The sequence below is a fragment of the Ostrinia furnacalis genome, unplaced genomic scaffold (genome assembly GCF_004193835.3).
Source record: "Ostrinia furnacalis isolate ACB-3 unplaced genomic scaffold, ASM419383v2 OfSCF0794, whole genome shotgun sequence".
NCBI classification, from domain to species: Eukaryota; Metazoa; Arthropoda; class Insecta; order Lepidoptera; family Crambidae; genus Ostrinia; species Ostrinia furnacalis.
Genome location: NW_021131033.1, coordinates 22,261 through 93,021, shown reverse-complemented (window position 1 = coordinate 93,021; position 70,761 = coordinate 22,261). Strand labels below are relative to the sequence as shown.

The 70,761-nt window shown below is 36.0% G+C and overlaps 3 protein-coding genes, 1 long non-coding RNA gene, 1 other non-coding gene and 1 pseudogene across 11 annotated transcripts; 3 read left to right on the top strand and 3 right to left on the bottom strand.

The window, feature by feature from the left end:
• The first annotated feature begins 2,728 nt into the window (after window positions 1-2,728).
• LOC114350160 (uncharacterized) lies at window positions 2,729-7,216 on the top strand. 2 transcript variants are annotated; one of them, XM_028300833.1, is made up of 2 exons: window positions 2,729-3,387; window positions 6,950-7,216. In XM_028300833.1, exon 1 carries the CDS (start codon window positions 2,937-2,939, stop codon window positions 3,246-3,248), a length of 312 nt encoding a protein of 103 aa, XP_028156634.1. In that variant the 5' UTR covers window positions 2,729-2,936; the 3' UTR covers window positions 3,249-3,387; window positions 6,950-7,216. The 2 variants fall into 2 exon arrangements, with proteins under 2 accessions (XP_028156634.1, XP_028156633.1); XM_028300832.1 differs by lacking the exon at window positions 2,729-3,387 and adding an exon at window positions 6,194-6,673.
• Window positions 7,217-19,433: 12,217 nt separating this feature from the next.
• On the top strand, window positions 19,434-22,065 carry LOC114350157 (uncharacterized; annotated as a pseudogene).
• A 4,793-nt stretch (window positions 22,066-26,858) lies between these two features.
• Window positions 26,859-45,109, top strand: LOC114350154 (uncharacterized). Of its 6 annotated transcripts, XM_028300824.1 has the most exons (9): window positions 26,859-26,949; window positions 27,386-27,476; window positions 28,209-28,415; window positions 32,192-32,395; window positions 40,062-40,274; window positions 40,514-40,675; window positions 40,922-41,140; window positions 43,345-44,155; window positions 44,816-45,109. In XM_028300824.1, exons 2-8 carry the CDS (start codon window positions 27,425-27,427, stop codon window positions 44,118-44,120), a joined length of 1,833 nt encoding a protein of 610 aa, XP_028156625.1. In that variant the 5' UTR covers window positions 26,859-26,949; window positions 27,386-27,424; the 3' UTR covers window positions 44,121-44,155; window positions 44,816-45,109. The 6 variants fall into 6 exon arrangements, with proteins under 6 accessions (XP_028156625.1, XP_028156626.1, XP_028156629.1 ...); XM_028300825.1 differs by lacking the exon at window positions 26,859-26,949 and having other exon boundaries at window positions 27,064-27,476; window positions 40,550-40,675; XM_028300828.1 differs by lacking the exons at window positions 26,859-26,949; window positions 40,062-40,274 and having other exon boundaries at window positions 27,069-27,476; window positions 40,550-40,675; window positions 44,816-45,108.
• Window positions 45,110-45,204: 95 nt separating this feature from the next.
• Window positions 45,205-45,277, bottom strand: TRNAA-GGC (transfer RNA alanine (anticodon GGC)). Its single transcript has one exon. It is a non-coding gene; the product is annotated as a tRNA-Ala (tRNA).
• An 8,825-nt stretch (window positions 45,278-54,102) lies between these two features.
• On the bottom strand, window positions 54,103-61,419 carry LOC114350156 (arf-GAP with SH3 domain, ANK repeat and PH domain-containing protein 2-like). The gene is made up of 3 exons (XM_028300830.1): window positions 61,320-61,419; window positions 60,339-60,872; window positions 54,103-54,296 (listed from the first exon to the last, which is right to left on the bottom strand). The coding sequence occupies exons 1-3, from the start codon at window positions 61,417-61,419 to the stop codon at window positions 54,103-54,105; spliced, it is 828 nt and encodes a 275-aa protein (XP_028156631.1).
• A 439-nt stretch (window positions 61,420-61,858) lies between these two features.
• On the bottom strand, window positions 61,859-63,702 carry LOC114350158 (uncharacterized). The gene is made up of 2 exons (XR_003655681.1): window positions 63,226-63,702; window positions 61,859-62,249 (listed from the first exon to the last, which is right to left on the bottom strand). It is a non-coding gene; the product is annotated as an uncharacterized LOC114350158 (long non-coding RNA).
• Window positions 63,703-70,761: the final 7,059 nt, after the last annotated feature.

Below are 70,761 nucleotides of genomic sequence, written 5' to 3'. Positions count from 1 at the left end.
ATCCAAAGAATGATACAGGGCGACATTTCTCAAATTCTCATTTTACCAAAAAACTTGCAAACAATGAAATAATTCAGCGTCGTTGGTTAATATACTCAGTTTCTAAAAATCGAGTTTACTGTTTTTGTTGCCGGCTATTTGATAGCAGCTCAACGTCGAATTTAGTATCTGAAGGATATAACGACTGGAAACACTTATCAGAAATGTTAAAAGTTCATGAAAGTAGCACTTTTCATAAGAAGTNAATTTTTTGTAGTATTTTTTGGCATCTTCAACAAAAATTGTGCGCCATGTCCATTCAGGAATCAAATGGATACTTGGAATGTAATGGCCAAGAAGAAAATATTTCAACTAAAATTAAAAATCATATATTAGCGAAGTATCCATTTGATTTCCTGAAATCAGGCTAGACAAAAGAACTCTGCCACTAATGCAGAAAAAAGTGTTAAATAAATATAAAAAGAAATTAAAAAATAAATTTGCTATGAATTAAAAAAAAAGTAAGTTCATCTTGATTTCGATTAAAAAAAACTGTCATATTCTATTTTGCTCATAGGACAAACCGAATGTACCATAGTACCATAGATGTCCATCTGAGTATCTCTACTTAATCTGTGACGTAGCAGAATCGGAAACCTCTTGAGGTAGGAATAATGAAAGATATTTTATTAAATTACGCTCTAAATAATCTACGCTCGGATGTCTACGAATGTATTTCTTAAGACATTGATGATATCAACAATATTTCTTTTTAATTGTTCTTTATGAAGCATTATGTATTTACATTTAAATTATAATATTTTGCAAATAACTGCTGTCGTCATGTCCTACTTGACCCATATAAAAGACACTTTTATATTCTAAATTATTGCTTTTCTTGAACCATATCTTCTCGATCCTACTGGAGATCTATGTATCAAAAGATTCCTTAGACCTTAGTCCTTCTAGTAACTAGCCTATTATAAATTAGCTGCTAATATCTGCTACCCTTGACGTACAATTCATTTAACTGTAGCTGGATGTGAATTGAAGTTATTGAAAAATGACATAGATGAGGGTATTTTGATAAAAACCTATTTCGTTGTTCATTCGAAAATGCTCACTTATCGTATTGAAGTCATCAGTTGTCACTTTTTTTCATTTCTAGCCACTGATTTTAAACATGCCTGTTTTTAAAATAACAAATAATGATCTTGTCGATATTGTGTTATTAAGTGACCGTGATGTACCCAAATGTATTGAAAATATTAAATCAAGGTATCCAGACCTCGACGAAAACATGTTCGAGAGTATTTCCACATATTTAAGTAAATATTTTTTACCTGCATTTTCAAAAAAATGGTCTGCCCGTCTTGATATTTCTTTCTATAATTTAGATCTTCCGCGCCTTTACTATAAAGAGACGAAATGCGTAGTCACATTGAACTTTGATTTTGAATTTCAATTACCAAGAAGATTCGATGATTGCGAAATTGTCCTTGATGATGGACAAATTATAAATGCTGAGATTCCATATTATTGGTCCACTAATCATGATCTCGAGGTCTCTACGGAATTAAAAAGATGTTACCTAGAAGAAGGCCCTATGTGAGCGAGTGAGCTTGAAAATTTAAATATGATACAAGATCCGGACAACGAAATTGGACTAGTGGCCAAACTTTTTAATGTTGTCGATTGAAAAAACCGACAACGTCAAAATTAAACTGAAAAACGAAGAGTGGCAAAAAATTGCCACAGATTTTAATGCTATTTCTAGCATCCACCCCAGGGAATGTGGTGTTTTAAAAATTCTGTGGGTAAACCTAAAAAAGAGGGCAAAGCAAAGCCAAACTTTGCGCAACCAGCATGTTTTTGGAACAGGTAACTACTGCACATACTCGTAATTAATATAAATTTTTCTTGTAAATTATGAACAAAAAAAATGTAGTTAATTCATAGTTAATAATTAAATTTTATGTTTAAGGAGGAGGGCCGTCCACCAAAAAAAATTGATGAAGATCCCGTAAGCCCGTAACCGATAGAATGCTGGAACTCATCCAAACTCGTGTGACGGGATTTGTGAATAATTTTGATTCTGATGGCACTCTTGTATTAATATATTAATATTGTTTAATTTCATTCAAATAGGTGCCCTTACTTGTAAACTTTCTACATTAAAACCTTTTTTATTTTTAGCCTCAGGTCAGTACCTACACAAGACGGAGAGGACACAAGCGCCAGTATTTTAATTTTACCAGCTCCTGAAAATTTCGTTGACGAAGATTGCTCAAATGGTATGGTATTTAAATACTTAAACATAATTTGAATTTTGGTTCATATTATGAGAATCAATGTTGAACTTATAGTTTTATTTCTAGATGTTAATACTCAGGTCAATGAAGTTACAGAGGAAATTATCAAGATGGTGAGCATTAACATAATTGTCAGTTTATTCATTTCTAATGCTTATAAAGTTTTAATTTATCTTATTATTTATCATGTGTAGGATTGGTCTCGGTATACTCCCAGTATGCTGAGAGTAGTCAAAAATGCTGTATTGGCCAGACCACGAAGCCCATTGCCTGATGAGCAGCTGTCGTCTAACACCGAGCAAGAAATAGCCCCACCGCTACCAATCGCTGATTATCTAATCCTCAGCTGCCGAAAGGAAGGGGAAGGCTCCCGGAAAGACTGTGGTTGAGCCTGAACCGGAACGAGTACAAGAAAAGGATAGGGACGGGAAAGTAGATGAAGATAGGATAGTGGAGGAAATAAGGGAGAATAGGAGACTTTTGCTGGAAAACAGTAGGAAATTGGACGACATAAAGGAGCAGGTAGTCAAGCAGCGGGACACAGCCGACGTGACGACCTACGCCAGCGTGGCGGCGGCCCGGACTGTCCAGCAGCCGACCAGGTCGACCCTGCACTCCATTGTCGTCTCGTCTAAGGAGAACGCAATGGAGACAGGAGAGGAAGTGCTGCGGAGAGTCAGGGACGCCGTCAACGCCAAGGAGGGCTGGGTCAAAGTAGACAAAATAAGAAAAGCTAAGAACCAGAAAGTAATTATGGGCTGTGCCACCGAGGATGAACGCAGAAAAGTTAAAGACAGGATCGACGGTGCGGGAGGCCTCCTCATCGCGGAGGACATGAAAAATAAGGAGCCGCTCCTCGTGATGAAGGACGTCCTTTTGCTTAACAGCGATGAGGACGTCCTGAAGGCACTGAGGAAGCAGAACGGGGACATTTTACAATACATAGCAAACAATTGAAAACCAAATATTGCAAAAGGCTCTGGTGACCATGCTAGAGGTAAATAGAAAAAAAAAATCCTCAGCTGCCAATAGCTGAAGCACAGCCAACAACAAATAGAGCACAAGAGAACCATCAAGCTCTAAATACTTCACAGAGGTAGGCATGAATCTACTGAATTTATTATGCTATCTTATCTTCCATTAGTCTGTTACGTATGGTATGACCATTTTTTAAAACCTGTGGAATACATAGAAGTTTTTAAAAAATATGGGACTGTTGTGCCATTGAACAATATTGCTCAGGTCGGGACATGGGCTGACTTTGACGCAAGGCTCAGACATACTTCTGCCCCCAAAGAAATTGCCATTCGTCATCTACCAGGAGATCGTGAAGGTCAGCCAGACAAACCAAACGACCGAGTGCTTTATAGCCGAAAAGAGAACCCTGATCGCACAGCTGCCTGAAAACCACATATTGGTCGAAGACCAGCTCATCGACCTGGTGTATNCCTTCGCCTTTTTTCGTATGGATTTGAATTGCAGTTAGGGGGCGCCGTAGAAATCTCGCCCAGGGCGCTGGTAGTACTAAAACCGGCACTGTGTACAAATGAGGATAACGATGTACATAGATGGATTCAAAGTATAAAAAAAATAAAGCTGATCTATCCATCGGAATATGCCGTGAGGCACTTTGGTTATGTAATTCAGGAATCAAATGGATACTTGGAATGTAATGGCCAAGAAGAAAATATTTCAACTAAAATTAAAAATCATATATTAGCGAAGTATCCATTTGATTTCCTGAAATGTAACGATTACAAAGCTCTTGTACTAGAATATTTTATTCAATTGTCTATTAAATTAAGTATTTACAACTGGTGCAACGTCATTCAATAGGATTTTGAAAGGCACTGACATAATCAGGCTAGACAAAAGAACTCTGCCACCAATGCAGAAAAAGTGTTAAATAAATATATATTTAATTTAAAAAATAAATTTGCTATGAATTAAAAAAAAAGTAAGTTCATCTTGATTTCGATTAAAAAAAATTTTCATATTCTATTTTGCTCATAGGACAAACCGAATGTACCATACTACCATAGATGTACATCTGAGTATCTCTACTTAATCTGTGACGTAGCAGAATCGGAAACCTCTCAGGTAGGAATAATGAAAGATATTTTATTAAATTACACAATTATTTATTACTTCAATATCGACAATTATTTCGTTTATAAATTCAAGCAATCATTTTGCCATGGCACTGAACCTACAGTGTTGAAATACTCGCAGAAATCATCTCTCAATCTCAAGGCGCGGCGACGGCGCGGCGGCGCACAGTAGTCGGCAAGCGGAAAAAAGTCCAAAATTGGAAGATTCTAATTCATTTAAATTAGCATAGTAGCCTTATTGTAGAATAGTTATGGGATCATAATCACAAAAAAAAATCAATTAAACGTTATTTTAAAGGAAAATTATGTGTCATAAGTTGATCATACACGAAATATTTATATGTATGTAATGTATGCTCGGATGTCTACGAATGTATTTCTTAAGACATTGATGATATCAACAATATTTCTTTTTAATTGTCCTTTATGAAGCATTATTATTTACATTTAAACTATAATATTTTGCAAATAACTGCTGTCGTCATGTCCTACTTGACCTATATAAAAGACACTTTTATATTCGAAATTATTGCTTTTCTTGAACCATAACTTTTTTGCCTTCTCGATCCTACTGGAGATCTATGTATCAAAAGATTCCTTAGGCCTTAGTCCTTCTAGTAACTAGCCTATTATAAATTAGCTGCTAATATCTGCTACCCTTGACGTACAATTCATTTAACTGTGGCTGGATGTGAATTGAAGTTATTGAAAAATGACATAGATGAGGGTATTTTGAAAAAACCTATTTCGTTGTTCATTCGAAAATGCTCACTTATCGTATTGAAGTCATCAGTTGTCACTTTTTTTCATTTCTAGCCACTGATTTTAAACATGCCTGTTTTTAAAATAACAAATAATGATCTTGTCGATATTGTGTTATTAAGTGACCGTGATGTACCCAAATGTATTGAAAATATTAAATCAAGGTATCCAGACCTCGACGAAAACATGTTCGAGAGTATTTCCACATATTTAAGTAAATATTTTTTACATGCATTTTCAAAAAAATGGTCTGCCCGTCTTGATATTTCTTTCTATAATTTAGATCTTCCGCGCCTTTATTATAAAGAGACGAAATGCGTAGTCACATTGAACTTTGATTTTGAATTTCAATTACCAAGAAGATTCGATGATTGCGAAATTGATGATGATGGACAAATTATAAATGCTGAGATTCCATATTATTGGTCCACTAATCATGATCTCGAGGTCTCTACGGAATTAAAAAGATGTTACCTAGAAGAAGGCCCTATGTGAGCGAGTGAGCTTGAAAATTTAAATATGATACAAGATCCGGACAACGAAATTGGACTAGTGGCCAAACTTTTTAATGTTGTCGATTGAAAAAACCGACAACGTCAAAATTAAAATGAAAAACGAAGAGTGGCAAAAAATTGCCACAGAATTTAATGCTATTTCTAGCATCCACCCCAGGGAATGTGGTTTTTTAAAAATTCTGTGGGTAAACCTAAAAAAGAGGGCAAAGCAAAGCCAAACTTTGCGCAACCAGCATGTTTTTGGAACAGGTAACTACTGCACATACTCGTAATTAATATAAATTTTTGTTGTAAATTATGAACAAAAAAAATTTAGTTAATAAAATTCAATTTAATAATTAAATGTTTAAGGAGGAGGTCCACCAAAAATTGATGAAGATCCCGTAAGCCCGTTACCGATAGAGTGCTGGAACTCATCCAAACTCGTGTGACGGGATTTGTGAATAATTTTGATTCTGATGGCACTCTTGTATTAATATATTAATATTGTTTTATTTTACCAGCTCCTGAAAATTTTATTGACGAAGATTGCTCAAATGGTATGGTATTTAAATACGTTAACATAATTTGAATTTTGGTTAATATTATGAGAATCAATGTTGAACTTATAAATTGTTTTATTTCTAGATGTTAATACTCAGGTCAATGAAGTTACAGAGGAAATTATCAAGAAGGTGAGCATTAACATAATTGTCAGTTTATTCATTTCTAATGCTTATAAAGTTTTAATTTATCTTATTATGTATCATGTGTAGGATTGGTCTCGGTATACTCACAGTATGCTGAGAGTAGTCAAAAATGCTGTATTGGCCAGACCACGAAGCCCATTTCCTGATGAGCAGCTGGCGTCTAACATCGAGCAAGAAATAGCCCCACCGCTACCAATCGCTGATTCACAGCTGCCATTATCTAATCCTCAGCTGCCAATGGCTGAAGCACAGCCAACAACAAGTAGAGCACAACAGAACCATCAAGCTCTAAATACTCCACAGAGGTATGCATGAATCTACTGAATTTATTATGCTATCTTATCTTCCATTAGTCTGTTACGTATGGTATGACTGCATCAAAACATTTGATGTTATTTTAATATAACAAACAAAATACATTCTTATTTCAATTTATTGTTTCGTATTAGTAGTTCGAAACGCACTTCTATGCTGTGAGGTCGCACACTCACACTCACTAAAAACTCTTTGGTCGACTTGTGCCCAAAGGTTATAAATCTTCTTCAGAGACGACTGTTGGTCTTCATACTTTTATATTACAGGGCCATGACAACACGCGTGACTCCAGCAGCCATGAGTGCTGCTTCGACTAGTCGCCAGCGGCCAGTCTCAAGGCGCGAAAGAGAGGCTCATAATTTAACCACGAAGATAATAAACACACTCCTCAAATGTAATACACATGCTGAGGAGGAGCAAGCTATTCAAATGCGAATATTAAAACTACAGGAGGAAAGAGAAAAACTACGCCTCCAGGAGCAATAAAAAATTTTAGAACAAGAAAAATTAAAAATACACACACAAGAGAAAGTTAAACTAGAAATTTTATTGAAAAAATTAAATGAATAAATCTGTTTTACAATTGTTTTATTATTATTCCATAAATATAATATCCACATAAAAATTGCATCTGTAATGAATGATGGACCATGGGGCGTTTGTTATTGTCAGTCAATAATTAAAACAGTCGAGCTAGTTTTCCCCATTCCCGGTCACTCATTTATTCCACCAGATCGGGTTTTCAGTCTTGTTGAGAAAGAAATAAAGCGTATGGAGACCATTTTAAAACCTGTGGAATGTGGAATACATAGGCAGATACGGTTCGACATTCGGGAGAAGATTGTCCGAGAGCATGTCCACACGTTCGATGAACTGCTGGAGAAAGCCAGAGAAGTGGAGAGACATGTCAATGAAAAGACGAAGCTTTCCGAACGACCAAACTGTACGCCAGGCAAGCCACAGAAATTTAGTTTTTGCCGTTTGGCCAGACACACTATCGAGACCTGCAGGAAAAAGGCAAAGGCGGATCAAGCAGAGGCTGGAACTAGCCCACCCATGTAGAAAAGAGGAAGTTCTCATGCTATGGCTGTGGAGAACTTGGCGTTTTTCGTAGCCGGTGCCCAAAATGTTCGACGAGGAGGCCAGCCACCACTACAGACCACGCTAGTTTCTGCAGCATCAAGATAGGGGAAATGAACCTGAGACCTGTGATCAGAATCCAAATTGGTTATATTAAGGGAACCGCCCAAATTGACACGGGAGCCAGATCAAATGTTGCCTCCTATTCCTTGTACCGTCAACTGGGTACTTCTTCAAAGAACAGGAGATGCGCATCACAAAAAATTGAAAAGACAGTAAAACCATGAACACCCAAGGCAAAAATATGCACCCTATCTTTGACGAGATGTCAATAACACCTAACATTTCATATGATGCGGCAAAACACGTATTGCGAATCACGTCTTGGTGTTCATGGTGAAAAGCATTGTAGCCAATTTTAAACAACCGGTGTCTTATTATTTTACCAATAAGTTTAAAGAAAGACGCACAAGAAAACAGACCTTTTCCTGATTTCATGGATTTTTCCATGAAAATTTAAGGCTAAAAGTTTATTGTTAAACAGCTCTCATTTCAGAATCATTGAGTTATCGAGGTTCCTGGGACGATAATAACATCAAACAAAAAGAAATGGATCAACTGGTGGCTGAAATGCTGGCACTACAAAATTTGCCATTTAATTTTGTAGAGGGCCTGAGACTTCAAAGGTTGATACAGGCAGTCGTACCTCGTCGGTCTGCAGTATTTTATTCTAAGAGGTCGGCAGTATTTTACTGACTTGCTGTGCAGGGAGATCTCTACAACAACATCAAGATGAGATAAAATCAGAGATTTTCGCTTTCGTTACTAACGAACAATTCCATTTTCATTTCCATTGACAATTATATTCAAACATATTTACAAGAACAAGAAGACCAAGAAAATATTATATGCCCTTTTGGCCTGAGCAATATTGAATTTCATGTAGAGGATCCTCTAGGATTTGACAAACACAGTTGGGTAATAGTCATATTCGCTTCAAAAAAAAGTGTTAAGCACTTTATCGGAAAGGTTTTATTTATTAATAATAAAATTCCTACTGTAAAATTTGCGAGAAAAGTTAAAAATTCGAAGTGTAATAAGGGAACAGTGCAGTCTTCACTTACCCTAACATTGATGATGTATGTGCTGTACAAGATTTAAATGACATTATTACAGTATTACCTGACCCCTAAATCACCCGACGAGGACAATTCATATTTAATTTAAGTCTCGAAAAATATAAGATACAGTGATATTAATTATTATAATATACTAGCTGACCCGGCGAACTTCGTACCGCCTTAGCGTAGAGATTTTCTTAATATTTTTTTCCGTAAGAACCATCCTTGGACTTCCACAAACATTTAAAAAAAAGAATTATCGAAATCGGTTCAGCCGTTCACACGTGATGCCGTGACAACGCGAAACGGGTTTCATTTTTATATATATAGATTTACGAGTCTGTAATACCAGTAGATACTTGTATGTAGGATTGTATTCTGTTAACTACTCAGTATTAGCATAGTGTTCGTTTTTATAACACCTGCAATTAAGTTCCTATTGATATTAGTTTAAAGTTGGTATTATAGAATTTTTTAATAAGTATTANTTGGCAACGTTGTCAATCGAAAATGAAATTGCTGAAAACATCGACTTTGATAACTTAATAAAAGAGTTCGCCGATAGAAAGGCTAGAAAAGTAAACAATTTTATTAGTTTTTTTAATAAATGTTTATTTCTTTTCATAAATGGTTATTTCATTATTATCCTTCGCCTTTTTTCGTATGGGTTTGAATTGCAGTTAGGGGGCGCCGTAGAAATCTCGCCCAGGGCGCTGGTAGTACTAAAACCGGCACTGATTCAATGATCAAAATCTCTATTCTCTTTTATGTTTTTGAAGATGGATTATCTGTGATCATTCTGACTGAGTTTCTTCCGCTACTTTTTCTCAGCAACAGCCCATGTTGTCCCGAAATGGTGGTAGGGCAAGCTATATTTGGGACGTATAAACGCCCTGAAAAGGGCCTTATTATATATATAAAAGAAAGTCGTGTTAGTTACTTCGCTTATAACTCAAGAACGGCTGAACCGATTTAGCTGAAAATTGTCAGGGAGGTAGTTTAGAGCCAGGAGAAGGACATAGGATACTTTTTATCCCGTTCGAAATTAAAAAAAAAAGTCTGCTTATTTATTGCCATTAAGGCGGAACAAAGTTCGCCGGGTGAGCTAGTTACTGAATAAAATCTTTGCATCTTTGACTCATACATACCTAATGCCGTATTTGCAAAAACATCCCAAAAGTAAAGCACCCTTTCCAAAATAAAACGAAGTGTTACATTAATTGAACGCATTACTATGCAATGAAAGATTGGCAACGAAGTAAACGGTGGTGCCTTGGGCGGGCGCCAGCGCGCGTTGCCAGCGCCTACCCGCTGTTGTTTACTAATACTAATTACCGTAATTACACGTCTCTTCTGCAAAGACCTAATTGTCGTGTTTGGTCATTTGTGAATGACAGTAACGGGTTAAAAAGTAAGTAGATTGCAATAAACCCATTTATTAACTTATCTACTTTACTTCGTATTTAGTAGTATCAACTATCAAGCTAGTGATAGGTGGCTACATCGGTCGCAGAACTGACGAAAAGTGAAGTAAAACGGTCTTAAAAAGATACTTAGTTGCAGCATGATTACAGTGATTAGCTGAAAAAGCGGGAGACCGTGCTTTGTGGCGGCTCTCGGTTGAGATGAGGATGTCCTATCTATAATAGCAATACTTCTCCTGTCCTGCTTCGATATATTTACGTTTAATTATAATCAAATCAGGATTGTGTTTCTTATCTCTCACTTTAATTTTGCACTATATTAGAGATATTTCTTTTAGTTTATTTGATATTAATTAAGAAATTAATTAAGTAAATGTATTTCTTTCGGTCCAGGACGTACTCGGTGTCACACCCAAACTAGTAACTCGTTGGGAAAAATATTCCCATCCAGTCACACTTGTACTGATCACAAATATAATTATAAATACCTTTGACTATAATGCAGTTGGGTTTTATCGGTGATCTAAATGTAGATTCCGTCTGTATAGGCGTGTTGTATTATCGGACTGGAATAGGATAACCAAATATTCGATCATTCAGGACAAAAAAATCAAAGATGTTATTTATTCAAATAATTTATTTAAAACTAAACAAATAAATACGAACTCGCTTATTTTACAATAAATAGTAATTTTCCTAAACCGTATCCGTAACTGGAATATTAAATATTTATTAGCTAACTACAATAAATACCAAGCCATTAAAATTGATATGTAAAAGACGTTACGCAAGTACATATTATATCTCTGTAAGTTTAATATTGCTTTTGCTTCACAAATCTTTTTACTAAAAACTACAATATAATAATCTTCATTCTGAACAGATCAATATGGAATAAGTTTATCATTGAGGCACATACAAATATCTGAAACCGAGTTGGCAGACTTGTACAAAAAATACAATTCGTGTATTCCATACTTTTATAGTTGCTTAAGTTCTAACACCACAGTATTTGTTGCGATTTAGAAATTGTATTAAGATCTTCTATAATACCGAAAGACGCCTCATTTCAACTACATAGAAATATGAGACATCTGAAAAAACTAGAAAATCGTTTTAAAATAATAATACGTTATACAGATACCCATACTGGAAAACACAATACGAACTAAATACTGGCAATTTTAAGTAGTTGTATTAAGAATTATTTTGCAACAAACTAACTGTTTATGTTAGAACTAAAGCAACTATTTATGTCAACTATACGAACAATTTACAATTAGAAATAGCTTATTTTTGGCCCTATCACTATGCGAAACCTGAAAATCCACTTTAAAATACACCAAAAATTTAATTATACTACTAATATTAATTTAATACTGAGTACCAACAATATAGAAAACCATTGCTCAAATATTTCTTGAAATACGTAACGTGTTGCTATTCTATACTAGTTCGTTGATTAGATATTTCATAAAGCTGTATAATAATCACTATTTGTTTATGTAGAAAATGTAGATATATGGAAAATTCTAATAAATGCTATTGTATAATTAGCTACAGTATGTAATGCGTATAAATATAAATCTTTACTGAATTTTAATGACAATTTATTATATTATTCGTATATTATTTTACATTAAGCTTTAATCTAAAGGCACAACAGACAAGAACAAACATCGGTACGTTATTTGAACTAGTTTTACGAGACTATAGACCGTTTTATCCACGAAGACGCGCCCCACCACTTTTTGGTCGAGGAAAGGGCGGGGTGCGGGGAGTTTGATCTAAGCAATCAGAGCGTCATTATTGTAGTGTGCGTGTGCACTCTTGGATGCGTCATTATTGTTATACACGCACACTACAACAATGACGCTATGATTGGTCGGACCAAACTCCTTGCACACCGCGCTTCTCTCGACCAAAAAGTAGTGGGGCGCGTCTTCGTGGATGAAACCATCTATATTTTGCGAAATAATATCAAAATAAAAATATACTAATCTTTATCAGATTAATAATTTGACAAACAAAATCGTAATAATAATATCTTCACTGTGTGTTGGTATTGTAGAAATAAAACATACAACCGAATTTATAAACTTGTAAAATTGATCAATGGCAAAAATAATTTCATCCGTTTTCAAAGAGATCGTACCTAAAAGCAATAATATACATATTATTTTAATAAATAATGTAAATAGTGTTTATTTACTGTTACCCAAATTAAGTATGTATAGCTAAATTCTAGCTATGTTGCCCTGATTGTAAAGCATCAGGTAGTTAAATTTAACTTGCATTAAAATTATCTTGTAAAAAATTTATAATTTTCTATTTAATACATATAAACAGTAAAATTTGCTAGTGAAATCATACCTAATCATTTAGGTACTGTTTTTATCACGATTTTGGCCAATCAAGTTGGAATGTTATCAAAATTTAGACTCATTGGCACAAAACTTATACTACAATCACAGTTTAACAATTCATACAGTGGTTTACAATTTTTTCTAAGACTGTACCCTAGGGAAAAAATTGGCAAGCTAATAAGAACCGTGTATCATTGTCATACGGTGTAAGTTTATGGTGCGTCGTTGAACAGGCTTGGTACATTCATTTCTGTGCACATAATCGACACGACTTTAATAATTGTAAGGGACTACTAATGTAACCCACATTAGCCTCTCCGGTATTCCTAAGTCAGTATGCCGTAGCATTCTAAAATCATTGACATTGCAATTTCAACCGTAGCGTTAAAACTATAATGTACATTATTATTCATCGCCCAAAAATCCCTTGCCGTGCGTCCCGGTAAGGTGCGCAGTTCCTAAGAGCTGTAGTTCTTATGTCCATGCAATGAGGGCTATCGTTTTTATACTTAACAGTTGGCACCCCTGGCGATTGACAGGACCTTCCTCTACAGTGGCGCCATCTTGATGAGTGCAAATACGATAGTCCTCCTACCACTTTAGCGCTCACAAGTTGGCGCCACTGTCTTCGCTACTAGCAAGTGACAGGACCTTACTCTACAGTGGCGCTAACTGGTGAGCGCTAAAACGATAGCCCTCATTGGGACCTTATTTGCTTGACTTTTTACTTGATTCGACAACCAATGACCAAATGGTCACCCACAAAAAATTGTCAAACCACTGTATGAATATTATAACTGCTACAACCGTAACAATATTGATACTAGCTTCTGCAATATAACCCAAGTTAACCCAAGTTAACCCAATATATTATTTGTTAATATTGCTTTATTTTAATATAGCTCTGCATTAACATTAGCATTACAAAATATGTTAGAACAACATTAAGGGACGTATCTTATACAATATTTTAGTAGTAACCTATCTACTTGTATGCTGCAATAAGTTTTATGGTGGAATTAGTATCACTATGTGAAAGGCAACGGAATTGGTGTATTATTACCAGAGTAGGTAGAGCTATTTTGGCTAGTTCGCAAACATATCAAGGACTTTCTTATCCCGCAATAGGTATATTGACAGATCCTGGTATTGTGAGAATTAGTAAATATACTATGAACAGCCCAACCAATTTATATCAATTTGCCTCAGGAACCATTTTGAAAACACATTATTCAATATAGCTGCTTTTTTTTACAAGTAGGCATGTCCATATTATTACAATGTATCACAACGTCTCTCGCATGACTAACTATCCTATCTNAAGTATTGCTAAAAAATAGGATTCCAAAGATGTGTTCCTATACTAATTTGAAGTGCCTACACACGGCTTTAAGACAGAAGATTATTTTTATTTTATATACCTACCTACCTAACAAATAACAATTATTTATAAGAGGTACTGTTTGTTTTTTTATTCTCAATGTTTTCAGCCATGACGAGGTCGTTTTTTGAAGCGACCCATGGGAAAGAGGCCCCGCTGATGGTGTTGGTGGCTATTTAAAACGAACATGGTCGCTACTGGACTGGATATTGGGTGTGCAGGACCATTCTCCCGGCAAACCAATTTGTCTCCCTTGTAAAGCCTGGTCCGTGAGCACGTAGAATTTTGTCCAATGACCTCAAGCTACCCATCCTTATCGCTCGCGCGTAATTATATTGCTGTCGCGACTGTGCGACGGGCGCCCGCAGCGAGTGTGCGAGCGCGACAGCAACATGGGTAGCTTGAGGTCATTGGACAAAATTCTACGTGCTCACGGACCAGGCTTTACATGCTGATTATCGTATGTTATTTATTAAAAAGAAATAGAAGACTTTTGGGAGCACGTAGTTACAAAAAATACTCTGAAGAGATGCTATTAATGGCTGTTGATTTAGGTAAAAACAAAAATATAACTTCTTACGACGCTGAGAAGAATTAGGCATACCTCGACGGACCATAGAAAAGAGTGAAAAACCTGCATACTGATAAACCTGGCCCGCGATTTCGTCTATGTAAAGAAGGTCACGAAAAAATAATATTAAAGAGCGCAAATATGGCACCATATCAAATTACACGCAGGAGATGTTGGAAGAAACCATTAATAAAATAAGATCAAGTGCATTAAGTTAATGAAAAGCTTGCAAAATGTAGGATAATATACCTAAAATGTGCAAATTCTAAACGAAGCGAAGCATGAACTTTAATTATCTAAACTAATTCCACCCAACCAACACCTCACCATTTTACAATCAATCAACTTCTCTCGTGCCGTCGTCATCTTAAACCATCACCATTGCTATCATGGGAAACTGGGGAACCAGAGACTGGAAGGAAGAAATCGTGGTATCCCTAAACGCTGGAGGCTCCGGAGGATCATACGTCAGCGCCTCAATGACCAAAATCACAATGGGCGTCGTACTGCTGCTGGTGTCGTAGTGTCCCGATCCTGAATAGTGTCTTGATCGTGCCATTCCCAAAGCGAACGGGCAGGGCACGCATAATTCTTGACGAAAGAAGGGAATTTCGGGAGAACACCGAAATCCCGCTGTTTGGAGATTTTTGTGGACTCACTGCCACGTGCTGGAGTTATACTATTGAAGATTGAGTGTGGTTGGGCAGTGCTCGGTGGCGAGCCTCTGCGCTGTTTCGTGTTGCTGTCTGTGTGTTGCTGGATGATGCCTCCATAGCAGGAGGTGTATGGCACTAGCAGCTAAAAGGTGATCGGCACCGGCTGTTTTGTTTGGCACCGGCTGATCTGCTGTGCCGGACGCTTGCTGCACCCAACGGGTGTGAAGGGGGTTGAGCCGAGTGGTGAAGTAGCGCGTTAAATTTAATTTAATTTAAGTACTTAATCGGTACCAGCCAAACGACCCAACGACCCATCCCTTTTAAAATCACTTCTTTTTTTTTCTTGTGTTAATAAACAATAAATTGTTATTGTTTAAAAAATATTTTTATTTTGCCCCGGCAATTTTCCAATTTACGTGGCGCCCGAACAGGGACGTTGTTGGGTTCGTGGAGATTCTCCCCGGCACTGGTCTATTGCTCAGTGACGAATTGGCTGGTCACCTTAAAGTTTTTTTTACTGTTATAATATTATAATAAGTACAATTATACTGTAGTGTGTAACTAATATCACAATAAGCCGAATATTCTATTTACTTTGCGCTTTTGTTTAAAAATATTATTTTGTAAAGTCAACATGAAGGAGGAACGCCCTATCCGATTTAACATTTTGAACAAAGATGAATTTTTTTACTGTTATAATATTATAATAAGTACAATTATACTGTAGTGTGTAACTAATATCACAATAAGCCGAATATTGTATTTACTTTACTCTTTTGTTTAAAAATATTATTTTGTAAAGTCAACATAAAGGAGGAACGCCCTATCCGATTTAACATTTTGAACAAAGATGAATTGATTTACGAGGTTGCCATTCGAGATGCTGTGCCTGAAAAAACTGTAGAGTTGTTGCGTGCTCAAATTAGACGTTTGGCTCAGGATATACCTAGCGATGAGGTGAGTGTGTTTGAGGGAGATGCACTGGCTGAGCTTAGGACTATTTCTTCTAAAATAGACGAGCTTAAGCTCTGTAATAGGAAACCCCTGTTACTCAAAAAACTTAATCGCGTGCAGACCATAGGCAACCATATTTTCCATCGGTTGAGCCGTGTTAAGGCTACTGATGAAGATGATAGGTCTTTAAAGGGACAGTTGGATGAGCGTCTCATCCCACTTTTAAAAAGGATTGACTGAATGACTCACACGACCGTTAGCAGTTACGATTTTCAACCTGCAGAGGAGGATATGTCTAAGGCTGCTTTAAAAATTGCAAGAAGAAGTTCTACAAGAAAGTCATCGGCAAGATTGACAACAAGATCGATGACAAGTTTGAACAACACACAAATAACGCCGCTGACCAACCACCAACATTACCCGCAAGATGTTGCGGTCAACCTAATAAGCACGATTAATGATTAACTTAAAAATAAACACAACAAACCTGTGGGTCGTCCTAAGTGCTTAACCATGGATGAAGAGATAATTTTCAGAGACCACTTGCTTGCGCTAAGTGTTATGGGTATTCCAATTGGCTTACAAGATTTCAGACATGTAGTTAAAAGATACTTGGATAACATTGGCAAAACAGTTCCCGTGTTCAAAGACAACAGTCCTGGGTACAAGTGGGCAAAACTTTACATGGAACGCCATCAAGAAAAGAAAAAGTTGCTCACAAGATCTGTATAAGCCGATCCTAACTTTGCTGTGATATTTTATTGTATAGACTATTACCTCAGTAACTTGCGAGGTTGTCTGCTTTAATATTGTAATTAGTCATAGGTTAATTGATAATAAACGCGAGATAAATCCCTATAAAATTGGTCTTGCTCATTTCTCTCCTTAACTTATGTTCCCATCAAAATTGAAGTATTTGACGCTTGTAAAAATATGGCATTCAATACGATAAAAAAGAGTCAAGTTTTAACATAATTTATTTGCGCAAATAGTGAAGGAAAATAACGCTGGTGAAACTTTAAAGTTACCATGTGATACTCGACGGTTATCACACGTTTTAGAAGTATAGAAAACACATAAGTTGCCTTGCAGACCTTAGTTGTACATGAAAGAACTAATACTTCTACCCTGGGAAGAAACACTATTCGATGAAAACTTGTAGAAAATTATTCATCAATACAAACTGATTTTAGAACATCCGAAAGGTAACATATCCGTTAGAGATTTAGTAATTATTAAAGAGGATAACTTGCCCTCATTAAAATGGAACTTAGGTTAGGACGTGTGACGTAAGATTTTTCCTGGACCGGACTCAGTGGTGCGTGTGGTAGTGAGAACAAACACAGGACTTTATAATGGGTCTACTGCCAAGAGACAGAGGGAACCAGGAGCGTGTCCGGAACCGCACTCCAGAGCGCACGTGAGAGTGAACGCAAACGACTGCAGCGATCACTAGAATGAGGCAGCGTTGGAGCATCAACAAGAACTAGTCTGGGTGGAGCGTGACCTTCGGAAGAGACGGGACCAGGAAGATTGGCGAAAACGCAGCCAGCTACGTGCCTCTAAACAGCCTGCAACGGGAGCATGTACCCCTTTTCTTCAAAAGATTCAATTCAGATTCAATCTATAAAGAGTGGCCTAGCCGCTAGGCCACTCTTTATAGATTGAATCTGAAACGCTAGGCCCTAGCGTCTCATCCGTCTAATCAGTGCGCACGTATTAGTAAGTCTCGATTTTAAATAACATCCTACCTGAATTAAATCCGGCTGCTAAACCCAACGCATGGACGTTTGAATTAATAAAGTAAATTGATGTGCATAAACGGATGGGATGAAAAGACAACTATTCAGTGAGCCTTCGGGACATATGGCTCCATGTTAACAAGTTGGGGTTTAAATACTTAAACTTAAGACAGCTCAATTAAGATGCCCTTGAAAATTTATTTGGCATAATTCGCCAACACAGCCCTACAAACAGGAATCCTACTTGTTCACACTTCATGGGGGCACTTAAAACTACAGTGGTCACAAATTTACTGCGCCACATAGACGAGGATAGAACTGCGAAAAAGACGCACAAAATTTTCTCACTGATTTCAATAAAATTATCTTTAACCAAGATTATGAAACCGCAAGTGAAACTCAAGGTACTGATAAAATTTATTAACAAGTGGGTGGAGATGACATTCCTGTCATTATTATTGTAGAAGATTCGCTGGAAGAAAATAATTTAGCTGACCTAACAAACCAGCCAATAGTTTACTTAAGCGGCTACTTGGCTTGTCAGTTATTGAAAACTTCTGACTGTGAACTGTGTAAAAAAATAGTTGACAGCAGAAAACACACATGAAGAAATGTTTACTTACATAAGACTTAGGGAATGGTAGCCCCATAAAACGTCCCTAACTTATCCCTCAGAGGAGTTATGCAAAATCATTCAGACAGCTGTTACTGTCGCTGAAGCAGAAGTGTGCCCAAGGTTGCATGAAAAAAATATTTTACAATTAGCCGTGACATTATATGAGATAAAAAGTGAAATAAATTGGTATAGATGCTTGCAGCACAAAAATAATTTTTCAAAAGCTTCTTTGCGCGTCTCGCACTCTTACTCATTAGAGAACAATGTCAAAGAGTGAACCAAGCCCTTACCCTGAAAGAAGAAGGTGTGGCAGATGCACAGAAAAAAGCACAGCAGCAAGGTAGATCTAAATAAATTAAAATAATATTTGCCACAAAATTGTTACAGCAGTTCGTTAATTAATTAGGATAAATAGGTATGTAGGTCGATAGGTAGGGCGATAAATAATTAAATTAAATAGGTGTTGCTCTCCCCTTTCTCTATTTTCTTTCTAGTTTAACTGTGCTAACGCAGTTCAAGAATAATTTTCTCGCTCAGGTGTTACAATGTGCCTTAGCCCTTACAAAACACTTGATTTTTGTATTGTATCCATTCTCGCCGCAGCTGCGCAGTAACTGGATTACTTGTATTTGCACCCAACCGGTAAAAATGTCACTTCTACTAATACAACTACGCTAATGTTGTATATTGTAAATGTTTAAGAAAGCAATTTATTATCGTTTTCTCTGTAAGTGATTTAATGTGAATCTTTTTGGAGAAAAATCCTAATTATTTAGCAATTTTCAACCGACTTCAAAAAAGGAGGAGGTTCTCAATTCGACCCGTATGGTTTTTTTTTTCAATGTTAAATTTACTTATTCTTAAGATTTAGTACCTTTCGACATTTGGAAAGCTATTAACTGAGTTGAGCAATAACATTGGCTTTAAAGGCTTCAGCAGACCAAGCGCGGGTCAGTTGCAGCGCGGCAGTAGGCACACTGAAGGCAGCGGCAGTTTCAAAGCAGTTGCAACGCGGGCCCGTTTAAACCGCGTTCAGTATGACGTACTTACGTTGCAAGATGTCGAATGACACGGACTCGGATGAAGAAGAATTCCTACTGCTTTTGGCTCTAAGGCGAAACAAAAGAATTTGGTTTCATGTTATCAATACAAGAAGAGAATATGGGGAATATCATCGATTATACAGGAGCTGAAAATTTTCGAATGTCGAGAAGTTCATTTGAGATCTGCATCAATTATTGCGGCTTGACATTTTTACCAGTGATTTCACTGGTGCATGCTGGATAATTGTTCATACAGGAGGTGAAATGGGTTTTATACAAAACGCGCAATTAATATTTAAATCTCAGACAAAATCAGGAGATTATCATGACGACATGAACAGGACCAATTTTAGGAAATGGCTATGTGAGAAATTGATACCTAATTTACCGCCTAGGTAACAGTTTAATCGTCATGGATGGACGCTTTATCACACTGTCACCATAAATAAGGCACCAACATCAGGTTCTTCTTAAACTGATATTAAAGGGATTGTAATATCTGCCCAATATGATGAAAGGTAAACTTTATGAAATTATAAAGGAGCATAAAGAAGCTCCAATATAGGTACCTACGAGGCTAACCAATTACAAATAGACAAAGTGACAGATTAGTACCTTATCACTGTTAGCTAAACGCCATCGAATTTATGTGGAGTCTTTTAAAAAAGCGAGTAGCCACTAATAATGTATAGGACAGGAAGCAGGAAATATTGTAAAATTGACTGAAGATGCATTTAAATCAATTACTTCAGCACATGGCAAAAGCAGTGTGAATGTGATCGTTTGGAAGATAAGTAAGTATTATGAAACAGGACCATCTGTGGACTCTGAAATTGATAAATTTAAAGTTGACGAGTCTGATACGGAATCAGACAGCATAAGTGATGATTCAGATTCATCGGATAGTGATTTTTCTCCATTATCTAGCGTCTGTCTTCTTGATCACAGTTATTCTAAATACAATTTCAAAACCTAAAATAATTATTTTTTATTTCACCAACATCACGCACGAGTCTCACTAGCTATCAGTTTATTGTTCAGTTGACCTTTTTATATTTCTTCAAAAATTTTTCACTATTAAAAATTACATTGTTTTTTATTCTTTTTGAGATTTTTCTGAAGACTGTTACCATCTATGCGTATGTTATTACCCATTTGCGGCTTGACATTGATTTCTAGGACATCCTGTAAAATCAATATTTTTCTGAAAATTTGAAAGTAAACAAAAATGCCACAAAGTTAGTTCATTGACTTGCCAATGCAGGAAGATCTCTCACCCTACACATCTTTAATAGATGCACCACTACATATCAAAAGACTGCAAAAGGATGTGTTCCAGAATGTCCCACAATTTAAGAGAGATCCTGCGTTCTAGCTATTTGATGAAATGTCCATTCCAAAAAATATGATCAGATTGAAGGCTTCCAAGATTTTGGCAGAGCAACCAGGGTGAAAAATAAATGAAATAACAATTTTGATAATGTTTTTTACCTGAAAAGGTATTTTGTTTGTCTGTCTCTATTCCTAACATCGAAGGATGCTGTGATAAAAGAAATATCCTCCCTAACAATCGCAGTGGATTGAATCACCTTAATTTTGGGGATGGATGAGCCAAAGCGAATAGGGACAAACTGTTGTAATCGGCATGAAATTGAAAAGAGCAGAAGATAGCGAACCACAAAAACAACTATGTCTGACCACACAACTATGAGCTTCAATCACAGATTTTAAAGTATCTACCCATTCACTTCAATTTCTGAACACAAGCACATGGATAGGTACATAAAAACACGAAAAATTAAAGCATTTTATTCCTTTTGGCAATAACTGAGAGAAAGAAAGGAGAAGTCAGCCAACCATAGAAATAAATTATACACTGTGACTGACTACTATTATCTGCAGTAACAACAAAGTACTTATTTATAGAATGAAAAGTAGGTATTACGAAGATACCGAGTATTCTTGTGTTGTAAATAAATAAATTAAAACACTAGCGATCACGACCATGATGGTTTTGTAATTTGTAGTTAATCACAACACCCAGCGCAGATCCCAAACTAAATTCCCAGCCCTGGTAAATTAATTACCTATTTATCAAACAGAACAGAATCCAGATAAAAGGTCTATTTCGTGCTCTGTGGAATAGGTAGGTTCTCCACTCCATGAAGCGACTTTTTAAACAGAATACCTAAAGAAGGCAAGAAGGTCAGACCAGACTAACCTGTGAGACTAACACAATGAGAAATGGACTGGCAAACGACAATCACGGAACATTATTTAATATCAAAAATGTGGTGAAATGTTCTAAACACTTTCAGCACTTAAAATAAACAGCTTTTAATGGTTAGGCACGCACCGACTGGAAATTTTGGAAAATGGAAATTAAGACTAAAGAGTGTGGTTTAGAAAAAGTAATAGAGTTTGACAGCTGGTTAGTGAACTCTCTAATCTGTGGTTAGTGAGATACACAGATTAGAGAGTTTTTTTTTTGGGAGTAGTGCCTGCGCTGCCGGCGCCGGTTCCCAAATATATCGCGATTGGCAACCGGCGGTGATACGCTGCCGGCCGGCGCAGTCAAAACGGCTGCCGGCGCTGGCACTCAGAAGGCAACCGACCGGCAACAGAGGGTTGTCAAGTGCAAGCTAGTTTCCGAAGCCGTACTTTTTTATTACTTAAAAGTTTGTTAGTATTGTTTTTCGATAGCTGCGAGTTCGTGTGTTTCTACATGTTTTTGATATAAAAATGAAAGTCGGTGATGAATATTCGTCTTATTCTCTAGAAAATGCACTACTCTGAAACAAGATTGTGAAGCGACTAGCTATAATATTTCTCGGCCGAAGTGCCAATCAGAAGATTCTTAAAGTTAAAAGTAGAAATGAATGAAAAACACAATCATCAATCATCTAAGTCCTATTTTAATTCTCTTTCTGAGCAAATATTAAAATTGCCAAAAACAGGCACTGTTAGTTTAAAAGCAGACGCTAATAAAAAATGCATGGGTAGTATTTACTTAACTGCAAGTCAAAAAATCATCCTTTGGCATACTAAAAAAATCCGAATTCTAAGCAAAAATACTGATTGCACAGCAAAATAATTACCTCAAAATATTAAAATCTTAGCAGCAATTTAAGTTCGTGACGCATTTATTTAAAAAGTGAAGCTGTTTTATGAATGCATAGCTAATAATAACTTGCGCACAGTAAATGTATTACATCATTTATTTAAAAAAATACTCTCAATTTTTCTATCGTGCACTGCAGTTTATCTAAATGAAATATCATTTTATTTGCTATAATAATCGAACGTCCATGCTTGCGTTTTTATCCAATAGGTATATTTTTGGCCTCTGCAGGCGATGTGACATACTTGAGTCGAATTGCAAGCCCTACAAATACTTGCATAATGTACTTTATTAAAAAAAAGGGGACAGTTAGGTACATTTAACATTCATCCTGCATTTTTAAATCCATCTCACTTGTACACAATACAACAAGTCCGGCGACTTGGTGTCGGCTGCCTTATTTCAAANTTAGGTACATTTAACATTCATCCTGCATTTTTTAAATCCATCTCACTTGTACACAATACAACAAGTCCGGCGACTTGGTGCGGCTGCCTTATTTCAAACAAATCATGTCACCGTTTTTGTTTGTCGGCGAAAAGTCGCCGACTCATGTCTGTGGGTCGTCAGGACTGCATTATTGAACGGCATAAAGTGTTAGAAAAGACGCAAAATAGATTTTCAGTTCAACTTTAAGAAATAATACTATACAAAGAACATTATTTTGATTTGGGTAATTATTATTAAATTTGCCGAACAAGTTCTCTGAAATTTTGAGACATTATTGTTGAGCAACTTTTAAAATGCATATTATTATATTGAGATGAGTATGAGTATTACTGATGTACGATCTGGTAAATTTGCTGTGCAATTAGTATATTTGATGAGACAATAATATTTTTGCACATCAAACAATTTTTTTGTTGCGCGTTTGAGAAAAAAATGTAGTACCCACACTTTTGATGTGTCTTTTCGTATTATTTGTAGTACTAGTTTTGTTAAACATTTTTTTAATTTGCAATGAAATAATTTATTTGATGTAAAAATTATTTAAATTGATGAAAATAAATTGATGTACGATAAGTTATTTGATGTGCGATTAATAATATCCCAAAATGTATTAGATCAAAATAATTCAAAAACAAACTTGATGCAAAATAACTCTAAAAGACTTATATAACCAACTTATCAAGGAGGACTTAAATTATTATACTTTTACCTAATGTAGTATTGACTTATCGAAAAATACCTACTTAGAAATGTAACAGTCAGTGTGCAACCAGCGTCCGGCGCCGGTTACCAAATGAGCGACCGGCGCCGGCTGCCGAATCAGCCGCCGGCGCCGGCAGCGGAGGCACACCCAGAGAAAAAACACACCTTTCCATGCCGTATGGATATTTATCCAAAGTCGTAAAATTTCTATGAAAAAGAAAACACCTTTCCATAGATACGTCAAAAATTGTTTTGACATTTTAAATTTAAAAAAAAATCATCATCCCAGTGTTGCCAGAAGGTTACTTTTGTAACCTTTTAGGTTACTTTTGAACTGCAATGGTTACTTTTAGGTTACNAGACAGACAGACAGACAGAGTTACTTTCGCATTTATAATATTAGTTGGGATATCAGGATCATAATAGCCAAATGTAATGTATAAAAAAATTCCTCGATTTTACCAAAAAATAATAACGGAGAAAGTAAAGTCTTAAATTGTATTCGATGATCAAAAATATTTTATTCAATGTTGACCGATATTTTGAATAAATACGTGCACAGACAGACATCTAGACATTTACATTTAGGTAGGTAATCGTACACACACTTAAAAACTGTTTTGAAGCTCACTTAGACACACGAATATCGTCAGCCTAACTTTCAAACTGCTTAGGTAGGTATGTCCCTTTTTCCAAACTTTACAGGGGGAAATAACTGTTTATTTTTCATAGTTATGGTATTAATTGAAGTATAATGATGTTTAATTAATAATAATAATAATAATAATAATAATAAATAACTTTATTAACACACATTACAAAAAACAATACAACAGATTTTAAAAAGAAAGAGACGAATGCATGTTAATAGGGCGCCCGCTCAGTTTTAGTTGGGACACCTTATAGAATGTCCCGACACTGATTTTCAGCGGGAAGCCCTATTAGCTACTGCGCATCCCTACCGGCGAGCCTGGTGTAAATTTTATTTTATTTATTTTATTTATTTGGTTCACCAACAGTTAATTACACCAATACAATTGTATAAATCTTAAGAAGAATAGGTACATGTTCAATGTATTAACTTATTACAGGCAAACACAGCATGCATTTAACGTGAAGACTAATATTATACATTATATTATAATGATAGGTGTAGTGTATAGACATTTGTCTCGAGCGCATACGTCACAGCCTAGTCGGCGGTGGGGGCATTCGGCGCAGTGTTGCCAGAAGGTTACTTTTGTAACCTTTTAGGTTACTTTTGAACTGCAATGGTTACTTTTAGGTTACACTAATGAAAAGGTTACTTTTAGGTGATTTTTCAGAAATTGTAGAATTAACTTTTACAGGTTATTCAGTAAAAAATATTAATAGTGACAATTTAAAAATTATGTCATAAACTGCATTTAAACATGAATTTGATTTGTTATTTGTTAAAAAAAAGTTTTAGCGAATGTTTTGTTTTTCGATAGTGAAACGGAAATCCATGAAACGTTTTTATACGACCGGTCACTTTTCGGTCTTCATGGAATGGTCAAAATTCGAATTTAGGTAAACGATTGATGATCAATTGTTCATTTTCCATCCATGAACAACCTTACACACGCTCCGCATGAAGGTTACTTTTTTTTCAAAAAGGTTACATTTTTTTATATTTCTGGTAATTTCTGACAAGACCCGACTGGCAACACTGATTCGGCGTCCGACCGTGGTGCGGGCAGGTCGTGCTGTGTGCGTAGGCGAGCCAAATAATAATCTAATGGCGGAGATAAAGGTGTACAATACAATGGCGACGAGGATTAAAAAGGAGTGCATTAAAAAAAAAAAAAAGAAGTGAGTAGATACATGTATAAGTCAAAGTTATAAATTAACTCACGGAACATTATTAATTTCAAACAAAGTATCTATTTAGATTGTGCTTAAATATGAAGTGTTTACTTTATATTTTCTCAGCCACCAAAGTGTAAATGTGTGAAGAGTGATATTCCCGTTGTAATAATAAAGATAAGTGATGGTGTTTTTAAAATTATTTTATCGATCAGAAATAACGAAAATACTTTTTGTTGTGGGTGTGTTTTGCAGTAAAACGATTCTTAATATTTTACGTTAGTAACANACTAAGGGTTCGGACAATATTTTCATTGAATAATGTTTCCGACAAAGGTTGTCAAATTGACTGACATGTTTATCGTATAGTACAGTCCACTATGAAAATTAGCTGTGGTTAGTTTCAAATACATATTTTAAAGTTTTTTTTCACTTTCTAAGTGTTGAATTTTATGGAATTGGGAAAGAAGTACCGAGTTTGAAGCGTTTATGAGCAGACAAAGCAGTTGAATATTCAAGTTCTGAATTTAATTATTGATGAATAATAAAATAAATCATACTAGCTCGATTGATGGTTTCATTTAATTTATTTAAACCAGGTTACCTATATAATCTTTATTCGTTAATTTATGAAAATATCAATTAATTAGGACGTAATCCTGAATGCTGATACATAAAGTTAGCCTATTAATTTAACACAGGTACGACTGTACTCAGTGTTGCACTATCAAATGCAATTGACGCGCCTCTATGCCAGGGTTTTTATGTTCCTGGTCAGGCTATAACCAACTTATCAAAGAGGACTTAAATTATTATACTTTTACCTAATGTAGTATTGACTTATCGAAAAATACCTACCTAGAAATGTAACAGTCAGTGTCAGCGTCCGGCGCCGGTTACCAAATGAGCGACCGGCGCCGGCTGCCGAATCAGCCGCCGGCGCCGGCAGCGGAGGCACACCCATAGAAAAAACACACCTTTCCATGCCGTATGGATATTTATATCCAGTCGTAAAATTTTTATGGAAAAAAAACACCTTTCCATAGATACGTCAAAAGTTGTTTTGACATTTTAAATTTTTAAAAAAATCATCATCCAAATATTTTTGTATTATAATTTGTTTTAAATGTTAGATTTCATATTAATTGCTTTTTCATAAGAAAAATGTTGGTTCATGGGCTTGTGAAATAATGTGTATGATATTATGAAAACGTAAGTGATTATAGTGTAATTGTGTGCACTTGAAGTGTTTGTTTACATGTACCTACCTATGGAAATTTCTAAAGAATCAGACTTTATTTAATTCTTTAGTTTTCATAAATTTATTAATAAAATTTATTTAAGTATAGGTAATTTTTGAAGTCGGTGTGTCATTGTCTGTTAAATTGACTACTCTTCATACTCTCTCATCTGGAACTACTCTTGCGCACTCACTTTGTGATTTTGTTCGATTTCTTAAATTTGGTTGTTTCGTACTTTTCTATTTACGTTAAATTGAACTTACTGTTGCTCCTTGTTGCTTTGCAAACGCTACAATCTTTATGTCGAGTTGAGTATCCTTCTCGGCATCTAGGAATCGAAGACCTTGTGAAACTGTGCTGTGAATTTCTAACTTTTATTTATTTTATTATTAATTAATTATTTAAAGTGATCAGTTTTGTGAATGTGAATTCAATAAACTGGAATCATGCCCCAGAAGACATGCTGTGTACCTGGCTGTTCAGTAATGACTTATGATGGTATGTTTTTAATAATTATTATTTTAAAAGATTTAAAGATCATTTATTAATTTGTTATTTATTCACTTGCAATAAGCCGCAATGTAGTCCTGGCAAATAAATGACAATAAATAAATAACAACGTAACAAGAGTCCTAAAAGAAGTCTGTTGTCGGACTGCCTACCAAGGAGACATTAACAGGACGTCTTGGGTAAAGGTATCAAGTTCAAATCGCTAAAACTTTACTTATCAAATCTTATAATTCTAGGTTGACAGTATGTAGTACTTGTTGTTGTGCAAAGGAAGGCTAAAGTATACATTTTTGTTAGAATTATAATTTTTAACTATGTTAAGTTTTATTAATCTAAGGTTTTAAATTATTTTTTATCAAAGTGTTTAGACGACATAATGACATATCCGCCAGATGGCAATACGTAGACGGGAGGTCCAAATGCTGCATGACTGGTTATTTTTGACATGACATTGACAGATATGTCAAAATCCACCAATCATGCAGCATTTGGACCTCCCGTCTACGTATTGCCATCTGGCGGATTTTTCAATCGCGAAAACCCTCATTTCACAGTCACCCATGTAAATTAGTCAAATAACCTTTACACAGCTTTAAATGTTATAAAGCTTTTTGTACAATACAGTTTATAAAATAAAATAAAAATTAAAATTCATAAAATTTGTTATTAGATTAATACCTTGATGGTTATTTGATTTTTATCCATATTTTCACTTTCCAGGTGTTACACTGCATAACTTTCCTGACCCGGAAAAAAATTCAAAAAAGTTTAACGTCTGGGTTGCAAATATTTATGGCGATTTAGCTACATTGGATGCAACAACAAATTTTATTAAGAGACGAGTATGTCATAATCATTTCGAGGATGTTCATAAATATCCTAAGAACCGACTCAGTCAATTGGCAATGCCAGTACTACATTTACCAGGTAATTAAACAACGAAAAGTATCTACCTAGTTCTATTAATATTTGATTCACCCTGATAATAATATGAGATATGTTTGAAAGTTTGCAAATTAAGTTTCCAAAAATTACTACTAATTTATAATGCACTGCTTTACGAAGCAGTAAAAATAAAAGTAAACAAAATTAAAATAGTTTTCTTTCTTTCTACAGTGTGAGTCACGATAAAGTGCACGTGCACATATGAAAATACATAGGTGAAACTAGACCTCTTAGTTAAAAAGTTATTTATTACGTTTTCTTTACAATAAGAATTAAGAGATAAAAAATTCTATAAAAAATAAAAAAATGAAAATCTTTTTTATTATTTTACCTTTTTTTCGTCACTAAAAATAGTTTTAGTGACGAAAAAAAGGTAAAATAATAAAAAAGATTTTCATTTTTTTATTTTTTATAGAATTTTTTATCTCTTAATTCTTATTGTAAAGAAAACGTAATAAATAACTTTTTAACTAAGAGGTTTATCCTGATAAAATAAAAACAGTAATAAAGCTAAATAACAGGCGATACTAAAAAAATAATTATATTCGCGACTAACGAGAGATTTTGTCGCTGTCGCCTCACTAGTGCACGCACAGTTTAAAAAAAATGCGATATTGTCATTGACCACAGCAGTGGTGTCAGTGTTGGCAATATAGTCAGGCCTCCGTCACTCGCCTATGCCGGCCGAGATAATTACCTACAGCGCGCGACAACTTCAAGTTGCTAATCAGTCATGGCCGCCCCGCGCCTGTGTACACACGCGTACCTATACACGCTCGGTCGATCATCATCACAATCAAGGTTTATTGTTCCAACAGCACTGTTATCCTTCTTTAATAGAAAATCGTAATATATAGGAATAATAATTAACTGTAGTAATTTAAATAAATTAATAAAAACTACACTTTTTAAATAATTTTGAATACTTGTGACAAAAAACTGTAGCAAAAAAACATTTTAGCTAATATAAACATTAGCTTTACTTCACCGTGNTAGAATTAACTTTTACAGGTTATTCAGTAAAAAATATGAATAGTGACAATTTAAAAATTATGTCATAAACTGCATTTAAACATGAATTTGATTTGTTATTTGTTTGAAAAAGAAAGAGTTTTAGCGAATGTTTTGTTTTTCGATAATGAAACGCAAATCCCCCCCCCCCCGTATGAAGGTTACTTTTTATTCAAAAAGGTTACATTTTTTTATATTTCTGGTAATTTCTGACAAGACCCGACTGGCAACACTGTACACAAATGTCATTACCTCGTCCCCCTCAGGAAATGGCGAAATTTTTTTGTATGGAAATAAACGCGCGCTGCTACTCCTGTTATTTCTGCTCTCTGGTGAAACTAGACCTATTTTTATTGACGAAAAAAAAGTAAAAAAATAAATAAGATTTTCATTTTTTTATTTTTTATAGAATTTTTTATCTCTTAATTCTTATTGTAAAGAAAACGTAATAAATAACTTTTTAACTAAGAGGTATATCCTGATAAAATAAAAACAGTAATAAAGCTAAATAACAGGAGATACTAAAAAAATAATTATATTCGCGATTAACGAGAGGTTTTGTCGCTGTCGCCTCACTAGTGCACGCACAGTTTAAAAAAAATGCGATATTGTCAGTGACCAACTGACCACAGCAGTGTCAGTTGGCAATTAATTATTTACGTTTCTGCTGAAGTCTAACTAAAGAATTCGACTTTTAGTACTTTTCTTCTAGAAATTAATCTGCTTATTCGCGTTGAGTTGAGTCCTCTCCTCCGTTAAGTGTGTGTGTACAATTTCCGAAGATATTGTGTGATTCAGTGCAATTGTTTTTGTGCGACCCGGAGACTTCGTTTGTGCTGTTTCTTTGTGATATAGACGCTTGTAGTTTCTCAACAAATAGCATCATGCCCAAAAAATGTTTTTTTGGATGTCCAGTCGGTAAGTATCATCAACAGCATCATAATCAATCCCAATCCGTCCCCTACCTAACCTAAAAGGGATACTTTTGCAGGGTTCTATATTGGCTTTTGGCTTACATAAAATTCTAAATCCTATTCTTTGTCTTACTACCGATTTGTGTTCATAATAATCTCTCTTCATAATTTTATTTTTCATACTTTTTTTATTCATACATTTTTATTACTAACAACGGAGCTCATAACAGTTAGTAATCATATTTTTTTTATCAATACTGTTACTGCTAAGAACCATTTAAAATACATAATTTTTATTTTCAGATCTTTTTTCTTCATAACATTCATTAATCATATTATTGTTTTAATTAATAATATTGTTACTAAGAACATACTTCAACTCATAATGTTGTTGTTTAGAATAATTTACTTTATAACAGACATACTCGTATCTTTAAAAAAATCATATTTTATATAATTTAATAAAGTAGATAAGCATGCAGAGCATGCAGCATGAAAGCAAGCATGCAGCATGCATTGGTATCTCCTCGTCTCTGGCGCTGCGGGATGTGCAGCCCTTCCGCCCTTGCGTAACGAGGCTCAGGCACCCACGCTTGCTTCCGCAGCTTCGGCTTTTTGGATCGCCATCGGCGCCTCAGCGACCAGCCTCAGGCGCTCCAGCTCACCCAGGTGCCTGAGCCTCGTTACAGCGGGCGAGGGCTGCCCTCCCTCCGCGCCTCCGGCTTTTAAATTACACTCTAGGGGTAGGGCAGACAAGACTACGTGGAGTCGGTTTTGCAGCGATTCGTTTCTGTCATGTTAGTTTTGTGGCACAAAATATTCCCTGTTTTGGACCATTTCAAATTAATTTAATGTTAAAATACGATTTAATACGAATAAAAACATCATGATTTTCCATAATATGGATAAATACACTTATGATATGAGTAATAAATTTATGAAAACAAATATTAGGATACATCACATTTATGAATATTATAGTGTTATTTATTCGAATGATTATGAGTTTCGATCATTAGTATAGAAAAATATATGAAAACAAATATTAGTAAAAACTAAGTGTATGATTAGTGATATTATGAATATCAATGATTATGTTTTTAAATATGTAGGTTTTAAATTTTTTATGAAGAATGATCATTATGCTATCAAATTGTATGAGAAATATTTTCGGACCTCCAATGATAGGAATTGAAAAGTTATGTAAGAAAATGCGCTACCCTTTTGCAGATATTATTGTCATAAATCACCTTAGGTGTGAAGACTAAAATCGCTCTATTACACGGCAATTTACGGTTTTCGGAGCTTTTACGTCATTATTAAACTAGCCTTAATATTATTTGTGCATAAAATGCCTAAGCCACTTTAGAATGACTGATTATAAATACTGTTATGTACTTATAATGTTAAAGTAAACAGCTATAACATAATCAGCTTCATGTGGATTCACTTAAAATGAAAGATTGACATGTAAATGATGCCTATCACGTCAATCTTTTATAGATCTAATTACAGAAATAAATATCATTTAATACTAGCTTTCCGCCCGCATGGAATTTTGTCTGTCACAGAAAAACAATATCGCGCGCGTATTTGCTCACCGTTTAGACCTACCCTGGACTACGACAAACATTTTATAACCAAAATCAGCTCAATCGGCCCAGCCGTTCTCGAGTTTGAATCAGACTAACGAACTTCAATTCATTTTTATTTATATAGATTAATTGCATTATTTTTAGTATCCTACATTTATATCAAGAATAATATTAGTGAAAACTCAAAACTGGGATATAAAGACTATTAATCCTAATTAAAATATTACTTTCTTTCCAGCAAAGATCAAACACAATTTCCCAAATCCGGAAAGGGATGCTGACCGTTTCAAGGCTTGGGTTCGTGTTGCTGGTGGGAAGTTGGATAGTGAAGAGGATTATAAACTGTACAGGAAGAAAATTGTCTGTGATATTCATTTCACTGACAAGGATAGGACCCGTAGTCACCGGTTGAATTGTCTAGCAGTACCATCACTTCATCTTGGTAAGATTTACCTGATAAAATTCCATAACACAGATGGCTGTTGTTTAAGTGTTACAAAATATTAACAAAATCTATCATCATCATCATAATCATTTATTGCTTCATAAGTGTACATAGGTGGTGATCTTAAATTTAAAGTCAACTTATGACCCTATTTATTAATATAGGTATAATACACAGTACCTATTCCCCCTTACTAATAAAAAGTTACATGCTTGTAGTTGTTGCATACTAAGACTAGGCACAGACCACCGATTTTTAGTTAGCCGATAATTGTGCCCGATTTTAAATTGTATTAAGAATCGGCCAAATCAAATCGGTGTAGTGCGCACTTCCATACATGCACATACTGATCAACTGCCGGACTAAACTATCGGCCGACGAAAAATCGATGGTATGCGCCTAGGCTAACTCAACTTATGTACTTTAAGACTTGCCCATGGTAGAAGAATCGATCTACTATTTCTATGTATACCAATTTTTCCATTTTTTTACTAATGTCCTAATTACAAGTTTAACTGTCTCGTTGGAGCATGGTTCTGGGTTCGATTCCCGGGTTGGCCAGTATTGTTGGTTTTCAACCGACTTCAAAAAAAGGAGGTGGTTCTCAATTCGACCCATATGTTTTTTTTTTTTTCTATGTTTGTTACGCGATAACTCCGCCAATTATGAACCGATTTGAACAAATCTTTTTTCGGCGTATAGGTAATACCTCAAGGGTGGTCCCATTTAAATTTAATAATAAAAAAACAACCCCCAAGGGTGGAAAATTGGGGATGAACTTTTTTATACGTAATATCTCCGCCGATTATAAACCAATTTGAACGATTATTTTTTTTGTTGAATAGGTATTATCAAATGGTGGTTTCATGCGAATTTGAAGAAAATATTTCACCTCCAAGGGTGGAAAATTGTGGATGAATTTTTTTATACGCAATATCTCCGCCGATTATGAACCAATTTGAACGATTATTTTTTTGTTGAATAGGTATTATCAAAAGGGTGGTTTCATGCGAATTTGAAGAAAAACTGGTCATGGTAGGTACAACTCCTTAATGCTTAGGAGTTGTAGGATAATTCTTTAAATAATATAAGTACAAATAGACCAACAGTTGTATTCTTTCATGTTTTTAAGGTGGGCTGACGGTTTAAGGTCTTTTTAGGTTTCCTATATGGTAACCTGTATTTTGTAGGGAATATTTTACACTAGACATGAAGAATATGGTCTCAATGTACTGCCTACCTTCAGTGTTCCTCGCTCTCTGTGGGCAGACTCTCTTTCTAAATAAACAAAAAATACAAAATTGCTCAAATTCAATAAAACTCAATGTAAAATCTTTATTTCTTGACATAGGTATAATTTAAAATGATAAGTGTAAATACTGGTAAACGTTTTAGGAAGAAATTACTGTAAAAAATGTGAAAAATGTTTACAATGATCCAATGTCGGAAATCACGAAATAAACACTTACGCGTGGAACCTTATGTCACTTCCAGGACACCACGTACTACCGCAACCACGCACTACAAAATTTTGCACCATTTCTTGTGATAAAACAATGATTATTTCCTGTAAACAATCTCAAACGAAATTAACTGCTTAATAAACAAAATAGTAAACAACCGCCATGATGGGCCGGATTGGGCCGATGTTGCCACATGGTACCGATTCCCCAGGAATTGGGATTGTAATTCCCTGATTCGCCAACACATTAAGCCTAAATGGCCGACAATTTTGTGATTTTTTATTTAACTAGGTAATCTTAGTTTCAAATATTAATTATTTATTCCATCATCAGACCAGCTTAATGGTACCATAACATTGCATTTTCATCGTACTTACATAAGTGTACCAAAATTCAGCTCTATCGGTTGAGAACTGGTCTTAAAATCAGTTGCAAGATTTGTCCCACACATACTAACAAACCCAAACTAAACTGTTGGCTTTAAAAATCTAGTAAAATTTGTAAAGATACTGCTTTTCATGAACTTTCAAGGAAAACTGTAGCGGTTAAGATACATCAGTTAGATTAAGAGTAATAGTCATTTAACTCATGTATTATAAAATTCCTTAACTAGTGAAAATTCCTTAGAAGAAAATATTAAAACTGACAATTACTTTAGATGAAGTAATTGCTTGCTTCTGAAATATATTGTGTTAATGACGGACAACTACGGAACCCTACACTGCGCGTGGCACGACACGCACTTGGCTAATTTTTATTCTAGTGTTTTTTAGCGTGCCTGCTGTATCTTTTTGGTAAATAGTAAGTACTGGATTAACGATTAACGGACTTAGGATAATTTAACGGAAGTTAACGAGTCCGTTAACATTTTTTATAGTTAACTTAAAAGTTAATCCGTTAATAGAAATGTTAACTTCGTTAATTAACGATTAACGGATTAACGAGTTAATGCCCAGCTATGGTTTTATTGAATTTTCTACAACAGTACTGATCCTCATTCACTAACCAAATCAGAAGTTAAACAAATAAATAATTAATATTTGAAACTAAGATTACCTAGTTAAATAAAAAATCACAAAATTGTCGGCCATTTAGGCTTAATGTGTTGGCGAATCAGGGAATTACAATCCCAATTCCTGGGGAATCGGTACCATGTGGCAACATCGGCCCAATCCGGCCCATCATGGCGGTTGTTTACTATTTTGTTTATTAAGCAGTTAATTTCGTTTGAGATTGTTTACAGGAAATAATCATTGTTTTATCACAAGAAATGGTGCAAAATTTTGTAGTGCGTGGTTGCGGTAGTACGTGGTGTCCTGGAAGTGACATAAGGTTCCACGCGTAAGTGTTTATTTCGTGATTTCCGACATTGGATCATTGTAAACATTTTTCACATTTTTTACAGTAATTATCCTGCTTTCGCCTCCGAGATTTATTTTACCATGTAGTACCCCTGTACGACAACCCAATCCGCACACAATATTCAGCGTAGTAGTAGTAAAAAACAAAAGAGCGGGCAACCCCACCCCTACCACGCTGTGGGCTCGGTGTCCGAGCGGTCTCATTCCTTTGTGCGCACGCGCAACGACCGCACGCAGTATAAGAAAAATGCTTAAGTGACGTCACCAGGACGTTTTTACCGACAAAAAACGTAATTATTTTAAGTTGTGCAGTGTAGTGACGAGAATTAGACCCAACACAAGGTTGGTTTTAACAACTATTTTGTGCAAGTGCTCGTACATTTTTATTATAATAATTAATGATTAAACGAACTTAAAAAGTGAAGTTCTATCATAATTATGCGAGGGCTTTGTCCGAAGAGATTAGAAACCCTCCCACCCGTCTTTAACAATCATATACTCATATGTAGGTATATTATTAAAAACACAAACCCCCATATTAGTGAAATGATAAAAAATACAAATTACTACTCCAAACTAACTGACGACGGATACCAATGTCAAATGGGATGTAAACTGAGATACCCACAAAAAAAAAAAAAAAAAATATCCTCAACTAACAGTGCGTAAACTGGCATCACCGTACGTGATACTACATAGTTCTTATTTCTAATCTCTTCGGACAAAGCCCTCGCATAATTATGATAGAACTTCACTTTTTAAGTTCGTTTAATCATTAATTATACTTTAAGTTATTTATTTATTTAAACTTTAATGCCAAAATAAATTTGTACATAAGGCGAACTTAATGCACTAAAGCATTCTTTAAAGTTACTGGCTTTTGCACAGGATTTCGTCCACAAAGGTTTCGATAAAAGGTAGGCCTTTCTGATATAGACAGTGACCTAGCTAGTGTAATTCATCCAGATTCGTATGAAAACTTCGATATATTTTTTTTAAATTAGGTATTTACTTTGCCGTTTTCTTGATACCTCATATCCCTTAGCACAGGTTTCTTTTTTGAAACCTCTTTTGTGGCACCAGTCCCCACACTATGGGTGGCAAATTCTTGGCCTAGTCTAGTTTATTTTTAAGGATCTATATTGTGAAGGGCTTAGTAAAAAAAAACTTATATTTTGTTTATTTTTTAGATGTCACAAATTCATTCATTGGCTGTACGAAGTACGCCGGGACATCTAGTCTACCAATAACCCAAAAAATTTCTTCCACAGCAGTTTCTTTTTATCATCCCCAGCTACCTCCATTTCCTCCTTTTCACACAATACCCCCATACCCCCACGTAAACCAGGTACGCTCATTACCCGCGGACACGAAGAAACTGTAATGTTTGGCGCCCGCGCCGGAACGCGCCGAAACTCGTCCAATTAGGGGCGGAATGCCGGCGAGAGACCGGCGTCGGTTCAGAAGGTTGACCAAAACTTAGGAAAATGGTTTTTCCACAGGACAAGATTTGAGAGTCTTAAAGGCTGCAATCGATACCACTATCTTACCTAATACGAGGTGCAAGTGACCGCCTGAAATATTCTACAGGAGGATTTTAGTTGTGATATTTTTCAAGTTACCTATTTACTTTTCAAGATTGTATTTAGAAATATTATTATTTATGATTGTATCGACTATGAGATATTAATGTGCATCTTTTGGCCCATAACATGTTCTCTGTCTGAGAAAAAAAGGAAAACCCTTTCACATTCCTCAGAATTCCTCCTACATGGTCGCCCTACTTTAGTGTCGTAACAATGTGCCCTGCAATGAATCGGTATTTTGAAAACTATTCATGACCGAACTGGTTCGTCCGGACAATCCTCGGCGATCGGGACTCAGCAAATGAAATAAATCCCAATTATGCCTTTGGAAACAAAAAGTTTCGAGAGACGATTGAAATCTATCGATGGAAAGTTTTCAGAAACATTTACCTACAGCTGATTTATCATTCGTCGGACAGTTCCAATATGAGAAATATGTCAAGATGACTAAATTTATTCTTCGGTTAAAAGTTATCTGACGATTACAAAATCAGCCCTAAATTCCACAATAACTCCATGCACTAGAGTGAATATGTATGAAAACGTCGCGCTATGTTCATGTTCATAAAGAAAATTAGTAGCCTTATTTGTTAACACAGTTTTCTCCGCTATTTAGACCTGAAAATCATCAAATATCGTAACACAAAAAAATCTAATAATTTACAAAATTTCTCTAAACAGTGACAGAGTATTTATAATCTTCTAATGGTTTTAGGGATTAACAATGTCGATGAGCGTAATAATTGAAGATTTTAGAAACATCATCCTCCAACTGGAAATAAATTACTAAATTATTTACTGGGTTGCACCATCTTACTTACTTTAACTATAACAAACGTCAAAAATATGTCAAATTCCTTGCAAAAAGCACCACAGCACAATCGTTATAGTTACGGTCAAAGTTAGGTGGTGCAATTCAGCCTAAGCATTTTACTACGGAGGCTGCTCAGTTGTACTAAGCCTAAAGTTTAATAAACTTAAGTCTGACACAGTGACGCCAGCCCACGGCGCGACTTTATTAAACCGGGCCAAAATGCAAGGGCACGTTTTACCCCTTCCTTCTTTGACAAAAGTTCCCCGAACTGGAAGCCATGAAACGAACGATTTTTAGGGTTTGACAGTTGGACATTCGACACAGAGCTTCTGGATTCTGGAAATTATTAATATTAATTAATNTCCCAGCCGTTCCTTAACTGCGGTTGCTGCACCTCTTCCTGGCACTCTCCTGAACGACTCTGTGTTACCTAATGTGGCTGCCCCTCTTCCTTGTACCCTCCTGTACGATTTCATTGCTTAGCCATATGCCTGGTCCAAGGTTCGACGCCACAAAATCAACTTCGTACGAGTGAAAATAGTTTAAATACTATTTCCCGTGATTGCAACATTTTTCTTTACTGCTTCGCCTCTATTAGTCGTAGAGTGATTGTATATATCCTATAGCCTTCCTCAATGTATGAGCTATTCAACACAAAAATAATGATTTCAATCAAACTAGTAATTCTTAAGATTAGCGCGTTCAAACAAACAAACAAAAAACTCTTCAGCGTTTTAATATGAACTTGTTGTTGTTGATTTTTGGCGTCGAACCTTAGACCAGGCATACGGCTAGGCAACGTAGTCATGCAGGAGGATACAAGGAAGAGGGGCAGCCACAGTAGGTAACACAGAGTCGTTCAGGTGAGTGCCAGGAAGAGGTGCAGCAACCGCAGTTAAGGAACGGCTGGGACGAACAAGGATAGGCGCATCAAGCTCGTAAGCCTTGATAGGGTTACACTGGTTGAGGTGGCCCTTTTCAAGACTTGGAAGCCTGTGGGTAACAAACCATTGGACATGGAGAGGGTCATTAATTATACGTATATTTTCTACTTTGCCGAACTTTAGCGCGAGAACGGTTTGTCCAAAACATATGAATTTGGTCTTATTCAATGCAGGATTAAGTATCCTTCAACCGTCATGAAGACCACTTTTTGATAGGGTAAGTCCTTTACGCGGTATAACCGGAAAACCGAAAAAATGCCCGTTTCGGGGCCTCCCCCCCACTTAAGCACAACTCCGTCGAAGTCGAAAACTTAGGAGAGTCTTAATGGGCAACCAATGAAGCCATTGAAACAATAAAATCTTTTGTAGGAATTATTTCCGATTTAAAAGCTAATTCTACTGGACTATTATACCTATGTCAAGAAATAAAGATTTTATAATACATTGAGTTTTATTGAATTTGAGCAATTTTGTATTTTTTGTTTATTTAGAAAGAGAGAGTCTGCCCACAGAGAGCGAGATAGTGATACATAATTTGTGCTTCAAGTAGGTATTCGGAGTGTGGCCTCCATTTTTATCTGTAGCTTCATGGTGTTGACCTGCTAGTACAATATGGCGGACTTTGTGGCCAAACCTAGGCGAATTTTTTTATTGTTGTTCTAGTTTAATATTTTTATGAAGTTTGCTGTGCACTGATACATGTGAAGCACTCCTCCATATTCGTAGTGTAACTGTGAATTTGCTAGTTTGATACTTTTTCTGTGAGGTACACCAGATTACTGAGTTATATCTCGAAGCTGTTATTTGGCCTATTGGGCTGCCACAGTGGTAAGAAAGATTTTCAGTAAGTTATTTGTGCTGCCTGAATAACTGTAACAACTTTTGAAACAAACTTCCTATAAGGTCTATAGATTATGCCTCATAGCTGTATTTTGGGCTGCCCAAGTGGTAAGAAACATTTTCAGATATTTCTTTCTGCTGCCTTATGTTATTTGTAATAATTGTGAATTTAACCGGCCGATGTTTGAACCGGTCGGTTTTAGGGTTTTTTTTTTTACAAAAGAAAGTTTATTTTTCTTGATTTTATCATGGAAATGGTGCTTCTCTGAACCTATTCTATGAAAATTTTGTAATTATTACTGAACATTTCAGGTTCTTTGCATGAGTAGGCTGTTTATTTGTATTAGCTCTACCTATACTAGTATGATTAAAATCGTTTCTACTAATTGAATGATTATTATTTCATTTGTCATTGCCATTCACTTTCCTTCGGTTCATCAATTTTAAAATGTTAAATACTTACCTTAGATACTCAAATGTAAAGCTATAAACAGACTCAGTTACTTTTGTATACAATGCTAAGAACAAACCCTTGTTCTGGTGCACTCTGGTAAAAAGTAAGACCAAAAATTTTATAATAAAAATTGAAAAATAATAATTCCACTGACTGAAGTACATAAAAACATGTTGATTTTAGAATGAATTAAATTTTCAGATTTGGGGAAGCACTTACATATGTTTCCTAATCCCAAGAGATTTCACGATCAATTTAAGGCATGGGTTAAAGTTGTCGAAGGAAAACTAAACTCAACTGACGACTACTCATACTTTCGTACCAAACGTATCTGTGATAGACATTTCACAGAAAATGACCGAAACAGGAATAACAGAATCAATGCTATTGCTATACCTTCTTTATTTATAAATGGTAGTAACTGCTTACCATACTTACTTATTATTAATATTATAAATGCAAAAGTAAATATCTGACTGTAACCTTTTCATGCTTATAACTGAACCAATTTTGATGGGTGCATTATTTTAAATTACGAGCCTACTCATAATTTTTACAATATTTTCCTTAAACTTTTTTAGGAAAATATTGTATCATTGAAAAATCTTCTGATTTTGTGCCCATTATAAAATCTTTGTTATTTTTCGTTTCAGAACGTGCCAGAACTGAAACAGATTCAGAGTTTTCTGAACGTGCCAGAACTGAAACCGATTCAGAGTTTTCTGAACGTGCCAGAACTGAAACCGATTCAGAGTCTTCTGAAGACGAAAATTTGATAATGAAGTGTTGTGTTCCTGGCTGTAAGGATCTAACAGGTGAATAATGTTATTAATTTTAATCTGACTTTATACAAAACAATATGTCTAGTAAGGTAAATTGACTAAAATGTATATGTATAACCAAAACACACTTGAAATGTTTTAGCAATCTGCAATAAATATAAATAAGTCTAATACAATAACCTATGGGAAAAAATTATGCCAAGTTGCATTTTTCATACAAATTTAAATAAAGCAAGATAAGGATTAATGGTTTCTTGTCAATTTATAATGTTCTTTTAGATTCATCATCCGCAAGACACTTACATAGTTTCCCAAACCCTATAACGGACCGAGAGCGCTACAGAAAATGGATGTTGGCAATATATGGTGAAAATGCTGATGATACTGACGAACACAAAGTGCGAAGAATTTGTACATCCCATTTCGAAGCTAAATACCATTGTCGCTTTGGAAGATTAAGCAATAACGCTATACCAACTCTAAACCTATCAGAATCAGGTATGACTCTTCTGAAGTTTTTTTAGAATAGTTTATCTTTTTCTTTGATCAAGCCTAGACTGTAAACTATTTGTATACCTATTATTGAAAAATAAGTCAATAAACGGTTGGTAGGGCAAAAAAAGAATGAGACATGTATAGGCTCTTTAAGAGCATTTTGACGATTTGTAAGTACATATTAAATTAGTCTATATGAATAAAGACAATTTTGATTTTTTAATACATGTCTAAATATCCAAGGTCAGATATCCAGTGGCGGTAAATTTTTTACAGAATCAATCCAATACAATAGACAAGCATAATATAAACAAAATAGCAACAGACATAAATTAAAAATATTATGCGTAACAATAACATAAATGAAAAAGCGTCATCTTTGGCAATGAGGGCTATCGTTTTTATACTTAACAGTTGGCACCCCTGGCGATTGACAGGACCTTACTCTACAGTGGCGCCATCTTGATGAGTGCAAATACGATAGTCCTCCTACCACTTTAGCGCTCACAAGTTGGCGCCACTGTCTTCACTACTGGCAAGTGACAGGACCTTACTCTACAGTGGCGCTAACTGGTGAGCGCTAAAACGATAGCCCTCATTCGGCCTTTGCTGCTTGTCAGTGGGTTGTGCGCCGATATCCATAGTACTGTTTTGTTAATAATAGATAATAAAAATACCTGCTATTAATTAGAACACAAAACACTGCATTCCGTGACCTAAGAACTTACAATTAGCCTATTACGTAAGTTTGTTATGTTATGAATAGATAAATAAGTATAAATAAAAATAAAGTAAGCAATTAATATACTTTTTATGGGTGCTAGCTTAACGACTAAACACCCAGACTGATAGACAGCAGTGGTAGAGTTAATATTGGGATGTGTACAAGTGCTTTTTAAAAGCCTATTTGCAAAAATAAGAGTTTTGTGAGTTTTTTTTAGTTTACTCACACCAATTATCACAGAAATTAAAATTCATCATTTCAATTTCTGCCTGGCCAGGAATCTAACCCAAGTCCTCTTGGCATAGTAGTTTGTTCTGATTTCTGAACCACTACATCAAATGGCCGCCGAATGAATGAAGATTGTTTATGAAATAAATCTTTAATTGGTTGTCTGGTTCACTTGACTAGGGCTAGACTAGATAGTGTTTTTCAACCTGTGGATTGCGACCCCCTGGGAGGTCGCGAGAGGTTGAAAAACTATATCAGTAAAAAAACAGTAAAGTTTTAAGATAAATTTATCCGAAATCTAATTAATTATGCTAATGCGTAAATGTTGTATGGATTGAAGTATTCGGTCCCTACAGCATCTTTGTAACATTATTATGTATGTGTTACAGGAAATGTATGAAATCCGTCATTGTATACAATTCCTAGGATTTGTGTATAAGTCCTAAAATCACCCGGAAATGTGTGATGTAAATTATATTAGACACATTTCCTAGGAAATTTACACATTTCCTAAACAGCAATCGGAAATGTAATTAAGATTTCTTTTTTTTCCGAAACTTAAATGGCGCTCCCGCGCCGCGGCCGTTGTGTATGTGACAAGGTCGCAAGTCTAACCTAACCTAACCGAGACTTTGTTATCCAGCTACTACTGAGCTACAGGAGTACTAAAACCTTCATGTCAATAATAGTTTAATAAAAGATATGTTAAAATTAGGGTTTTCCAATACTTCAGCGTAATATGCGTGATGCCGAAAGAAAGGTATGCCAATAGGCAAATATTTTTTTCAGTCAAAATATAATAGTGCGAAAACAACTTTCAGGCTAAACAATAATAGTTGTGAGTTAAAAGTACCTATCGGTCAATGTGGTTTGTCTAAATAAAATTTTAGGCGTACTGAGGGGCACTAAATCACATGACCGCGCTTGTGCCGCTTAGTTTTATACATTTCCTAATACAATATTGGAATTCTATAAAATTCCTAGGAAAAGTATACATGTCCTAGGATATGTGCGTATTAAAAAATCTCTGAAGCAATATTTTATACATTTCCTAAATAGCTTCGGAATTGTATACATTTCCTAGGAATAGTATACAATTCCTAGAATTCATACATTTCCTGTAACATATGCATTATTTGCATGAAAGGTCGAGCGAAAAGTAGGGGTTGTGGTCGGGGGGTCGCCAAATATTTTTTCATACTAGGGTTCTGTGTTATATTTCTTTCTTTCTCATCTATTTCTTATTGTTTTGCAGATAATGAATTAAAATGCTCGGATGTTGAGTATCTTGATGAAGATTTAGAAGACGATTTTGATCTAGCAGACCCATTAAAAGAAAGTCTTGATAAAGAACAACCAACAATCGCTGCTAAACTAGAACAGGATTTCAAGACGGCTCTAGACGAAATTGACTTATTATTTTTGAGCTATGCCAAAACATTTCGGACGCTTAGCAAGCAATTCCAAACGATGTTGAAACTCGACATGGCGAAACTGTTTACCCGTTACGAAATAAAGAATGATATGCTGAGTAAATCTAAGGAAGAAAACCAAGATACCGTTCCAGTGGAACTTACGCTTCCTGTTGAGGAAACATCCAAACCCTCAACGCTGCTGCCTAAAGACCCGAAAAAAGTATTTTTACGACAGGTTCCTTTGAAAACCGTCATGTCTAGCTTGACGAATATTAGGACCTACAGTAAATCTAACCCTAAAATTAGAATTTTGAACGAAACGAAATTGCAGTCAAAAGATATTACAGAAAAATCAAGTGTTGTTGAAGTTGTACCGACAAAACTTAAACCAATTTATAAGAAACCAAAGCTTAAACCCACGTCACCCGATCCAATATCAACACATGAATCGATTATCACTATTGATGTAAATAATGAGGATGAAACAACAATTAATGAAATGCACACTCAAAATGAAGATGATCCTGAACTGATGATGGAAGTTACAGATCCAATTAAAACTGAGACAGTTTTTGTATTCTCGGATGATATGGTTAAAATTGTAGATAAAACGTGACGTAGTAGCTAACTGTAAATGGCTTGTAGCATTTGGTAAGTTGTTTTTTTATTTTTTTCTATAAATTATGTCTATTTTATTTATTAACACGTTTCCCATATTCAATCATTGTACAAATCTAGATTTCAACGGTCATATTTAAATCAATTTTCGATCAAATATCCACAATTTTTGATACGTTTACACTGTAATATTGTATAAATAGTCTTACGAACAATGTAAAAATGTTAAAACATCGAAAACCATAGATATTTTCACTTCAATCAAAGTGAAATTTGTCAGTTGATGGACAGATTTGGATTAGGATTGAATATAGAAAAACCAGCATTAGACGAATTGAGTTCTATGTAGGACTATCAATCTGCCACGGTCGGCTCTCTAGTCGATACTGCCGTCATCAACCAGGGCGTGTGAAAGCTCATTTGACGCCGGGTACCCGGTGGTGAAGTGTATGGGCATGGTACGTAGCTTTCACATGTTCCGGCGTAATTAATCCGGCATACCCATACATTCACGACCGGGTACCCGGCGCCGGATAGCCGGCAACCGGAATGTGTGAAAAGGCACTAACAGTCTCAATGATTTACTATTTGTCCATTTAAAGCAATTCAACAATTCACAAATTAAAATCTATGCTTGAGTTCGATCTCAATTTAGAGGTGTACTTTTCTCCTGATTTATTGTTTTTTTTGCAGGACTATGCTGAATACAACATGCGTCCATGTATAATGCTCTGGCGCAGTAAATTACATATTAGTAATAATTATAAATTTCACATTTTTGTTGCTACGGTGAAAATGGATTATAATATTATATTGCGTCGTGACTCATATATGACAAGCATAAATTGGTATACATTAAGGCTGAGTTGCACTACTTTTTAAAGGTAACTGTTACGATAACCTGTGTTTTTTTTGTATGGAGTTTGACAGGCTTTTGATGTCTGTTATAGTTAAAGTATAGTAAGATGTTGCAACCCAGCCTAAGAATGGAAAAGTCTACCTAAATAGTAATTTAATTTTTAGCGTTAAGAGTTGCATCTCAAACTAATTGGAAAATTATAAATAACTTGAAAAAATCGAACTGCCTAAGGCGGGAATTGAACCCACGACCTTTCGCTTGCCGGGCGACTGCTCTTCCAACTGAGCTACTTAGACACTGGATGAATCCGTCGAAATTTTTTAGTGTAATACTAATGTAATAATAATATAATAATTTTAGTTATTTATAATTTTCAAATGTGTACCTAAATATTTATCAGCAATTTTATGTATCAGTCTTAGAATCAAAATGTGTCCTGACACCCGTATTCACAAACGATGCTTGCTTAAGTGAAGCAGCAACGCTATGCGAAGTCGAACGCACAGCGTTGAATAGAGCTCTGTGATTGGTTTGTGTGTGTCACTCCGCCACTAAACTAGTATTGTCCATGAATAAGGTTTTTGGGACCCTGTGCGTCCACGCGCACTGTGACACCTCATCGTAATGTTTGTGAATACGGGTGTAAGTCGAAAAAAAGTGAGAATTCGTCACTAGTATTAATTTGTAACAAATCTACAATAATCGTTATAATAACCCCAGCTGCGTTTGTGAGTTCGAGTCTTACTGGGGCTAAATTATATTAATGTGAAGTGCAACAAGCATTTATTTGTAAATTGTGTATGCTTTTTCGTTATTTACTTGACGCAGTACAGTCAGCGTCAAATAAATTCGTGACGCTCCAAAGTGGCCAAACAGTAACAAACTTATTTCAATGTAACAAAGAGGTGCGAACTTTATAGAAAGAAAGAAACATTAATTACGATGAACATCACTTAGTTAAGGACAGAGAACGTATACGGAAAAAAAGACAAATAGCACATAAATATTACAAGGAAATAAAAAGTGAACTGAAGAACTGAGCAGTGCTATCCCGTCGCAACAGCGATGCCCATTGCAATGGGACTCCACTCAGCATAATAATATGCTGTGACCCACAGTGGGAAAGGCCACGACGCTGGTTTTCAGTGTGTTTATGGTTTTTTGGGTGTCTCGAACTATTTGAAGCTGACTTTACAAGTTCTGTTCTGTTTTGTTTTAATACAAATTAAAAAATAATTATTAAGCTAAAGTTCCGTTTAACCACTCGTGGTAAGCGAATGGTGGTGATTGGTGTGAAAGTTGGTATAGTCTGGTCTGTAAGCACGTAGAATTGTCGCGCTCGCACACTCGCTGCGGGCGCCCGTTGCACAGTCGCGACAGCAATATAATTACGCGAGAGCGATAAGGGTGGGTAGCTTGGGGTCATTGGACAAAATTCTACGTGCTCACAGACCGGGCTTTAGAATATTAAATACACTCGACGTCAAATAAATCGCACCTCCCGCGACAAGCATTTTCAAACGTATGCATCCCCACTTCCCACCAATATTGGTACCATTTAAAAGCCTAGTTCTAACCTTCATTTCATTAAAGGAAAGGTTTTTACCCCAAAAATGTATCTTTAGAAGGATCCAGAGTCACTTCTTCAAAAAATGGGTAGTTACGCTAGAGCCAACTTTTATGGCTATAAAACTGTTAAGTTGGGTTTAATTGCTATCCATCTGTTAAAGAGGATACGTGAAATCATTATTTGGTTTTATAACCATAAAAATTGGTCTAATTGATCCCATAGGTGGGCCCAAAGTGAGGTATTTTTTCAAGTCACATTTATGGTATATGTTAATCATTTATTAAGAAATTAAATGTGTTTTTCTTTAAGGATATTTATTGGGCTTTCAAATAACACCAATTTTGTTGGGGTACCATGATTGTGTCAGAAGAAAATCGTTAAAGTTCGCGGAAGGTGCGTTTTATTTGATGTTGAGTATATTACTAAAGCTTCGGCCAAACCAACACGTGCAGCCTGCGTGCGCGATAGCGAGTAGCGATCACTGCGCATGCAAAAGTTGTTCGCACGCAGTCTTTACGCATTGTTTTGGCCGAACCTTAAGGATTTATTTCCTCTTAGACTGACGTCGTCGACCGACGCTGGCGGCGCACTATGATCGAAAATGAGATTTATAAATATTGTTTTCCAGCCAAACTATTAACTTTTCGAGGAAAAGGTTTAACAACATATATTCATCAGAATAACGTACTTACTTTTTTTCATTTTTGAAACCTCAACTTCTGAACGGGCAACTTTAGACGCTGATCAAGTAAGATTATAGTCAACAAACCATAGAACAAGGCTCAAGTAGTTTTAAAGCAAGATCTGTCAAGACTTGGTCAAAATCGACCACTTTATGTTACATTCCATACAACGAAAATGGAAAATATTTTTTCCAGCCAAACTATCACTTTAAGAGAAAAACTTTTGATGACATTTATTCATCAGAATGACGTAACCTATCGATTGGTAATTTTTGATAATAGAAATTATGAAAAACATCGCTATGTCCAAAAATATAATGTTCGATCCATAGTGCGGCGCGCGCACACTAGTTCTATAAAGCACCGCACTGCAACGCTGTCGACAGCTGCAATAGACCTAGGCTGAGGCACCACCTTACTTTAACCGTGACTATAACGATAACTGATGTATTTTGTATGGAGTTTGACAGGTTTTTGAGGTTTGTTAAAATCAAAGTAAGTTGGTGCAACCCAGCCCTAGTGTATATTCGTACGCACTACCAACATCGGTCACAGACTTCAGCCTGAGGAAATTGAGAGAGGAAATTATAAATATGTTTATTTTCATATGAATAGATGTAAGAATTTATGTTCATAAACCTTTTTAAGAATGAAAGTCTGTTGTAATGTATATAGTTAAAAATATTGTTACTATTGTTAGTAATAATAGGATGTGACACAACTATTAAACTGAGATACTTTTTATTTAACAATGTTTTTTTTGTAAAGTGTGTATGTAAATCTTAAAATTTGAACTACGAATCGAAAACGCGTAAATATTTCGACCAAAAACATATTGAAATTTGACAGTGACTGACGGACAGATTTTAGTCGTAGGGATGGGTTGATTCCTCTTCCATTTGTCTCTGTCTTGCAGGGTTGACTGTAGACAGGCGTCTATTTTAATAGCATTTCTATCCTGTCCGCTGGTGAGAGAAGAGTTGTGTCGTTTATTGAGCTGTGCCCGCGACTTCGTACGGGTGAAAATAATTTGAATAATATTTCCCGTTTTTGCAACATTTTTCTTTACTGCTCCGCTCCTATTTGCTGTAGGGTGATGTTATACAGGGTGACCAGGGAGTTGACGTTTAAAGCTAAAATTTAGATTCCTCACATCAAGGTGTACCTAAATCACCCCCATGTATGTTCTACGATTTTGCTTAGTTTAGGAGATAGAGTTAATTTTGTGATTTATCCTGTGGTTGATTTTAATTTTTTTTGTCTCTCTGGTAGCTTCTCTAGCGTGAGTAAGTAAAAACAAACTACAAGTGCTCGCCAACAAAGATGATTTTTTCAAATCAAACCAGTACCTCTAATTCAAATTCAAACAATATTAGTTGTCGTTTCAGCCAAATGACGTCCACTTGCTGATAAATATTATAATAGATTTATTTTTCCAATCAATGGCAACATTCCTCGAACACTATCGTTTTATTGTATGACAACATCGATTTGTTGGTTGTGAAGCTAAGGACCGTTTGTGTAGTATCGAATGTCATATGCATCGAGCCCTGTTATGGCATCAGTTTTCACCGGATCTTCGAAGAACCTCCTCGCTGTGTTACCATCGTTGGTGGTAGCATGGCCTTGTTTTACCACATCAATAAGCAGGCCGAGCTCTGATTTAAAGCGATTGTATATTTTTTTTCTGGCATCTTTCAACTCTTGCTCAGCTTTGCCTCTCACAGACCATTTCTTCGTATCAAGTCTGTATGAAATGTGTAAAAGGCATTCCATTAAATTTATACGCGCATGAAGTGAAGAAAGTCCAAAATCTAACATATCAGTAGAAGTTTCTTTTGTTTCTACATTTTTTAAATCGTTAATTTCACGTGACGATTCAGATCCGGAAAAAAATGTTAATCGGTCTAAGGAAGACGGATAATAATATGATCTTGGCTCCGAGCTACAATAAGTAATATCAGAGTCCTCTTCGTCTGGTTTCCCAACAAAAATGTCATCTTCTGAAGATGTTATATTATTTTCGTGGCTTTAAGGATACGTGGTTTGATTAAATCCTCCCCGATGGTGTGAGTTTTTTTTTGTTTTGCTTCAATGAATGAATTTAAAATGAAGCTTTGAGATGTTTTGATACACCTGCATGATAACTTCCTGACTTATCCAATCTCATGCGCTTGAGTGATTCTGCCTTGGATGAAACTTAGCTCTTAAGTTTAGAGCTAAGTTTCGCGCGGCGGCTCCCGCCGCACATTAAAAAAGGGGTATATTTTTCGTAGAGATAAATAAAACCTGCATTAAAAAAACATGTTTTACAAAGAATTTGAAACCATCTGGCAGACAGGACATGGTAGTTATAAAAACAATTCCGTTTCTCAATCTTACACAACCTAAGGTTGCATTTGACACAACAAACACTTGTGTAACCCTTTTTACAATTTTTGCACCTGTGGTAAGGCGACGGGTTATGTGGGACTCTCCCCTCCTGAAGGGAGGGGCCTACCCACTAAAAATCCACCAATCTCCGTCTGATTGAGCAGAGGTAGGAGCCGGTGTAGCTGGGCCTTATCCCGACCTATCCAACCAATGCTCAAGTAGTCCGCATAAATGTGCAGACTCCGTCTCTACCACATNTTTTTGCACCTGCCTTGAGTCGTTAATATTGGTAAATGACCCACATTGTCGTAGCGGATTGAATCCAGAGGTCTTGGTGCAACAGGGTATCTCGGCTCTCGCTTCCCAACGCTTTTTGCACAGCCAGATTGAGTGTGTGGGAATAGCAGCCGAAATGTTTCAATTTCAGTATGTTTATAGCGTTTCTTTATATTGGCGCCATTATCTGATACCAGTAGCAGTATTCGGTCATTTATTCCCCAATCTTGAACAATTTTTTCCAAGGCTTCCGCTAAGTTTGCCCCCGTGTGGATTTTCTCAAGAACATTGCATTCTAGCAATACACTTTGCAACTTATACTCACTATCTATGTAATGACCCGTGACGGCCAGATAGGAATCTTTACTTTTTGAAGACCACATATCTGTTGTCAGACATATGGTCTTGGCGTGTTCTAGTCGTCACGCGCGGCGGGACGTGTATTTCCTTTTCCGTGTGCAAAGGAGGCAGTACTGCCTCGAAACACGCACAGGTTTGTCGCGCGAATTTCCTTTCCAAACTCGTGTTTAATTCCAGGCACGAGTCCTTCAACGGCGCACGGGTTTGTCATTAGCATACGACAATTGAACGCCACAAATCCGTGTTTATTTTGGGGCATTAGATGTGAAAGATGAGCAAGATAATTCGGGTTTTTAAATTATTTTTTATTACAGCAAAATTGTGTCACGCACGCATGCACCGTGATCAACATACTTACACAAGAAAAAAATACAATCAATTTATTTTTGTAAAATCAGTGTCTTTTAGCAGGAGGCTCATTATCATTAATATTTGATGCAATATCATGAACACGCTTTCTTTTCTTTGTTGTTTCTGACTTGGCTGGACGTCCTGATTGAATTCTTCCACTGCATGGTAGACCTCTTTCTTTGCGGCGAGCGATCGATGTTGGTTGTAAGTATAAGAATTTTTTGAGATCTTCTTCGGACAGTTTTTTCAGAAATAAATGATAATATAATACTTGACGGAGTTTGCAGCTTCGATAAATTAGATCCAAACTTAGTAAGAATGTTTGTATATGCAGCATTTGAATCCTTTTCTAAGATATCAGTAATTCTTTGCTACTGAGCTTTAATATTCTGAACAGCATCATCAAAGCAACTATTATCGATGGTTACACGGTTCTCATACTCGGTTGGGCGGAGTGCTGCTATTTCTTCATTTATCCTTGAAACTTCTTCCTTTACAATTGCTTCGCTTACTTTTATGAATTTGAAAATTTGGGTTTTCCCAAACTGTGACCCCTTCACAAGTTATTTTTAAAGGCACTAATGACGTCATCATGAAGATGCTGGAGTCACTTTGTGGTGAATCTAGTTTCTGCTTGTACCTGCTCTGGCTAGATGCACCATCAAAGCCCCATTTAGGAATTAGAATCATTTTATTCCCTTCTAAATCCTCGGGCAAAGATTTAAATATTCTCTTTATTGTTATGTCGAGTAAAACTTGCAAGGAAATTCTCTGGCCGACAAGTCTGTTACTGCGATAGAATTTGAGGAGGATAACATTCTTTCTCCTCTTTTTGCACTTGAAGTCGCTAACACCTTCCCGAATAGCTGTCTCCCTCAATGTAATATATTGCCACTTTGAAAGCTTGAGTGATATCAATAAGCCAAGAGCTTTTAGGGGCGTAAACTTTTTTTATTGCTCAATGACTTTTTCATTATTTCTAAAAAATGATCTACTGTTTCTGGCTTATTCAACATATTATATTCAATAACTGAAGCTATATTGTCCTTTCTATCTTCCTTAAATTTCGATACTGCTGCAAACACTATTTCACTGCATTCAGCATCCAAATCACCACTTCTTTTCTTTTGGTTAGTCCCTAAGTCCCTAAAAGGTTTGCGAGGTAATTTTCTTTTGGTCATAGTACCAACAGATGATGATGATGGCAATTCTTCGTCATGAACACAAGATGTCGATGCTCCGTAGCTCTGGATACAGCTTGGCCAATTTATAGTTGTCTCAAGTCAATCTTCGTAGGTCTTTCGGAACATGTCAGCATTCCGGCCGGATAAAGTTTTTAAAATCACAAACAAATCTAAGTTAGTACAGATATTTTCCGTAAGTAGTTACTGTTTTCACTCGTAAGATCAAAAGCACAATGAATTGCAAGAAAGTTTATTAGGAAATATATATGCACGTTAATTACCTTACTACCCTCATTAAATCATAATTTATTAACTACCCTCATTATTGTCAGTAATAAAGTAATGATGTGGTAATCTGCAAATAGATTAATCCGTCCGTGAGATTATTCCGTCATCACCTGGTGCCTTGTTGTTCTTAAGCTGTTTGAGAGCCTTCGTAATCTTGTATAGGCTGATATACAGGATGTCCTTAGTATAGTGTGGCGTTAACCTAGCTCTTGCGTCTATTACTGAGCTATTAACAGGTTTGGAGGTATACATATAGCTGTCCATAAATATTTTCGATCTCACCCAGAACCTCGGCTTTTGTTGACGTTACCGTCCGCCGTCTTCAGCATCGTCAGCTGACTTTGCTCAATAGAGTTGTCTCTTTCAAATTATTGGAACCTTGGTTTTCGCTCTATCGCCTCTTTTATACTATTTGTATCAAAGTTGCGAATAATTATGAGATTAAACTAGCCTACCTGTAAGCGACGGTTAAGGCCTGCCAGGGCAAAGTATCTTCTGGACATTGAGTCTTGATGGAATAAATCAGCTCCGATCTTAGCCGCATTGTTGAGCTGTTCAACAATATCCCTCGTGTTGATGTTGCCTTTCATTATATTAGTTAGGGTCTTTCCCATAGCCATAAGAATTTTCCCTGTAAGATTCTGTCGCCAAGCTAATCTATTATGTCTCTTTGTGGCCACCTCTGACATTACTGTCTTAATTTCAGGATTCAAGACAGGAGCTGCCGCAGTGAAATTTTCATGAACTGGGTATTTCTTGAGGATTTTTTAATCTCTCTCTTATGACATTATTCCATCTAGTAGCCAAATGTTGATGGATTGGTTCTCCCGGTTCCACTGCATCTGTGCCTTCTGGACCGAGAGCTTCCAATAGCTCTGCCTCGATTTCTTCCTTGTCTGGAATTTTAATTTTTATTATAAGATTGACGCAGTACCCACATGATTTAGTCTATCCTCAAAGTGATAGCTCTAAGGTAAATATAAGAAACATGTCTATCCTCAGCGTGAAAGCTCTAATCTATATATATAAAAGAAAGTCGTGTTAGTTACTTCGCTTATAACTCAAGAACGGCTGAACCGATTTAGCTGAAAATTGTCAGGGAGGTAGTTTAGAGCCAGGAGAAGGACATAGGATACTTTTTATCCCGTTTGAAATAAAAAAAGTCTGCTTATTTATTGACATTAAGGCGGAACAAAGTTCGCCGGGTCAGCTAGTCTATATATATAAAAGAAAGTCGTGTTAGTTACTTCGCTTATAACTCAAGAAGGGCTGAACCGATTTAGCTGAAAATTGTCAGGGAGGTAGTTTAGAGCCAGGAGAAGGACATAGGATACTTTTTATCCCGTTCGAAATTAAAAAAAAAGTCTGCTTATTTATTGCCATTAAGGCGGAACAAAGTTCGCCGGGTCAGCTAGTAGGTAATAATTAGTGTTCGCCTGTCTATCCCCTAAGTGATAGCTCTGATAATACTCATCAAAATTAAGTCAATGGTAATAAATAATAAGTACAAATTATCAGTAACGTTTCTTGTGTACCTGAACTAATTGAGATGGTGTCATCTTTGGATGCCTCGAGTGTGGACGGTGGTGGTGTACTACAGTTGGTCCTCCTCTCGTCCATGTCTTCTTCAGCCTTCTTCAGTCGCCTCTTCCACTTTTCTAACTTTCTTTTGATCCTCTTCTCTTCTCTTTTGACTTCCTCACCTCCTCACTAAGTTGCACTATGCTTTCTTTTTCCCATGACGAATTTCGATGGTATTCACTCCCGGATTGTATCAAATGAGTGATGCAAGGTTGCAAGTGTAGCAAACGTACGTTAGTAACGGCCGAGAAAGAGGCTTCGGCCTACAAACCGGATGTAAACAGAAGTATGTTCACTACCGGAAACCAACATCCACGTCTAGAATATTCTTTTTTTTTTTTGACGTATTTGTGGGGCAAAAATATTGTTTTGGGAAACCTAACCTCAAATGAACCAAATAAAAGTACGTATGGAAAATTTTCGGTTTCGGCTGAATATCCATATTCGGTCGACCACTAAAGCATCCTCAACTGGGCTAAAGGGATATTATCAGAACTATCATCTTCTGAACTAGGACTATCAAAATGATATTGACTAAAGTGAACTATAGGTTCGTAATCCGGGTCATCCACTGAATCGTCACTTGAAAAGTCCATGATTGCGTAGCATTTCCCGTCTTTGTCTTCATGAGTTCTTCTTTGTCGATAATCTGAAATAAAGGAGATAAAAATACATGTTAAATCAAGGGGTGGGGTAACTCATAGTTGCAGGAAAGTAGTGTGTATCATATGATATCTAGGCCCCTGAGATTTACTTTCCATAAATTCAGTCTTAGGGGCCAGTGTATATGTATCATATGATTTAACTTTTAAAAAAATAGGTAAGAAGAACAGGTAAAAAACCGGCCAAGTNTGTCAAGGCGTTCGAGTCCCCGATAGTACCTCGGCGCTTAACGTGCTAGAGAATCCAGGGGTGAGGGCAAGTACCTGAGCGTGCTAGAGTACGATGTCAGCAAAGGAAGTTAGTATATGGTCAATCAAGGTATCGGAAGGATCAACAAGATTGTTATGAGGATAGAAGTGTGAGAATAAGAAAATGATTCAGAGGATGACGGTCATGTCTAGAGAATCCAGGGGTAAAAGCAATGTACCTGAGCATGCTACAGTGCGAGGTCAGTAGAGGATGTTAGTATAAGGTCAATCAAGGTATCCGAAGTATGAAGAAGTGATCTGTGTGGGCAGAATTGGTAGTATAGGAAAATGTACTGATATTAGTTAAGGATGAAAGTCTAGCTCTAACCAAAGTTTATCATTAACCAAGCAGTAGTTTATGGGTTGTTCTTTCCCTTTGGCCCACGTACTTATTTATTCACTTTTTATATTCTCAATTCGATTTTGCAAGGAAACTGATTCTTTTGTAATATCTCCCAACATCAAACGTGGGCAATAGATAAGAACGCAACTGCGGCCAGGAACATTCCGATGCGATAAGGACGCTGTAGCTCAAGGTTACGGGGACTTGAATGATCTTGAGTGACGACTTGAATTTTGATTTGATATTCAGGTTCAGGATGCCACGGCGAACAATCACGGAGTAAGATGGAAGATCGTATGAAAGAATGAACTCAGGGCCCCTTATTTTCTGATTTCGAGGTATCCTGGGATCGACCAGTTCAGAAAGCAGACATCCTGTGACACAATTTCTCCTTCATTTCATTTCCCAAGAACTCGTCTTTGAAAATTGATTCTATCCATCGTGGTCGATCCTCTCACGTCCTAATGGCAAACAAACATTTAGCTAGACTTATGGTTGATATGTAGTTGTTCCTGTATATGTATAACAGGTATGCGTTGTTGTGATATTTCAAAGATTTTGTTGATAAAGTTCTCCATAGTTTGGTTCTCTAATTTTGTACTAAACAATGCATTTCCATGCCTAGTGTGCAGTTTTTGCAGACGCAAATGCAGCAGGTTGTACGGGTAATGTGCCTTTTGTAAGTTCTTGGCGTGTTCCGTATCCGTCCGCGTCGGCTCCTTCTCCAAAAAATCTCATAGGTCCTCCCTTCCTTATGGATCAGCATCATTTTCATCATGAATTTCCAAATTTTAATTTTCGATGTCCTTTAGTTTTCTCAAGACTAGAGAAAATGTGTTGATACCTGTTACCATTTTGCCGGTGGAATGTTGATGAAAGGTTAAGTTTTTTCTTCAGGCCAAAATCGCGAACTGTTCCGTAAAATATATTTAGTTATTTTATTGCGTATACGAAGACTTGCAAGAGGTTTATGACCGTTTCTCCTGGCTTATTAATTTTGTAAAATGGACATTTTTATTTTACATTTCCGTTTTGAAGCTTTTGTTGAATACTGTTATATGGCATTTAATTTCTCCAATTAAGCCATCTGGTGTAGCTCCAAGATATTGTATTTCTTCGTCTATAAAAAGACCACAAGGAATTAATAATAAGTAAATTGGTCATTTTCTTGTAATGCTAGTTGTTTCAGCACTTTTTCTTTATTGTATTTGCCATGCTTTATTGATTCCTTATATTCAATATATTATCTTACACAAGATTTTCACAGACTTTCACCGCTCTCCCAAAGTTTAAAGCAGTTAAAAGGTTTCCTAAGCGTTTTTCAAGTAGGTTGAACGTCATGTCGGGAGAATCCAGGGGTAAGGGCAAGTACCTGAGCGTGCTACAGTGCGAGGTCAAGAGAGGAAGTTAGGATAAGGTCAATCAAGGTATCCGAAGCATCAAATTGTGACGTGTGTGTGTAGGCAGAAAAAATGTACTGATTCAAGTTTGTATTGAGATCGCGTCTAGAGAATCCAGGGGTAAGGGCAAGTGCTACAGTGCGAGGTCAGCAGAGGAAGTTAGTATAAGGTCAATCAAGGTATCCGAAGTATCAAGATTGTTATGTGGGCAGAAGTGGGAGAATAGAAAAATGTATTGATCCAATTGATTGAAGGTGATGATCATTTCAATTATTTATCTTCCTATATTTTTTTTACCGTACTGACAAATGCATTGTGCTCCATTTTGTAGATCCTGCTTCTGATTGTGTTGGTATGGTGATTGTCGTAACAATCACCTTGTTTCAGTCTATTTATCACAAGTTCAGTTGTGACAGAGTAATTTGAGACCCTTCGATGGCCATTATTAGTTGGGCAAACTCGCCAGGTAATCCTATTAATATGATTTCTGCTAACTCTTCATTATCTATCAAGCAACCAATTTCAGAGAGTTGTTGTGATACATACATTTTATGTGCGATGTATTTTTCCAATGAAGGAAATGCTTCAAGTGCTTCATATTGAATTTTCTATAAATCCCATTTCAGAGCCAATCGACGGCTTATAGATTTATTTGATTTCATAAGGTTGTTCTAAATCTTCCATACATCTTTGGTAATTTTCACGTGTTTTACATATGGATAGGGCATGGAATACCGAAATAAGTTTTATACCGGTATTGAAATTTCAATTACCGGTATACCGGAATTTCGGTATTTCTTAAAATACTGCTAGTTACTGTTTAATGACTCCAAGAACTCAAAAGTAATGCATTACTTAAAAAGACATTACGATTCTGGTATGTGCATCCATCAGAAAAAAATATTATCGACAGAGGCCACTAGAAATACAAAACTTTTCTTTCTCGAGTTCACATACTGCATCTTTCAGAGGCACAGTTCTGTCCCGTTTCAATAATGATGCGTATTTCTCATATCGAAAACTTAGAGAGAGTTGTTGTATTGTATGTATTTTTCCAATGAAGGAAATGCTTCAAATGCTTCCTATTGAATTTTCTGTAAATCCCATTTCAGAGCCAATCGACGGCTTATGGATTTATTTCATTTCATAAGCTTGTTCCAAATCTTCCATACATCTTTGGTAATATTCACGTGTTTTACATATGGATGGGATATGGAATACCGGAATAAGTTTTATACCGGTATTGAAATTTCAATTACCGGTTATATCAAAATTTCGGTATTTCTTGAAATACTGCTAGTTACTGTTTAATGACTCCAAGAACTCAAAAGTAATGCATTCCTTAAAAAGACATTTCTAATCTGGTATGTGCATCCATCAGAAAAAAAATTTATCGACAAGCCACTAGAAATACAAAACTTTTCTTGCTCGGGTCCACATACTGCATCTTTCAGAGGCACAGTTCTGTCCCGTTTCAATAATGATGCGTATTTCTCATATCGAGAACTTTATAAATGATCATTTCAATTTCAATTATTATCTTCCTATATCTTTTACCGTACTGACAAATGCATTGTGCTCCATTTTGTAGATCCTGCTTACGACAATCACCTTGCATCAGTCTATTTATTACAGTTTCAGTTGTAAGAGAGAATATTTGACACCATTCGATTGAAACCAAACGAATGAGTTTTAGGTTGAGAATAGACAATATTTATTTATTTTTAATTAGCACAAATATTCATTCATATTAGTACATATTCTTATTACTAGACGGCGCTAGTATGAAGTAGGAAAGTATTTAATTATTTTGATATTAATAGAAACATATATTAGACGTATGATCTACTGTTTATGACCTTGCTTTTAGAAATATGTGGCAGCGCATCATGTGCTACATTTGAAATGTATCTGCAAATTTTGTTTTGTAGCCAATTCACAGCACACTTCATGGTTTGGGCACAACACCCAACATTGACACTACACTCCACTACTCTATTCTTCATGGGATGAACGCAGGGTTGGTTTGAGCCGCCGCCGTCGGTGTCATTGGGATGTTCGCCGCTGCCATCTTCGCCGATTCCTTGGCCATGGCTTTGCGTCCCCGAGCCATACATCTTTTCACCAAATAGAGAGTGGCGATGATGATGAAAATTATGCAGACAACACCCATTAGCATTTCGACTCTTGCCAATGTGGTGCTAGTTGATGCGGAGTCTCCACTTGCACATGACACTCACAGGTATCATGTTCTAGTAATTTATTGTTCTCGTGTCAAATGACTTATCCCAAGTGTTAGCTATACTAAATATTCAAAACAAACGGCGAACAAACCTCTTCTCAGTGCCAGCCGCGTGCTTAGCCGGGCCCGGCGTATCTCCGAAATGCAGTTTGTTGGTGAAGTATTAGCACATATTGATCAAAAAGACCATAGTTCCAAAAGGGATGGATCCCGCACTCACTAGATTCACTTGATTTTGGAAATTAACAAACGCTTATATGGTTTCCGAATTAAAGAACACACCGCTGATGCGCACGGGCGTCCTTCCGAACTTAAAACTGTTGCGTCACTGGGGGCGTCGAACCAAAGTTGCGTGGAACAAAATCTTCCAGTAAAATTTCTCTTACAGAATGCATCAGTCTTTCTAATGTTCTACGCGGTAGGTACTTCTAGTAAAGTCAAACAGACCTAGAATCTTCAATTCAAATTGTCAAACAGACCTAATAAACCACGGTGTTGTTCTAACATCTTCTAGTAATAGAAGGAAGTTTTGTTTTGTAATCCCCATCCAGTACCCAAATAAATGGTCATCCATTGTTCAACTGATTCCTTACTTGTGAAATCAAGGAAAGGCTTGTGTATACATTTACAAATGAAAACACATGCTTAATTTGTTCAACAGTAAAGTCAATCATACTATTTTCGTGGTCACAAAGGGAAAATCCAACTTATTTCCGTGTAAGTGGCTTGAACACCCTGGCAAGATTAGGAATATAATAATAGGCTAGTTGCCACTATTTTTCACAGACCTACTATATGGACTAGAAATACCTACGAAATATGCGTGCATACCTAAACTCGGTAACTAAAATGGCGTCGAAGGGTTGTGCGAAACCAAAGAGTCGATATCGATATTTGAGTTACTACGGATAATTCTTTAAGGGTAGAATATTATGTCGCTTTATTTCTAAAACTACGGCTCAAAACAAAACGAGATAGTGATCGAAAGTAAAACCTAAGTATATCAATCTACGTAATGAGAGAAGGCATGTGCCCAGCAGTGGGTCGTTTATATTATAGGCTGATGACAACGATGACTATATCAAGCTTTTAAGGTCATAGTTTTGTGAATAGTATCTACATTGAAACGCCGTGTCAGATGGGGTGCGAATAGTCGCTGCAAATTTTACATCGTTTGCAAACATTAGTACGGTGGAATGGAATATTTAACAGTATCTGGTAATTTGTAAATCATTAATGATTATTAAAAATAAGAGGGGACCAGGACTGCTACCTTATCCAATACCTGACCTGACGTCACTGGATACGGTGCAGAATGAGCTTTTTCATGAATTAAATATTGTATCCGCCCACTAAAGTAATCAGCGAAAAAACTGAGTTCATATGGGAGAAAATCACCAGATAATGCAATAGGTAGTCACTTCGAACACCTTACTAAAACCAAATTAAAGTATGTGAACAATGCATTTCATGATTGCCTGACGTTAATTAAAATTATTATTAGGTAAATTATTGGTTCAAAAGTAATGAAACAGCGAAGTATATGCGATTTACATAATTTATTCATTTCTGAACAATATCAATTTATTGAAATAATTCCGATATGAAAGTTTTTCACTTGCTTTTCTCCCGTAATACCTAAATCGTAGGTCTATAAAAGCTTTAATAATGCTTTTAATCAAAAGCAACCTGTGGATGGTGTCGTGGTTCGTGTCAGAGCACAAAACTTTACTGTTATCTATGTTATAATATTCCACCATGAATTGAAATATGTACATTAGTAGTTTTCGTTTACGACCAGGATCGGTTTTGTAAGTTGGTTTGCGTTTGCGCGTAGTGGATGAATTAGGAGTAGAAGGATTGTCATTATCAGATGTCGAAATTAGTGAATTTATGCTTGGTATGTTATGGTCTTCCGGTACTGGTGGCGTTGTTGCACTGAGGTCGTTTTGTTCGGAAAAAAGTGCAATCGGCGCATTTTCTTTATTTAGAGTAGTAACAGGGTTATCAGTTGGTGGTGACCCGAAGTTATTTTCTTGTTCGGAAGAGGGTAATGGTGTTGGTATCCCTTCTTCGTCGTCTTTATTTAGCGTATTAACTGGGTCATTCGTTGGTGATGACCCCAAGGTAAAGTCTTGTCTAGAGTTGGGTGATGGCACTGGTGTGCATTCTTCGCTGGCAAGTATAACGCTGTTGGAGTCATTTGCCTGGATATCATTAGTCTCGTCATCATCTGATTCTATTTGTGATGTTGGAAAAACATCTTCATAAATATCATTCAATATCCTCCATTCTTCCTCTGTATAATCCTTGTAGTATGCAGGGGATTCTAAAATAAAATAAAAAAAATATTTAATTTACCTAAAACATAATAAAGCCACTAGTAGGTACACTAAAAAAGTTTTTTAGTCAGTTAAAAATTAATGTCAATTAAAATTGGATCTGTCATCTAACCAAAAATTAGCGTAGAACAGTATAGTAACTGGTAAATTCGATAAATATAAAGTAAACTATCGAAAGTACCACATTCAATAATTCTCAGTTTTGAAACGTATGCGTAAACTATCGAAACTGCCACTTACAATATTTTCCAAAAAATATTTACCTAGAAATACAATCAAATCTACCAATTTCGATAGTTTAAGTTGTTAACCTCAAATTTGGTCACGAGGATAAGAAAAAAACATAGTTATTAATAATTTTAAAAGATCAAATCACCAGATTTATTAATATAACCAATTTCGTAGTTATATTTATTATATTAAATATCACTTACCCGGACGATCGTCATTTTTTTCGTTGGGCGTGGTTTCACTACGCTGGCGTTGTTCGTCTTTTTTAATTAAATTAACCAAATATTTACCGCGGCTATTCATTTTTAAACTTCGACTATAATACAAACCATAAACTAACAATAACAACTGAAAAGTTTAGTAACCTAAGACGACGCGCCCTCCTTCTCTCACATCGCGGTGAACACTGACGACTCGGGCAGTAACAAACTGTGCGTGCGTACCATCGCGTTGGAATAGTATCTAATTTACCACAGTCGTTCATGTTCGTCGCTTAAAATGTGAAGTTTCGATTTTGTACAATTTAAAAGTTGATTAAATAGTTAAAAAAAAATAATTAAAAAATTTTACTTCAAAATATAACGTGTTCTATTACAATTAGTACAATAAAAATAAAAAAGGTAATTTTGCAGATTCGATACTGTTTGTTGCAGCAGTCGATATATTTTAAATTATATTTTCGCTGTACAGCCATAAACGCCGTCCGCCATGATGGTCTATTAATTATATTATCTGTGCCGTGACGTGACTATTCTTGTAAACAATACGCGTGACTGTATCTGCAGTTCCACTGGACAGAGTTACGGGATCTCTTTTAGCTAGTTGTAACCAGGTGTTTCGCATATTCTCATCACTGTGTACTTCAATCCACAACTTCACTGGGTTCTTTATTGATGTATTCTTACATTCCTGCACGATACAATAGTGGTAATTACTATATTTATCATGTAATCCTTTCGAAGCAATGGTTTTAAATTCCGACAAAAAGGCTATGATGATAGTCACGCGTATTGTTTACAAGAATAGTTTCTTAATTTCTGGTTTGAATTTCTGCAGACTATATTTTCTTCATTGAAGAGATGTTTAGTTTTTGAAAGAAAATGATCACAAGTCGATTCTTTGTATGTATTAACCTTTAACCGACGAGGTGCGGTCTCACAGACCGCTCCGGTTTTTGAAATTTCTGGATTGCAATGTTCTACTTACTCCCGTGTCCCGAGCGTCTCAGTACCTTCGAGTTTAGTTGCCCAAACGCCATTACAGGTAGTGGTTACATCGACGAGGGCAGTTTTAATAAGATAATTCGATTTAAAGTTCAATAGCGGTCTGTGGGACCGCACGTCGCAGACTACGTGACATTTTTGTACCATACTGAAAATGGCGTTTTTGTTTTAGACGACTAATTTTTCGTAAAAATGATGGATCCTGGGCCACCACAACCTAGGAAAAGACATTTCCTAATGATATATTGATATTTGAACATAATATTATGTAAAAGATGGTAGTCTGTAAAAAAAATACCGCGAAACGGGTGGTAAAGCAAACAGTGACTGTATTCTAAGCTCTGACATGCCAAATCAGCCTGATGTCGTTGCACCAGCTGCAAAAAAGACGTACATTTTAGTCCATCTAAATTGAAAACGAAATTATCTTACAGGTGTTACCTATGCATTCCGAAAATGCTTGGCATGCAGTAAAAAAAAGTCCTGATTTTGCCTGATGTTTACCCTACGTCAATTTTTTTTTGTGCATGTATTGTACGTGTCATTTATTTTTATTTTATTCATTATGTTCACTATATTTAGGAAGGAGTATAGTTTTTCTTGCTTTGATTAAAATTTACAAGTTATATAGGTATTATTGAGCTCTAGTGTAATTTCAATGAAATTAAGGGTCAAAAAAGTTTTAGCCATATTTAAATAAAAAATATACATTGATTCCTCGCAAATTATACGTATGTTTATTTGTAATACTATAATGTTCTCAAAAAATATAAAACCAATATACTTTTATACAAAAAAAATATTACTTTTTGAGTAAACAGTATAGCGGTCCCACAGACCGCACGTCGCAGTGACAAAAAAATCACGTCGTCGGTTAAAGGTTAACTAAATAATGTAAAGATAATATTAATTTTTCCTCTTCATAATCTCCAACATGCTTGATAAACTGACATTATTTAATTTTTCGGTTTTTGCATTCAATTACAAATTCCTCCATAATACTGGTATCTGGTTCCGGAACCTGATGTTTTCTTTTGCACATTTATTTTTCAGTTAACACTTTAATTGTGCTGCCGACTTTTGAAAGATTGGATTTTTTCCAGTAGCATTGTACTGATGTGCAAGATGGTTCTTCACTGCGACGATGAAACCACATTAAAAATGCAACAGCATGTTTGCAGCCCCCTGCTGCAGCTGGACAATCTTGACAAAGAACTGTAATCTCTTCTTCTTCTTCATAAATGACTGCTGAAACTGTATACTGCTTAGAGCGCACCTTATGTTTAGGACACATTTTACATTTCACAGTGCAGATTTTACTTTCCCTTTTAAGTTGAACATAACCAATTGCATCATCACCATATGATTCTTCTGCAATAATAATATAATAATTTAGCAATAGTTGGTCAGAGGTTATATTACTTATTTCCTTATAATGATGTGGTCTAAATTAAAAAAAAAAAGTTGTAAATGAACTGTACTTACTTAGTTATCTTAACATTCCTTAGCTCAGCTGAGCAGAAATCAGGATTTGAAGCATAACATTTTAAAAATAAAAAAATAATAAAAAGTATTTATTTCGGATAACATGGATCCATAATGTTAGTAAAAACTTAGGCTATGTTAGTATCTTATTTCTAAAACAGACTTCGTCCTGCTGAGCATGTGGCCGATCAGTGGACAATCCCCACTATCGGCTATCTCCTTCAGTACGCTGTGGCAGCTGCCGCGCACTCTGTGCAGTAATGATGCGCACTTTTTGCGCATTATAGCTTCAAAGCTATCTACACCCGCCAACGCAAACATCGCAGACGCACTACAAAACCGCGGCAGTCGCAACAGCGCCCTGAAGGCGTTATTGTATTGGACACGCAGAGCACTGTAGGCCTTTTTGGTATAGTTGGTCCATAAGCTGCACGAATAAAATGACACACAATATGCTTTAAAATTTTAACAGTATCTGTGCAGCGACCAAATCTATGTGCCAACATATTCGCCCTGACCGACAGCGCCCTACGTTCCCTATCAATATCTTCATCGTCTTGCAACCATCAATGTGTCGATTTTGGGCAGATTTGTGCTTTCTGCTTTCACTAACCCAGGATCCATGATAATTTACAATAAATGCGAACTGTACAATATTTTTATGTGAAATAAATAATTATCAAGGCGTATTAGGGGTTTTTCTTTCGATGTATTGGAAGAAAACATCGATGTTTTATATAAATCGAGTACTTTTTTAAGATTTTTTATAATCCACTAATTTAAGCATTGTATTATTAAAAAACAGTAAAAGCCATACATGAGAAAAATCTTCATTATATATTAAAGTAAGAACAAAAAAAAAACATCCGCATTTATTTTTTTAAGTTTGTTATATCCTATTTCCAGTGTTCTTTTGGAAGACTTTGCAAAAACAACAGTTTATTTAAACGTTTGCCTTTCAGCCTATTTCTTTGTTGATTGACACAAACAAACTCGCCAACCGACACGCGTGACGCGACATTGACATAACAGTTTTTTTTTATTGTCACTAGAGACACTACTCACTGCACTCATACGCAGCGTTGCCAACATTTTTAAAATACAAGTTGGGTTGTCCGTATAAGTAAAATTTTAGTGGTCAGACTTGAGTTTTATGAAATTTTAATTGGTTATCATCGATTCGATGTTTTAACACTGAAAACTTAAAAACATCGATACATCGGGTATTTCAATAGTTTTTCAAAACATTGGATCCATTCGATGTATCGCATTGTAAACATCGATGTTTTCAATACATCGATGTATATCCTGTATATACGAATAACCTGTAACTAGCGTTTGAAGTTACATATGTTGCTAAATTAAGAGCTTCAATGCTGATGTGTGACTCATGGTTGTCTAAAATCAAGAGACTAGGGTTGTCTTTTCTGCTATTTGTGTGTGTAATAACGTGTTTCATAGCTTTGACAAATAGTTCCTTATTCATCCATCCACTTTGCGTGGCCAATCCTAGTGTTCCAGTTGGTGCACCATTCAGCATATGATTTTTGAAGTGCACTCGCGGAAAAATCATTACTGGCGGTAACGTGATCCAGAGTCCCTCTTTCTGCGCTTGTGACTTTTGACACCTGTTTTTGTCCCTTTAATGCCAAAACTTTGGCCGATTTTTGAACAGTCATAGTATTTGTCTCGTCAAGGTTATACACTCAAGTTCCATTCCCAAACATTTCGTGTCGAGACATTGCAGTTTCTAGGTTGTCATAAAACATAGTGACATTATGTCTATTGAACGATGTAGCCCGACTAAGGCTACACCCCTCAGGTGTCCTTAAAGTGATGTTCGGATGCCTTTTTCGAAAACCATATATAGCCATTCAACTCCTGCCTGCTTTGTATCATGCCATTTCTGAGGTACTTCTATATTATTAACGACAGCGGTTTCGTAAACAATTTCGCGAGCATCTAAAGTAGATAAACCATAAAATACTTTGCAACATTCTGCTATATATTCAGCCAAAACTTCTTCTTGGTCTGTAGTAAATATTTTACGCACACTGTAATTAGGTGTTAGCTTTTCCGAACTTAACGGATCTTCGTTGGTTGAATTTTTTATTTTTTCGTTGTATCTGTATAAAGTTGTGAAAGGGATGTTAGTGATTCTTGCAACAGCTCTTATTTTTTGCCCATTTTGTATCATTTGTAGGGCATTCCGCATTTCTTCTTCAGTGGTTAGACCTATACTGGTCTTTCTTTTCTTGTATCTCGGCATCTTTACCTTAAAAATATAATTCCATTAATTATAAATTATTCTGATTCACTGTGCCACAAAGGCATGAAAAAAAAAATTGTACAATGACAATTGTTGTTTGAATTGGGGAACAGTGGATCTCGATCCACTGTTTCCCAATTCAAAATGATTCAGTGAAACCCAAAGATACTTTCATCAAAAAAACAACCTTAAAAAAGTTTTTGTTGCGTATATCACAAGCATCTATTTACAAAATAACACCATAAACATTAAAGAGCAAGGCCTTAAGACAAAAATCCAGCTAATTTAATTTAATATGTTTAAAATACGTGTTCGAAAATAACCTTAAAATTTATTCTCGTACTTACCTAGCTCGAGATAGTCGCGGCGCGGCCTCCCGCTTCGAAACACTGCGAGCAACTAGTTAGGCGCGGGGGGCACCGCTAGGTCATCAAACACACAAGCGCGTGAGTGTGTGCGTGCAATACATACAAAGTTATGCAAAGTAATTCACTGTGACCCACGATCTCAGATCATAGAAGGGAATAGATGTGAAACGGGGGCGTGGCGCGTGTCTCCGCGATATGCCCAGAAACGAACATCGGCCGCGTAGCTAGGTTAGTCGCGATTCAGTCGTACTAAGGAAATGTTCTCCGATATTTTGGATAATGCGTCGTTACGTGCAATAAAACAAGTGAAACGAAGAACTACAGGAACAATGGAGTCATTTACTACATGTAAGTATTGCAAATCCATTGGTATTTTGCTTATAAATAAAAAAAACTAAACATTTTTACGAACGAATTCAGTGCCGTAACAGTTACTGCGATATCGAAATCAGTGGTGATAAAAATTCTAACACACTTGTACATTGACGATTTAGTTAGCAACCACTTTATGTCATGCTCAACTACTGCGCAATGTATTTAATTTCTTCCGATATCCACTGTCGTGTGAAAATACACAGTACGGCCGCATGTGCCGGTCGTAACATAGTGCCGTGCTCGTGTTCTAATGCGGTTTCCTATTATCGATAAATAGAAGTAAATTATAATTTTCTATTTTGTAATTTTAAATAAAAAAATGATGTGTTACTTGCGATTATAAGATTTTACAAAAAAAATAATAACAGTAGAAGTAATTAGTAACTGTCAACTATGTAATTACTATAAGAGCTAGTTGAAAGCCTAATATAGGCATTATTTTTGATAAACATATGCGGTACGCAGATCGCCATAATTAAAAAGTAAATGCGTGATAGTAGTTAATAATAACGTATAATAATAAAAAGGTTTTCATACATAAGCATTTTGTGAAATCAGTTTCGAGCCTTACCCCTAGCGATTTAAAGTATCGATATCTTGTCGACTCCATTTTATCTTTGTTCTCTCACTAGCGTTTTCTATGTGTGCGTCACGTCACGCGGCCATTGATTGGCCATAAGGCACGCCTTCTGGCCAATCACAGCACTTTTAAGCCGGTTGCACATGTTGTCGTAGACTCTCAGTCGCTTTGTTTTTACACAGTTGAATGTGTGTGTGGGAGCTGTGGTGGGGGAAATGTGGGGACACTGGTTCTCGTTGTAGTTACGCGCGACTTCATATCTATTCTCTTTCTATGATCTGAGCCCACGATCCACTGTTACCCATCTTCCCCTACTTGTTTAACGAAATTGATATGAGATTTATTTAATTTGTTACCCAAGTGTAATCCTTCGTTGTCCTGAAGTTCTACAAGTGATCTTACATACTCCCAGGATATAACACGGCCGTGCGGATCAATGATTGGCCCCTTTTCACCTAGCGTATTTCTCACTAACTTGAGCATGTGCGAGGGATCTGGGAATATTGTATATCAACCCCACAGTCTTGACTTAATGTCTCAATGCAATCTTTTATTAAACCTGCTTTCTGTTCAGCACTTATACCGTTTATCAAAAAATATCCTAATGGTATCTTCCATGATCCGTTCATGCATGTAAGCATGAAAACTAGTGCATCTTTGGCTAGCTGGCTATCGCTTACAACTCCATTCCCGAAATTTACAAAACCTATGCAGTTATTTCCATCAAAATTAACCCCTTTCCTAATTGCCATCTCATCAAAGCTTAAGGCACATAAAGTTTTATGTAACGGGTTTTTATTTTTATTTATTTCATGTAATATTTTTACCGCTTTAATAGACTCAGATGAAAAACCAGGATCCCCATCAACGCACTGGAACCATCGCGACAATGTACGCGTATGGGGCAAACAGGTGTTGAACTGTTTCCGAACAAAATTGTAAGCTTTTGGACTTATATAATGGAGAGTTAAAGCGAATTTCCGCAGCTCTGGAGTATACTTTCTGGCAGTACTATCTTTACATAAGAACTTTTTCAAGAAATCTCTATTTACAACATCTATTGAAGACAATAAATCTGCACTCTCTTGATTAATCAATGAACGTGTTTTTAATTCCTGTATGACTGTACACATTTCAGCCGTTTTCTTCTGCAAACGCCAGGTTTTGGATCGCAAAGCTGCTAATTTCTTCTTTCTTTTTTCTCCAACAGCTGTTGTTTTTTCCAATTTATTAATTAATTTTTTCTTACGAGGAGTTATCTTTGGAGTCTGAAACAAAGGAATTAAATATATAAAACGTTACATAGTTACAATGGAAGTAAATCCAAACTATTTTATAAAACTTGAAAAAAAAATATTCAAGCCTCGTGTAATGAATGATATACAAAACCTACCATGTTTTTTTCTATTTCTATTTCCATAGCAACTTCAGGTGGTAAAATTGACACGTCATCTGTCATGGATGCAGCATCGGGCTGAAAGTTAAGATCGATATTAGAATAGAAAATTTCAATATTAATAAATCACAAAAGCAGTGTGTACACGTAAGACTTGCATTATAATAATAATGATGAATTAATAAAACGCACCATTGTGTTTTCTATTTCTATCTCCATAGCAATGTCTTCAGGTGGTAAAATTGTAGTCGTCACGGACGTAACAATGGGCTAAAAGTTAAAATTAATGTTAATATTTTTCTTTACTATAATTTAGCATTAGTCAGTAATTACTTAGGAATATTTTATAATATCATACATGTATAGTTATTATGCAAATGTTACGTTATATATTATATACGTTACGTTACATATTATAATGTTACGTCTAAAATAAAAATATAAAGGACTGGCCGACTCGAAATCCGAGGAACGCGGGTTCGAACCCCGCCGCCGCTCGACTATTGTGGTGAGCCCACTCGTAACACAAGCATATTTAGCTTACCACGAGGGGCTAACGGGACTATTAGTAATTTGTGCAAACAAATAATAACAAAAAAAGAATTTTGAAAATCGGTCTACAATTGACGGAGTATTCGGTGAACATACATAGAAAAAAAAACATACAGTCGAACATATAACCCCCTCCTTTTTTGAAGTCGGTTAAAAATAAATTTTCATATTCATTTATTGCATCCTGTTGTACAATTAGGTGTTTACAAATAAATAAAATAGACCTAGCCTAAAGGACGAAAAATCTTTATAGGTTTTTAGCCTTTCAAGCCTTTTAGGCTAGGCGCAATATGCGCCTAGCCTACAAAAAGGCTAAAAGCCTATAGTCATCGGGTGGACAAAAAAAAGGCTATGAAAAAGGCCTAGCCTAAAGGCCTAAAATACCTTTTTAGTCTTTTTTCCCGCTGTAGCCCCTAATTCATAGGCTAGCCTTAAAAAAAAGCCTAAAAGCCTATAGGCCTCGGGAACACTAATCTGGAATAAAGCCACCACCTAACCTACTAATTGACTCGGACAAACCAACGTGTTGGAAAAACTGGTTTAAGCAATTTGAATGGTATTCCACAGCTATTCAATTGGAGAAAAAGCCAGCCAAGGTCCAAGCTGCATTTATGGTTGTAATAGGTCCAGACGCGATCGAAATTTTACAAGGCCCAAATTAATACAAGGAGTCACAGCTGAACTACAAAGATTGAGAGAGAAACAAAGTAACTACAGTAACAAACATACTAAAACACCAGAAAAATTGGAAGTCAACGATAAAGTCAGACACAGAGTTGCTCATCGACATTGGGAAGGAGCAAAAGTGATAGAAAAACCTCATGATTTACCAAGGTCAGTAATTATTCAAACAGACCAGGGACAGATCTTTCGAAGAAACTTCAGCCACCTGCATAAGACTCAAGGAGACATAACCAGCAAGAGAGTGGTAGTACCTGAAACTATATCCTACCCAGATGAACCAGCAGCACAACAGGTTCCAGTACAAGATCAGCCACCAGCAGTTCCTGAGTCACTCCCAGCATCAACACCCTCAACACCAAGTACTTCCAATTGTGTGCAGAAGTCAAACCTGACTCCACCACCACCAGCACCGGCACCCCGCGTTTCAAGATTTGGTAGAGTAATTAAACCAGTCAAAAGACCTAATTTTGAATAATACTTACTTAATAAGTGTAATACACTCGGCATCAAATAAATCGCACCTCCCGCAACAAGCACTTCTCAAACGTATGCATCCCCGCTTCCCACCAACATTGGTTCCATTTGAAAGCCTAGTTTTAAACTTTATTTCATTAAAGGAAAGGTTTTTACCCCAAAAATGTGTTTTTAGAAGGATCCAGAGTCACTTTTTCAAAAAATAGGTAATTACGCTTGAGCCAACTTTTATGGCTATA

Excerpts from the sequence above, each read along its gene's own strand:
- LOC114350160 (XM_028300832.1), top strand. The coding sequence starts at position 6,459 with ATGCTGAGAGTAGTCAAAAATGCTGTATTGGCCAGACCACGAAGCCCA. Across the intron at positions 6,674-6,949 it reads GCTCTAAATACTCCACAGAG|GGCCATGACAACACGCGTGA; the intron begins GTATGCATGAAT and ends TTTATATTACAG.
- LOC114350154 (XM_028300824.1), top strand. The coding sequence starts at position 27,425 with ATGCCCCAGAAGACATGCTGTGTACCTGGCTGTTCAGTAATGACTTAT. Across the intron at positions 28,416-32,191 it reads GCCAGTACTACATTTACCAG|CAAAGATCAAACACAATTTC; the intron begins GTAATTAAACAA and ends CTTTCTTTCCAG. Across the intron at positions 41,141-43,344 it reads TCTAAACCTATCAGAATCAG|ATAATGAATTAAAATGCTCG; the intron begins GTATGACTCTTC and ends ATTGTTTTGCAG.
- LOC114350156 (XM_028300830.1), bottom strand. The coding sequence starts at position 61,419 with ATGAATAGCCGCGGTAAATATTTGGTTAATTTAATTAAAAAAGACGAA. Across the intron at positions 60,873-61,319 it reads AAAAAATGACGATCGTCCGG|AATCCCCTGCATACTACAAG; the intron begins GTAAGTGATATT and ends ATTTTATTTTAG. Across the intron at positions 54,297-60,338 it reads TTACAAAACCGATCCTGGTC|ATTATCGACAAAGAAGAACT; the intron begins GTAAACGAAAAC and ends CCTTTATTTCAG.